The 60,948-nt window shown below is 42.7% G+C and overlaps 2 protein-coding genes across 2 annotated transcripts; one reads left to right on the top strand and one right to left on the bottom strand.

Moving 5' to 3' along the window:
* Nucleotides 1-565: 565 nt before the first annotated feature.
* On the bottom strand, nt 566-43,497 carry RNF10 (ring finger protein 10). Its single transcript, XM_083147421.1, has 17 exons — nt 42,974-43,497; nt 39,485-39,666; nt 39,072-39,268; nt 38,011-38,101; nt 16,250-16,434; nt 15,961-16,097; nt 8,033-8,193; nt 7,460-7,579; nt 6,765-6,984; nt 6,379-6,512; nt 6,165-6,282; nt 5,487-5,588; nt 4,815-4,985; nt 4,652-4,731; nt 1,433-1,490; nt 1,207-1,362; nt 566-1,113 (listed from the first exon to the last, which is right to left on the bottom strand). The coding sequence occupies exons 1-17, from the start codon at nt 43,080-43,082 to the stop codon at nt 1,040-1,042; spliced, it is 2,295 nt and encodes a 764-aa protein (XP_083003547.1). The 5' UTR covers nt 43,083-43,497; the 3' UTR covers nt 566-1,039.
* COQ5 (coenzyme Q5, methyltransferase) lies at nt 42,765-55,835 on the top strand. Its single transcript, XM_083147434.1, has 7 exons — nt 42,765-43,800; nt 45,882-46,031; nt 49,683-49,910; nt 51,087-51,193; nt 53,152-53,240; nt 55,289-55,400; nt 55,604-55,835. Exons 1-7 carry the CDS (start codon nt 43,635-43,637, stop codon nt 55,703-55,705), a joined length of 954 nt encoding a protein of 317 aa, XP_083003560.1. The 5' UTR covers nt 42,765-43,634; the 3' UTR covers nt 55,706-55,835.
* Nucleotides 55,836-60,948: the final 5,113 nt, after the last annotated feature.

The following is a 60,948-nucleotide window of genomic DNA, read 5'->3' as shown; positions in this document are numbered from 1 at the left end:
CACCAGGCGATTTTCACCCTCTTGGCTATCTGACTAGATTTCTTAAAAATTAAGCACAGATCGCTCAGTGTGTATAGCCCCAGCCAATGGGTGTTTCCATGTGTCACTCGCCCTCAGAGATACAGTGCATGCATGGTCTATCCTGCAGCTAGATCATGGGACTTTGCTTATAAACAATAGGCAAAGCCTCGCTCTGCGCAGATCATTGCGGTGTGCTCAGCGATTATGCTGAGCTCCTGCAAGAGAGGCTGGATCGCCCCGTGTGTACAAGGCTTAAATCTAAAGTAAAGTAGTGCATCTAAAGTGGTTAGCCAAAATTGAATCAAACCTGACATGTACTGTGTGTCCACACCTTCAAAGAAGATATGCTAAAAAGCTAAATTTATACCCTGTATAAGAAAATAAAGTGTGCCAGTGAAAGAAATGGACAGATAGATAAGAAGGGAAGAAAGAATGAATGGGGTGAGTGCTGAAGAGAGAAGGAAAAGGAGACCGAACACCCAAGGACATACCAGACATCTAGTTTATAAATGTGCTGCAGGATAAAATAAAATAAGTGCTCACATTTATTTGTAAGTAATTTATTGTTTAAACTACAGTTTCAGAAAGAAAAATATTCCTTTTACATGAAAGCGAAATCCAGAGCAATGGCGCCCAGCTTCAGAAAGCTCACTAAATGAATGTAAGAATAATACATAGGCCAATGGCTTTTTCACCTTGATGGCAGATCAAGAGCTCAGGTGCTTTCCCAATGGCAAGAAGCTCATTGTCCAGGATTAGCTACACTGCAGCTGAGCAATACACTGACTTGCACCTTAGCAAACACTACTCTAGTGTCATACACTGCTTCATGTACAACACTCTGCCCAATAATCAGGAGCCTGAAATTAGAAGTCACCGAGACCAGTTCCACCACTGGCAACAAAAAAAACCCGGGAAAGGGGGGCAATGAAAATCTTCAACCATAAATACTGCAGATAGTGATACATAGCAATGTGTGCAGAAGATGGGAGGCAGAGGTGCGATTACATTGCTCTGCTCATTTAGTGTGAACCATAGAGGTACTAAACAGAAGTTTCTGCTGCTTCTTCTTCCTCTTCCCACCCTTTTCACCTTGGGGGGAAAAAAATAAAATAAAGTTATGTACAGGAAGTGAAAGCTGCTGACAACACAAACTACAACACAAACTACAACACAACCTCTTACCTGTCTGAGGAGGTGTAGGAAGCGCAGTGTCCAGCTTCAGAAAGGCCGCCTCCATAGCTTCACTGAAGGAGTTCTGGAAGCTCGGTACTGGGACTCTCTCTGAGCAGTCACTCTCCCCATCACTGTCCGCAGGTGCTGTGCTCACAATAGGAATTTCTGTACAGAAATAAAATACACTTTAATAACAAGTCTGTCTGGGAGCAGAAATCAAAAAGACCATATTTACCTTTCTGTACTGCAGCCTTGGGCCAGGATTCTGCCTTTGCTTTGCCAACTCTTAGCATCTACAAGACAGAAGACAATTTGAGGAACCACTGCTTCTGAGACTTATATAGGTTCAAAAACTGTCTTAAACATAAATAAAATGATCAATGGCATTAAACTGCAGTTCCTTTTCTACATTGGAGGAGGGAGGAATTTGAATTCCTAGAAAACTGGGCAGACTTCTCATTCAGGCGCCATCTCTTTTCCCATGACGGATTGCACCTAAATGAGGAGGGGGCAGGAGTGCTAGGGGTAGAATGGTAGGAAGACTTGATTATAAACTAGGCAGGGTTGAGGAATGTATAGTAAGAAATCTTAACCCAATAAATGAGTGTAGAATAGAGGGCAAAGACAGCTACATTATGGAGGAAGCAAAAGGGAAGGAAGTAGAGAACAAGGTATATGAGAGGTGTATGGAAGACACACAGCCAAACACAAAAATTGTCCGTGATACTGCTTTATCATTTCAAGAACCTTCTGCAACTAACAGGTAACACAAGGGCAAAGGAATAAACAAATCTGAATGCTAGGAGTTTAACTGGTAAAATGGCTTGATCTCCTAGGTATTACCAAAACTTGGTGGGATGAATCACATGAGTGAGGGGCTCACATAGAAGGTTATAGTCTTTTAGGAAAAAAAAAGACTAGGTAGAAGGGGAAAGGGGTATGTGTATATGTTAAACCATACATAAGGGAAGACATATACAAGAGAACAATAGCGTCAGTAGAATCGGTATGGGTAGAAATTACAGGTATTATTAAAGGGGCTAAAAAACTTATAGTAGAAACAGGATATAAACTACCCAACATAAATATGGAGGAAGAGGACCTCTTGCTACAGGTGGGAAAAAATGGCCAGCTTAGGGGACATTATCATGGGTGACTTTAACTACCCAGAAATAAATTGGAAAAATAGGTCAAGTAGTAGCGCTAAGGGAAATGTTTTACTGGACGCCCTGAATGATCACTATTAGTATCAATTTATTGAAAGTCCAACCAGAAATAACAATATCCTGGATCTCCTGATAAGCAACAACGGGGACATTGCTACTAACATAACCATAAGGGAGACAATGGGGAACAGTGATCACAATATGATCAAGTTTGATTTAAATTTTAAGATAATTATATTGGAGCAACTAGGTTCTTAAATTTCAGAAAAGCAAACTTTGGTAAGCTTCAGGAGTCTTTAAAGGATATAAACTGGAAGGAATTATTAAGAGGTATGGATACTACTAAAAAGGCAGCAAACTTAAAAAAAAAAAAAAAATACTGTAGGAGGGTACTAAAAATGTATTCCTAGGGTAATAGTCAAATTTAAAATAGGTAAAAAAAAGGAGAGCATTAAAAATGTTGAAACAAGATGGGACACCTGAATCATTTGCCGAATATAAAGAATGTAATAAGAAATTTAAAAATACAATCAAGATGGCAAAAGTAGAGACTCAAAGTAAAATAGCCGCAGACAGCAAATCTAATCCCCCCAAAAATATACAGCAAAACAGGAAACGGTTAAGAAAAACATTGGCCCACTAAAAAATAAGCAGGATACCCAGGTAACAGAAGGAAAGAGAAAGCGGAATTATGCTATGAAATTTTTGATTTGGTAATTACAAGGGAAGAATCTTCAGAGGATCTCCCACAGATTAAATGCTCGGCTCTTGGTTGCTCCCAAACTGTATGCATGTTTGAGGAAATAGTCAAAATGATTCAAGAAATATGCTGCACTATATAAAGAAATGGTTAATAAATAAATAGTAACAACAGGCCCAGACTAAATACACCCTAGGATATTAAACAATTGAGTTCTGTCATAGCACTACCATTATATCTGATATTTGAGGAATCAAACTCGGGCACGGTACCAAGGGACTGGTGCATAGCTAAACTAGTACCAATATGGAAGACAAGTAGCAACACTGAAAATTATAGAACGGTCAGCCCTACAATCCACTGTGGGGAAAATATTAGAAGGAATAATAAGAGATAGTATCCAAAATTTCTTAGAACAGGAGAAGGTGATAAGTAAGGCTCAGCATGGGTTCGTCAAAAATAGATCATGTCAGACTAATTTAATTAGCTTTTATGAAGAAGTCAGTAGGGTCTGGACTTAGGGGAACCTGTGATAGAACACTTCTCGATTTCGCTAAAGCTTTTCAGACGGTGCCTCATAAAAGGTTATTAATAGTAGAGGATGTGGATACACTACAAAGTAATTTAAAAGCGAAAAGGTGGAAAATGCAGTTTAACATTGACAAATGTAAAGTAATTCATTATGGGAACAGAAATGAACACACCACTTATATGGAGTATGGCTAAATGGAGTTATAGGGAATTCTGCTGTAGAGAAGGGGTAATACTGCTCAAGTGCAGCAGCAAAAGAAAACAGGACACTGGCCAGCATTAAAAGGGGAATGGATTCAAGGGTGCCACTGCAATAGTGTCTCTTTATAAAGCATTGGCAAGACCAAACTTGGAATACAGTGTTCAGTTCTGGGCACCGCACCTTAAAAAGGACATAAGTTAATTAGAAAAGGTACAGAGAAGGGCGACTAAGCTAGTAAAAGTCTCGAATCACTAGAATACAAAGATAGGCTAATCAGGCGGAATATGTTTTCTCTTGAGAAATGGAGAGTAAGAGGTGATATGATTATTATGGTCAAATACAGGATCGGGAATAATATGGAACTGGGAGATGATTTGTTCACTAACAGGCCTACACTTAGGACACGTGGGAATGTACTGAGGCTCGAGGAAAAGAAATTCCGTACTGAATTAAGAATTCTTCACCATCAGAACAGTAAAATTCTGGTGGGGGTGGTTACAGCAATCACATAGATAGGAATTCTATAGATTGACTTGAGAAAGTCAATAGTTACAAGTCAAATAGGTTGAAATCAATGGACTAATGTCTTTTTTCAACCTTAAATATACTATGCTACATTAGGATTTCTAAATGAAATCCTAATGTAATGGTGATCAACTGCAAAGCAGTTTAGTATTTATAAAAAAAAAAAAAAGTGATGGATTAACAAACCTCCCACCCACAAAATAATTATCTCCATGTATTGCTATGCCCACCTCAAGCCAATCCAGTATTTGGCATTATATGGCAATGTATAAACCACATTTACCACACCACCTTCATGGACCAATGAAATAATCAACTATGAGAACTCACCTGAGCAAATGAGGGAAACCTGGTGTCATCCTCTACTGGAGTACCAATGGGGCTTTCTATACCATGACTAAGAAGTGATCCTATACATAAAGAGAGTAACATTAGACAGGAAGGTGCAGCACTACGCTCCAGTAGGTATCACATCAGTATAAACAATACTCACCAGCCTGAGACGCTGGGCTGCAGCTCAGAGGAGATGGTGATGAGCTTTGCACATCTGTAGCAGACATGTACGCAATGGAACCAGGAAATGTGGGCTCTGTGGTGGGCTCTGTGGTGGAACTGACTGCAGGGAACTGATGAAAGTTTTCCAGGGCAATATGCACTTCAGGGTCTGTAGATGGTGTATAAATGAAAGGAGAAGGGTGTAAATTGAAAAAAAAAAATAAACAGGTCATTAAGTTACAAACATGAAGGATGAACTATGGCCCTCCAGCTGTTGTGAAACTACACATCCCAGCATGCCTTGTCATAGTTTTAGCATTTCTTAAAACTTATTAAAACTGTGGTAAGGCATGCTGGGACTTGTAGTTTCACAACAGCTGCAGGGCCATTGTTTGGCCATGACTGACCTAAAGCAATGTGCTTGGAGCACCATGTTCTATCTAATTGGCCACCGTGTAACAATATTACAGTCCTCATGCATGTACGTAGGTTTCTATAGGTGGTTTTAATGGTGATTTTTACAACACTGTCTGGCAACAGGGTCCTTAGCAGGCTCAGACTTAACAGTTTTTTTGTATTCTAGCAAATTTATATATAAATAATTGGTCTGTGGATGCGACAGGATGAACACTTAAAGCAAGAGGTCAGCGTCACTGATGTCTCATCTTACATTTTCCCTGCTTTTTGTTCTCCTCTATCTCAATCCGTTTCTCCCTGCGAAGCTCATCGCGAGCCTTCTTCTGACGCAGCCTTTTTCTCTTCTCCACTTCATCTGTAGAATTTTAAAAATATTTTCAGGCAACCATGAAAAGCAGAATGACAATGGAAGGTCACCACATTTTTTTATTTACTACACACACTGAAAATATACAAAATGTAGACTCTTGAAAGCAAAATAAAAAATGTATTTCATGACTGGTCACTACCCTACTAGATATGTCATCAAGGCCTCAATGATGATCTCTCCGTGCATCCGAGTGAGAAGCTCACTGGCAATGTGCATGGACAACCATATAGAAGTCACTTTATTTTGAGTGAGATTTAAAAAACTCATTGTAAACAATGCTATAGACATGACAACATTTGCTGTTTGTGGGGCAGGGCAAATCAGAATATATACTGTATTGGTGTGGCAGCAGTCTTATGTGAATAGGTACAAATGGTGTTTGGATTTGGTGCAGTACAACCCTCAGGTTACTTATCAGACCCCATACAAAACCCAGTGACATCAGTGCAGCAGCACAGTTAACAGTGTGGCATCTGGGAGTTTTCACTACTGAAGATATGGGGGACACTTTAGCAAAGCTAAGCCATTGAAGAAGGTGAAGAATGTTTTATTAAAGCTTACCAGCAAAATAAGTCAGCGTTTCCACAGACACTGCAGGGGGACCAAGTGCCATCTCACAGATGCTGAATTCACAGGTAAGAGGCAGGTGGCACAGGTAACGGTGACGTCTGCGCACGTCCTGCAAAACCAAATATCATTACCAAATTACCAATCATGTTGGCTAAAACCAAGTGCTATATTTTTGTTTTATTTATATGTATAAACATTAACTCACTTCAGACACTGTGAAGCCATCAATTTCTACCACTGTAGCAGTAATGGTTTCTGGACAGCGCTCAAGACTGCCATATTCATGTACCAAGCAGCGCACATTCACAGGGTGCAGGTACACATGCTGCCCGTCCACAGCTGAAAGCAGAAAAGGAGTTACAGTCCATAATCCTATATAATAAATGGTTAACGCTGCTCCTCGCCTCTATGTGGGGAATTCAGGTGTTGTGCACACAGACGGCCACTAGATGGCATCCATGGAGCAATACTAATTTTGCTCTTGGCACGCACAGCCATCAGCACTGATATTACACCTACGTTGTTCTGTAATTTTGACATGCTGGTGACTAGCAGATAAAAAGATTTCAATACTAACAAAATTCTACACACCTTGGTAGAAGTAGTAGTAGTGAGGATTTGCCAGTGGCCCAGAGCTCGAAGGAACTGGTTCCTGATGACTGGGTATTACACAGGATGCAGCTTCTTCTGGTGCTGAATCACTGCCTTCAGCAGTCACAGGTTCCACAATTGTGGGATTTACGGCTGGACACAGATCGTCAGCCGGCAGATCAATGACCTCACCATCAAAAGCAGAGATGTACTGCAAAACCTATGTAGAATTGAAAAGTAATACTGTAGTTAGTGGAATGATGTACATGGAATAGAACGGATCTACCCTGATCGAGGTAGAAAGTGGGGATTTCATAGCTTTAATTCTCCTAAAGGACTAATGAGTCTGCTATTAAGATGCTCGCTAATATCAGTAGGACTAACTAACTAAATTACAATACAAAATAGCAGTTACAAAGTATGACCTTATCCCAAGCCCAGGAATACACTAGCATTTCATTTGTAGTATAATAGGAGTATAATATTGCATGTTTGAACATCAACACATCTTTACTTGTGTACAAAGGGTCTTTGGGGGTTATATTAAGTGGAACAGTCCACATATGAATAAATACAACAATGGATAGAAGTACAGCCAAACAGCAGTTTACATTTTCAGGATTAAAAAGGTTGTATTACAATACAAAATGTTAATCAATATGTTGCCTACAGATCAAAGAATTAATGGCAATCACCTTATGGTCCAAGTCTGGAGCCCTCTCTTCACACTTTGTGTCCAACTTTAAAGCATCGATAGAGGCTGCAAGCACTTCGACGTCTTGATGACAGGTCCCCTGGAGGCTGTCCTGGCGATCCTGTGAATGGAGAACATGTGAAATTCAGACAGTAAAAGTAAAAACGAGTTAATGTGCTGGTTTCATGTGGGCAAAGGGTGCTGGCCAGAACATTTTAACCCTTAGTAGTCAGATTTCTAGCATTCCCTGTTCAGGGCATCACTGCAAATAACTGTCAAAGTTTCCAGACCACCCAGCAAATGCTCAGGGTTAATTCACCAACTGTCACAATAATGAAGCATTGTAAATGGCGGGTGGAAGTTTTACCACATAACTCCGAAATTAAGAAATCAATGACACCGCGAATACAATTCTGCAACCGCATCTATGGCTAACTGCATTAATTTGGTATATTTGATGCCCCGCTCAGACAAAGGGATCATAAAAAAAGTCACTAAAGCGGTCCTCCTGCTATTGATCTAAAAATACTGCATATAACAAAGCTCACATTGCCAATAACATTGTTATGCCAACCTTTAACTCCTGGATAGCTGCTTCTATGAAACAGGCCTCAGGCGATTCCCCGTCCAAACTGTACTGCTCCAGCAGCGCAGCTTTCTCTTTAACAATCACTTGTTTCAGGATCTGGTCTTTGGAAGCCAGAAGAAGTTTGGAGAACAGAGTATGTTCCTCATCTACAAAAACAATCAAACTCATTCAAGTAACATTCCCTATAATGTATGCAAATGATTTGCACAATAGCCGCTACTTGGTGACAGTAAGATTTGCAGTCTCTGTGCCATGGTCATCTAGACCTATGGGTACTAAGCACTCTTAAGCCTGGATAACCCAACTAGCATTGCCTCCCATTACCTGAACACTGATTTCAGAATCATTTAGGAGATATTCAAAGCCCTACATGACCATGAAACATACATAGAACCTTATGGAAGCATTAAGGGAATCCAGAGACCTAATAACTGGAAGGTTGATTGAGGTTATTGCTGTGCTATAAATGACTAATTGCGATAGTTATGTCCCCAATCTAGTAGCAGCTCCCCACAAACACAAGCAGATAAACTTTTAACCGGTTTAGGATTATCATACAAAGTAATTAAATTTATATAGCGCACTTTCTCCAGCAGGACTAAAAGGGGATTTTGGTCCTACCTGTAAAATCCTTTTTTCTGAATCCATGGTGGACACTGGGACAGTGGGGTGTGGGTGGAGCTTCAGCTACAGGCACCAAGTAGAATAGAGTTCTTCAAGTGCAGCCCAGGCTCCTCCTCCTCCACGCCCCTACAGGCTTCAGTTTGTTCAACAGCTTACCCGCAAGGTACAGGAAAAGGAAGAGAAACAGGAAAGAAACCAGCAACCCGAAGGAAGAATAAGTTTCAGGAAGGTGTAAGCCGACCCCCATTACTGTAGATCAGTGTGCGAGGGCGGGCGCCCAGTGTCCACCATGGATTCAGAAAAAAGGATTTTACAGGTAGGACCAAAATCCCCTTTTTTCATTCATGCCAATGGTGGTCACTGGGACGTCCCAAAGCTGTCCCTTTTACGGGAGGGAACGCACCTGAGCTGCACTGATGACGCGCTGTCCAAAAGCAGAATCTGCCCTGGCGAACGTGTCAAAATGGTAAAATTTTAGAAAGGTGTGTGGAGAGGACCAAGTGGCCGCGCGACACAACTGTTCTGCAGAGGCTCCCTGATGAGCCGCCCAAGAGGCCGCTACCGAACGCGTGGAGTGGGCTCTGATAGAGGATGGAACTGGCTTATTGGAAGATACATAAGCCTGTTTTATAGTTAGCCGCAACCATCGAGCCAAAGTCTGCTTCGTTGCAGGCCAGCCTCTCTTGTTTGCATCATAGAGCACGAACAGGGCCTCTGTCTTTCGTAAGGATTGAGTCCTGTTAACGTAAACTTTTAAAGCTCTTGTAACATCCAAAGAGCGTAACTCTGGGGAGTCCTCCAACTGGGAAAAAGCAGGAACAACGATATCCTGGTTTATGTGAAAACTGGAAATAACTTTGGGTAGGAACTCCTTTTTTGTTCTTAAGACTGCCCTGTCCGGGTGGAACACCAGATACGGGGATGCACTAGACAAGGCTGACAGGTCCGAAACTCTTCTGGCTGAAGAAATAGCCAGTAGAAACACTGTTTTCCATGTTAGCCACCTGAGCTCTGAGGATTCTAGAGGCTCAAACGGTGGTCTTTGCAGTGCTGAGAGCACCACTGTGAGGTCCCAAGGTTGGATTGGGGGTACAAAGGGAGGCTGTATGTGAAGGACGCCCTGCAAAAAGGTCTGTATAGCCATCTTCTTTGCTAACTTCCGCTGAAACAAAATAGAGAGTGCGGAAACTTGGACCTTTAAGGAGGACAACCTTAGGCCCAAATCCAGGCCCGCCTGCAAGAAGGCCAGGATCCTGGAGAGTCGAAACTCCCTAGGCGGAAGGTTCTTCTTCGCACACCAGGTGAAAAAGGCATTCCAGATTCGATAGTAGATCCGGGAAGAAGCAGGTTTCCTTGCTGCTATCATGGTTTTTATGACCGGTAATGAAAATCCCTTCTCTCTTAAAACTTCCGTTTCAAGAGCCACGCCGTCAAAGCTAGTCTGCCTAGATTCGGATGAAGGCATGGTCCTTGTACTAGCAAGTCCGGACGAGCTGGCAGCCTCCAAGGTGGCTGCAGAGACATCTCCCGAAGGTCTGAGTACCAGGCTCTGCGGGGCCAGTCTGGGGCCAGGAGGATTGCTGTGGTCCCTTCTTGTTTGAGGCGCCTGAGGACTCTTGGTAGCAGTGCCACTGGAGGAAAAATGTAGACCAGGGAGAATGGCCATGGAGCCGACAGGGCATCCACCAGATATGCCTGTGGGTCCCTGGAGCGAGCCCCGTAACGGGGTAACTTTTTGTTGACGCTTGAGGCCATTATGTCTATTTGCGGGAGTCCCCATCTGTTGACTAGTTCCTGGAACACATCCTCGTGGAGCCCCCATTCGCCTGACTGTACCTCCTGGCGGCTCAGAAAATCGGCCTCCCAGTTCTGAACGCCTGGTATGTGTACCGCTGACAAAGCTAACAGGTGATGTTCTGCCCATTGCAGAATTGATGTTACCTCCCTCATGGCTGCTAGGCTCCTGGTCCCCCCCTGGTGGTTGACGTATGCCACCGCAGTGGCATTGTCTGATTGAATCTTCACCGGTTTGGAGTGAATCAGAGGGCCTGCTGACTTGAGGGCTAGCAGGATGGCTCTTAGCTCCAGTATGTTTATTGGGAGCAGCGCCTCCTCCCTCGACCAACGGCCTTGGAAGGAATGTTCTGCCAGAACAGCTCCCCACCCTCGGAGGCTGGCGTCCGTTGTTAACATCACCCATTGAGGGATGACAAACTGGCGCCCTTTTTGAAGGTTTAGAGGACTGAGCCACCATGTGAGCGACAGACGTGTCTGCCTGGACAGAACAAAGGTCTGCGATTTCAGGCTTGGTTGGGAACGGTTCCAGTGACGCAGCATTTCCCTCTGCAGGGGCCTGGAATGGAACTGCGCAAATTCCGCCATGTCGTAACAAGAGACCATCTTGCCTAGGACCTTCATGCACAGGTGCAGAGACCCTTTGTTGCTTCAGGAAGAGTTTCAGGAGGTCTCTGAGGAGTATCCACTTGTCCTCCGGCAGGTAAACCCTGAGAGTTTTTGTGTCTATCAAGGCTCCTAGATGCACCATCCGCTGTGATGGGGTTGTTGAGGATTTTTTCCAATTTATGAGCCAGCCGTGGGTCTGCAGGAGGGAAACCGTTAGCTCCAGATGCCTCTGGAGTGTCTGTGCGGATTGAGCCAGTATCAAGAGGTCGTCTAGATATGGTAGTAGACGAACGCCCTGGGCCCTTAGGGCCGCCGCCATGGTGGCCATAATCTTTGTAAAGATTCGTGGCGCGGTCGACAGCCCGAAGGGGAGGGCTATGAACTGGTAGTGGTTGCCTTTGACTGCAAACCTGAGGTAGCACTGGCTGTCCGATCGAATTGGCACATGGAGGTAGGCATCCTGGATGTCCAGGGATGCCATGAAGTCCCCCGGTTCCAGAGATTGCAGGATAGACCTGAGGGACTCCATCCTGAACTTGGGAATACAGAGATGTTTGTTCAGGCCCTTCAGGTTGAGGATGGGCCGGTATGACCCGTCCGGCTTTGTCACCAGGAACAGGCTTGAGTAGAAACCTGCTCCTCGCTGAGAAAGTGGGACAGGTACTATGACCCCTGCTGCCAGCAGGGTGTGAATGGAGCTGGTCAGAGCAGCCGCTCTGTCCTTCTCCCGGGGCATGCTAGTTGTGAAAAACCGAGAAGGCGGACGCCCCTGAAAGTAGAGGGAGTAACCCTGGGCCACTATGGTGTTTACCCACCTGTCGGTGGTAGTGGCCTGCCAAACCCCGGCAAATGACAACAGGCGACCGCCCACCTGATGTGGTTGGTGGGCCGCCTGATCCTCATGCTGAGGGCTTGTCGGCCTGTTTTGGGGCCTGACGGCGACCCGCCCAGGACTGTTTGGTCTTGGGAGCGGATGGACGCCTTGTGGGGGCCTGCGCCCTTGATGAAGGCTGACCCCTGGGCCTCCCCTGTGGACGGAAGGTCCGAAAGGACTGAGATCTAGGCCTAGCCGGTGCCGAAGGCAGAAAAGCTGTTTTGGACGTTGCAATGGTGGCTACAATCTTGTCCAGCTCGGAGCCGAACAGAACATCCCCTGAGAATGGAAGGGCCTCCAATGCCTTTTTGGAATCAGAATCTGCGTTCCAAGTACGCAGCCACAGTGCACGCCGGGCAGCAATTGAAGAAGCTGAAATTTTTGAGGAGAGGGCAGCTGCATCTATCGCTGCCTCTTCCAGGTATGTGGCCCCTTCCCTAATGAGATCCACCGTTGATAACAATTCAGAGCGACGTGTGCCTGAGGAAATCTGCTCCTGCAGGGAGTCAGCCCAAGTTGCAATTGCCTTTGCTACCCAGGCTGAGGCCATAGCTGGTCTTGCTGACACGCCAGCATTGGAGAACACTGATTTTAGGCAGTGTTCAATCTTCCTATCAGTAGGATCCTTAAGAGAGGCCACTGTAGGAATGGGAAGGGTAGTAGCCTTAACTAGGCGGGCTACGTGAGCATCAACCTGTGGAGGCTCCTCCCATTTCTTACGGTCCGCTGGAGCGAACGGGAAGAAGGAAATCAGGCGTTTGGACACTAAAAACTTTTTGTTAGGGTGTTGCCACGCTTCAGATAAGACCTCATTTAAGTCTGAATTTGAGGGAAAAAGAGCCAACTCCTTCTTTTTCTTTTTAAAAAGAAGTGTGTCAGGTGTTGTGACCTGGGTGTCCTGTATATTGAGAGACATCCTAACAGCCTTAACTAAGGAGTCTACTCTGGACTGGGTCATTCTTTCCTCCTTATCAGGTTCATCTATGTCAACATCATCTATGTCAACATCATCGTCCGTGTCGACCAGCACCTGGTCATCCAAGTCATCCTCAGCATCTGTTTGATTAGAAGCTAAAGGAGCTTGTGCTTTGCGTTTAGGTGGAGCCCTCAATGCAGATTGCAGAGAAGCAGACACCTGGACTAAATCCTGAACAGAGGAGGATAAACCCTGTACCCAGGCCGGCTCTGATGCAGCAACAGCAGGCTGAGCTGGCAATGGCTGCGCAGCAGACTCTCTGTTTGCAGCTAACTGAGTAGCTAACTCCTTCATGGCTGCTGAGAGAGTGGAAGCCCAACTGGGTTCTGTTGGGACTGAGGGGCCCCCCAGGGAGTCCTGTGCAGAACAGCGTTCACACAAACCTGCTTGCTCCTGTATGGAGGAATAATTCTCCTTACAGTTAGTGCATGTATAAGCATGCAGCTTAGGTGAATCCCTAGCTGGCTTTGCTTTGGGGTGTTTCTGTGACATTTTAACACAGACAGGCCCCGTGTGCACTGGTTACAATAATACAGTGGACAGTAACACCCTCTGAAACTATAAAGGTATACAGATGGATGACAGTAGAAAAGACACTATACTCTCTGACACTCAGCCAAATACTGAGGTACAGAGGGCTGCAGAAAAAACCTGTTCCTGTAGCGTGTAGAGGAGCAGGGATTCCGGTGCACTTCTCCCACAGTGTAGTCCCGCGTAATGGCGTCTTCAGTACGCTGCTGGGGCGTGGGGAAGCTAAGCTCAGGCGGGAAAACAGCGTTATGTCGCTCTGAGCGTGGAGGCGGGGAGCTGTGGATCAAGGCCCCGCCTCCCCTGGAACCATCAGTGCCCTGCGCCATTAACAAAAATGGCGCTCCACAGTACGGCTCCCTGGTGGTCTAGTGGCCGCGCAGAGAAGACTGGGTGCCACTGCCAGGGTCACCCGGGCTGCACCCCGCCCGGTGACTCGACCGCTAGCGGTGCGCACATAAAATGGTGCGCGCGTCACCTCACATGGAGGGCCCGCTTACCTGTGGTGGAGCGCGGCGTCCTCCGTGTCATGAGGAGAGCGGCGGGTCTGGCTATGAAAGTCAGCGCGCCGCTGCCAGCCACAGGGGAGCAGCGTAACGCTGTCTCCGTGTAAAAAAAAAAAAAAAAATTGAAGATTTCAGACAGAGCACGGAGCCCTGTCCCATGGTACCTGTGCCTTGAGGCACCAAGAAACAACTGAAGCCTGTAGGGGCGTGGAGGAGGAGGAGCCTGGGCTGCACTTGAAGAACTCTATTCTACTTGGTGCCTGTAGCTGAAGCTCCACCCACACCCCACTGTCCCAGTGACCACCATTGGCATGAATGAAAAAGGTATTTTTCAGACACCAATAACAATGCACATAATACAGAAGATTTAGGTAGTACAGCACTAGACAAGCCACACAGACACAAAAAGAAAAGCTAAAGCAGCCAGTAAGCATAATGCAGGATTGGTGCAGGTATTTTGAATAACTTCTATGAATTAAGTATTCTACTCTAACAAGGTACCAGGTGAAGCACCCATCTTGGGTGCACTGCATAAGATAACCCTGGATGTTATTGGTTACCCCCAGAAGAAATTACACAAAATGGGGCGATTGATAGAGTAGGGTCTCAACAAAACAGTCAGGTCCATGTATTTTTTATTCCATCCACAAGTGTGCCCGATAAGGCAGCCATGTTGGATGCATTAGGAAGATTAAACTGTGGGAGGCGAGCCATACAAAGGCCTAGTGCATATATGGAAAAACTGACACTTATGTAGTAGTAGGGATATCCTGTATGGAAAGATCCAAGTGAAACACATCCTACCAGCAAAGGAACCATCTGCATCAGTGGTGCGCTGTGTAGGTCCCAAGTTTGCCGTAAACTCCTACTGAGGATGGCCGCGATGCTATCACCACACAACACCCGGCTCACCTAATTCAGATGTGATCGTAGGACATATTTGTTCTTGAGATGGGCACTGCACGTGTAGCAAATGTAACATGTGCAGAGTTCGATTTGGGTGAGGTATGCTCAAACTGAAATCTAAATTGCAGTGCAAAAATAAAGCAACCAGTATTTACCCTGCACAGAAAAAAAATAACTCACCCAAATCTAACTCTCTATACAGATTACATCTGCCCCACCTGTAGTGCACATGGTTTTGCCCATTTTGAGAACAAATTTGCCCTGAGATCAGGACTGAATAATGCCCCATGAGGGGTAAGCCCGCTGGTAATCCAAATGTTCTCAGGGGTCTACTCCCGATATTCTCATGGCAGAAGAAAGAGGCCACACAATGATCCTTAGCTTTGTGGTGTAAAGTAGCTCTTGTAATACTGGTTTACCTTCTGTTTTCCTTTGGTATAACACGGCTATAACTACACACTTCATGTACTAGACCCCCCTGGCATCCTAAACTAAGCAGAATAAATAAGGCTTCAGAAACATCTATTCATTCTGACTACAACCCACCCAGCAAACCTTACCCTTCCAGCAAAGTGTTAATTAAATATAACAAATGTATGGTCAGAAACGATCACGATGGTTTTAAGTGCTTTTTAAAGTTGATTAAAATTACCTTATATCAGTACAAATAGCTGCAATAGTGTTCTGAATAGATTTACCGAAAACCTATCCATACAAAATACCTAAAATAAATCTAGTTGAGAGCAAAATAATCTAACAGTATTGCTGGGTACAGACTAAAACAATCCTGAACGCGAGACGACCATACGATCTGATGAAGCACACGATCTGCTCATGACCAGATTCAGATCCCAAAAAACTATGTTTTTCATATTTTACTATCCAAGCGGACACACTGTCATTATAATTATGTGCCCGAAGCATGGTGAGCAAAGCAATTCATGCGAGGGGACACGGTACACTTATCCATGTCCAGACACAAAAAGAAACTCACAACCTATTGCTTGTGTCGCTCTTTTGACCAGGCCAACCTAAGGCATGTCTACCTTTTTCGCGTGTCGACCTTATTACCCATACTCCTTATAAGCACTCTTACCTCCCAGGTGAATAGGCTCATCCAGCTTCATCCACTTGGCTTTAGGCATAGCCACCAGCACACCCTTCTCCCTCCTCATTAGCTGCATTGTGATTGTATCACCCACAGCATAAAGACATCTCTCTGTTGCAATAACACTGCAATTAAAAGAACAAACCATGAAGACTTAGACTTTAAAATGGCTACATCTGACATGCCAAAATAAAATATTGCTATCATTGTTATTCCATGAACACTTGGTAATATAGGTCCAGGTTTCCCTTACAGTAATGTCTTTATAGTAAATTACCTTTTAAGATCTTTCTTTATAATGGAGCTGTAACAAATGGGACACCTACTCCAGTCCTTTTCACTTAGTGACAAGTAGTGCAAGATACAAGGCCAGCAATATATATGCCCACAGCGAGTGATCTTCGCAGCAACAGGAGGGTACAGACAGATAGGGCATGATGGTACTTCATGACTGCATATGCGCTGTGGAAACAAACGCATGGAGTTAGAAAATACACTGTTACGCCATACAATTAAAACAGATACCACTAGTCCTTACTTTTTGTTCTTTTGCCTGCTTGCTGGGACGGGTGGCAAAATTTGTTTACTATGGTTGTTTGGCCTAAGACAGGTATTGGATAGACATGACCACCTCATTTACTAGCTCCACTAGAGTGCAATCCTCACTGAAATTTGTCTCTTGGAATGTGGAGGGGTTAAACTCTCCCATTAAGACACAAGATACTCACAAACTTAAAACACCTTAAACCAGATGATATAACACTGGGACATTGGTGACGCTAATGTATTGTGGGATTTCTGGATAGGCAAATTTAAAGCTGCCTCCTTTACTAAGGTAGGTGTCTTGATCCCTTATACGATAAGAGATGTCTATATATTGGCTGATATTTATGCCCCAAAGTCATCATGAACTATTCTATACTGCAGTATATACAATATTACAATCATGGGTGGAAGGGAAATTAATTATTGGGGTGATTTTATTTGTGTCCAATCTAGAGGTGTAGATAAATCCTCTGGATCTGGGAGGGGAGCTAAGGGAGATGATTCTACCCCTTTGGCTTTACTTACGGGTAGCCTATGACTATGACCACTGGAGGTGCCAACATCCGGTAATATACGTTCTAGTACCATCCCAGCTCCTCGAGGACAGATTATTGGCTATTGTCCATGCCGCTTTATCATAAGGTCCTTGATTCCGGGATCAACCTCACAGCAATTTCTGATCATGCCCTGATATGGTTTACTTGGTCATTGAAAGACCCAATACGAACTTCTTACAATTGGAGGTTTCCATCCTATCTTACTAACTCTACTGATTTTCACACTAATTTGCAAAGAGCAGTACAGACATATATAAAAGATAATACGGAACCCGTACAAGATATAAACCTATTCTGGGCAGCGGCTAAACCACTTGTTAGAGACCAGGTCATGGAACATGTGGCCAGGAAACGGAAGAAATAAGCTATTATAGTGGAACACCGTAAACTATTGACTGATACCTTATAATACCTTACTCGTACAGGATTCTGATGAGACGTGACAATTTTATTGGGCTGCCAAACAGACTTACGATGCTCTGTGTACGGAGAAGGCCCAATTTACACAGCATTCAGCGTAATAAAACAGGGTTGTAACAAATCAGGGAGACTTCTTGCTAATTTAGATCACACCCATTTGGCCCCATCCCAGATTTTGCATATTGATACACCTTCTGGCTCATTTGTAACGGATCCTCTTGAGATCTCGAAGACTTTCCAAAAGCATTATGAACATTTATATACCGCCCCGACAGACCTCCCCATCGAGGGCTTGGATTTTCTTCAAGAGGTGGCTTTACTGGTACTCACTACTAAAGAAAGGGACTCTTTAATAGCTACTGTTACTGAACTAGAACTGACCCCATTGTTAAATCTTAGGTGAAGGGTAAATCTCCAGACTCCGATGGCTTTGGTGCCGAATTCCACCAAATGCCACAGGAACTGGTAATGCCTCACCTTGGGGCAGATGTATTACGCTCGTTGAAGTGGTAAAGAGCCTGGTTTTTATCACCGGCCAATCAGCTCCTGACTGAAGTTACAGGCTTGGTTTGAAAAATCAAAAAAGTTTGATATCCAAGAGAGGATATCGAAAAAAGACTCCCGGGTGGGGCACAGCCTTCTAATGAAAATGGATTACTGTTAATACAAACTTTATTAGTTAAAACATGGCCCTAATAAAGGGTCAGGAAAGGACAAAAGACAAAGACAAACAGATAACACTCATGGACAATATACGTGAGAAAGTAGTGAAATATTTCAAAATATATCTGTCTGGGGATTCAATGGAGAAAACACTCCAATAAATTACGGTATGTACATATACACTTGTAGAATCCTAAAAGACAGTAAAAAGCCTCAAATACCAATTAATATTGGAAATAAATGTCAAAATTAGCTAGATTCAGTTAGTACTTGTATTTCCTGTAAGTGACGGAGTTGTCTGGACTGGGTAAGTCGGAGTAGCTGATCGATAGCAGTATGATCTAGGTATAGAGACACCTGGGTATGGGTATGCTAAGGGAGTCGCTGCTGCCTGTGCATGTGACGTTAATCAGTGAATGCGCAGTTGAGCGGACTCCGAGAGCGTCACAGGTGTCGGAATATAGATGAGGGAGTTTCTGCTGTTTCTAGGGGTGACCTGTCTGGCTCTGTTATACAGTGTACAGCGCAGAGTCGGATCCAGGGTCCCCCAGAAATGAGAGAACCCTGAATAGAAATAGAGTATAAGGTACTCCTTCACCCTGTCCCTGGTGTTTGCTGCTATCCTCTGTGTACAGAATTATCTGTAGTGAACAGAAGTTGAGCGATACCACCCGGGTGGTGAAGTGTAGAAGGAAGTCTAGTTTGCACGTGGATGGATGGTGGCACGATTGCTAGTGCAAGACACAATAAGATCAGAAACAGTTTTGTAGGGAGAAAGATGTCCAGCGATCTTAGGCTAATTCAACAAAGTGTGAGATGCCTGCAATAGTGGGTTAATGATCAATGTGTCTTAGTAGAGCTGTAATTTGTTACACTAAAGAAATTGTAACAAGAAGACACAAGTTAATACAATGCTATGTTCAGCGCAAGAAGCACATGTAAATACAATGTTGATTTCAGCGCTAAGATTTTAAGCATGCAGTGAGGTGATTACCACAGCCCAACAGTCAGAGATTCAGTAGAGGTTGCAGGTGACTGCAATTTTTCGTAGTAATTCAATCAATGCCATATAGAATTATGTAGGGTAATAGTAACTTAGGCAAATATGACTCAATTAGCGAAAATTAGCAGTCACGGTAGATACCAGCAGTAGATAAGGGCTGCTGATTAGAGCTGTGGGTAATGTTTCTTGCACTGTATAATACTAGTACAAGATTAGCGGAGGCTGTGGGAGACAGCAATTATAGGTTCGGTGGGAAGATTCTTCTAATGCCACAGGTAATTAGGTAAATGCGCTGCACAATAGTTATCAAGTTCAACAAAGTGTAAGATGTCTGCAAACTAATGTGTCATAATTGAGCAGTAGTTAGTTACACTAGAAAAATGTAACAAGAAACATAAGTTAATACAATGTTATATTCTGCGCAGGAAACACAAGTAAATGCAATGTTAAATTCAGCGCTAGGTTTTAACACATGCAGTAAGGTGATTATCACAGCCCTTCCTGATAGGGCGTCCTGCAATATTATATAGGTGGTAACAATTAAGCAGGCACAGATAATTAGGTAAGCACTAATTGCACAGTATAAAGGGGCTGAAGTGAATACACTAAATTCTGCACGCAGATAATATTGCGCTATAAGATGACACCCAGGTTTTATACACAATAACAATAAATAATGAGCGCAGATAATCAGTTAGTTGCCACTGGGGCTGATACACTCACGGCACTTGAACCCGTAGTAGTCGCGTTGTGGGTGATCCAAACAGTCTGACAGGTGCGTGCAGACAGGGAAAAGGCACTGTGATAGGGAGGGCGCGGGTACAGCCAGACGAGACGCGTGTCTCTATCTCTTACAGATGTCAGGATCCCAATGTAACGTGTAATCAAGGGAACCGGCGCTGTATGCTCTGAGAGCGCTGAAGTCCGGGTGCCCGACAGTCAGTGTGCCGACACTGGGTGTCAGCGGGGACTGGCAGATAGAGCGTGTGCTCTGAGAGCGCTGGAATCCAGGTGCCCAGAAAATCAGTGTGCCTGCACTGAGTGTCGGCGAGGACCAGCAAGTAAAGCTGTGCTGTGTCTGATTTTAAGGCAGATGCACGGTCAAGGCTGTTAGGTGCAGAAACCGGCAGTGTACTCAGAGATGAGCTGCCGGTCTGGCGTCAATCCTGCGGCGGGTGTAGTCTGTGTGCTGAGCCGTGGAAAATCGGCAGTGTGTTAGGAGGTGAGCTGTCAGCTCCAAAGGTGTCCGGAGTCGGTAATGTGCTCCGTGTTCTGGCGCAGTCTGTCAGTTACAGGAAGACTGTCTAGCAGGTAGATGAGGTAATAGGGGTCCCGCTTGTGCACAGCGGGAACCGCACGAGACGTACGTTTCACCGTTAAGGCTTTCTCAATCGGGTGTCTGGTGTGTTTGGCCGCTCATTATTTAAATGGTCTGTGGCCAATCCCCTGTTGGGACAGGTGAGAAATGGGAGGGGTTTAGGGAGAATAGGAAACTGTGGTATGGACATGCGCTGGGACAAATGATAGTAGTAAAATATAGATAAAAATGCCTTTATCCCTGGTGACCCTATTGCATATATTAATAATAAAGATTTTTTAGGATATAGTAATTATTATATTTGCTGCAGAGAAAAAGGGGAAAAAAATATAAATAAACATATAATGCAGAGAATATAATGCAGAGAGTATAATTACTTGCAATTAATAAAGGACAGAAAGTTGATAAATGGAATTTTTGTAATAAAATGTGATAGGGCTGGACGGATTCGATTAGTGGATGAATAGTCCAGAATAGTCAAAATAGGAGTGATGCTCCGTTGGTGTTAGTGGGAAAAGAGAATAATAAAGGAGTACCTTATACTCTATTTCTATTCAGGGTTCTCTCATTTCTGGGGGACCCTGGATCCGACTCTGCGCTGTACACTGTATAACAGAGCCAGACAGGTCACCCCTAGAAACAGCAGAAACTCCCTCATCTATATTCCGACACCTGTGACGCTCTCGGAGTCCGCTCAACTGCGCATTCACTGATTAACGTCACATGCACAGGCAGCAGCGACTCCCTTAGCATACCCATACCCAGGTGTCTCTATACCTAGATCATACTGCTATCGATCAGCTACTCCGACTTACCCAGTCCAGACAACTCCGTCACTTACAGGAAATACAAGTACTAACTGAATCTAGCTAATTTTGACATTTATTTCCAATATTAATTGGTATTTGAGGCTTTTTACTGTCTTTTAGGATTCTACAAGTGTATATGTACATACCGTAATTTATTGGAGTGTTTTCTCCATTGAATCCCCAGACAGATATATTTTGAAATATTTCACTACTTTCTCACGTATATTGTCCATGAGTGTTATCTGTTTGTCTTTGTCTTTTGTCCTTTCCTGACCCTTTATTAGGGCCATGTTTTAACTAATAAAGTTTGTATTAACAGTAATCCATTTTCATTAGAAGGCTGTGCCCCACCCGGGAGTCTTTTTTCGATATCCTCTCTTGGATATCAAACTTTTTTGACTACGATTACCCTACTCCCTGGGAGCACCTCCACAATTCCATTTTTATCTAATTATACTTTATCACATTGATTGGAGTATGCCTTCTTACCCTCCGTCATTATAGCCCAGTGCCCTCGGCCTCTCCCCTTTTCCCTTCCCTCTCATTTGCAAGTACGCATTACCGGTGCTCTTTTCCCGGTTTTTCCTAGGCTAATAGAGGTTGCACGGATAGCTCTATTATTGACACCAAACGTATTAAACGTTATAAACATCTCATCGTTGGAGATATTATCCAACATGGCATTCAGCCTTAAAGACGAGTTGTTTTCTCTCAGAAGACCAACAGACGACCTTAATAACATCTTTCCCACCTCCATTGAGGACTATACACAACAAACCTCATGGGAGGAGGACTTCCGGAAACTAAATCTAACCCTACAAAAACAAATACGCACCAACTGGGACTTAACCACCACAGAAAATTATATAAAACAAAAATTAGTCCCAAGAGGATTACGCCCAAAGATATTCCCTACTTTTGAATTCATAACACCTAACCTTAAAACAGACTGGGAAAATTGCCTGCTAAAATGCTCCTCGGACCTGATGGCTATCCTGTCAAAACACAACTTACTCATGTTAGAAGAACTAGATAAGGAAATTGCCAAACTGAGCAAATCCCTAGAACCATGGGAAAAAGACGAAAACTTCCAAAAAACGTTCGCAAAAAATAAAGAGGACCTCATCAATTACGAAAAAATGATTATCGAACGCAAACGCACAAAATTTCTGCGTGACAAACGGGATTATGCCTCAGGTCAAATCTTTAAATGGAGGCGCACTGATAGACCTAAAGAGAACAATTACAATTCCCAATACAGCTCATCAGAAGCAGAACTGTCCGATGCAGAAGACCCGCAAAATACACCCTTCAGGAATGCCATGTCTTTTTTAGAGATAGGCCCTGGAGCAACCAGAGGCAGATACAGAAAAACAACAAACGAACGAGGAGGAGCAAGAAGAAGAGGAAGGGACCCACGTCAATGGAGACAAGAAACACCATCCCGCCAGTCACCACGCTTCCAACGCACATAGAGTCTACAGAAGAAAATCTACGAATAATTAATCTCTCAGAACACCCTCTAAATGATGCCCACAAATCTCTCCTAGCCAAGGGACTATCCTTTTCCCCTATTAATTCGTTCAATCGTTTTCAATGGGAGAAGGATCTGAAAATGTTTGGCAGAAGACTTCTGTTACACAAAATGTACAACAATAAGGCTGATCCCAACCACACAAACACCATATCCATCTCAGAGTCCCAAGAACTAACATCATCCAGAGAGGAATTGGAAGCCATTGAGGCCTTAGAAGAACTAGCATCGGGAAATATTAACACACGCCCGCCAGAAATGAGACGACAAGACCTGTGTAAGAAGAGATCCAATTTCATGCCCCAAGAACACATCAGTCCGAATGTTAAAGTATTTATGGACATGGTGGGCCATGACATGGACAACTTGGAAAAATCCAAGAATACACATCACTCAGCAGTCAAGGATAACCTCACCAGGGAAGAAAGAGCTGCCCTGCAGGACATCAATGGCTGGGAGGACGTCGTCCTGAAACCCTCGGACAAGGGGGGTAACATTGTCATTTGGCCGATGGACATGTACCTTGGGGAGGCTAACAAACAATTACAGGATAAAACATGTTACAAAAAGTTATTTTGCAACCCTACTAAAGACTTCTTGGAAATCTACAACAAAATTCTACAGAAGCATAAACAATCGGGTACCATCACAGAAAAAGAAATTTCTTTTCTACAGATTCAACACCCCAAAGTACCCACTTTCTACCTTCTCCCCAAGGTACATAAACATCTCACCAAACCTCCAGGGAGACCGATAGTATCGGGCATTGGTGGTCTTCTGGAACCTGCCAGTAAATTTATTGACAAGTATCTTAGACACCATGTCTACAGCTTGCCATCGTATCTCCAGGATACTGCCGATGTGCTCAGGAAAATTGATGGAATCTACTTAGCCCCAGAACATTACATCGTAACCATGGATGTCGAATCCCTGTACACCAGTATTCGACACCATGATGGAGTACAGGCTGTACAAACTTTCCTGGAGACAGAAGGCCATAATGATTTCCACATTTTCCTGTTGGATCTCCTCAATTTTGTTCTTGGCAAGAACTATTTCACATTCTATGACTCCTTCTTCCTCCAGATCCGAGGAACAGCGATGGGCGCGGCATGCGCGCCCACCTATGCCAACCTGTTCCTCGGATCATGGGAGAAGGAATGCGTTTTCTGCGAGGCCAATGATATCTATACCGACTTTATCACAGGCTGGTATAGATACATTGACGACATCCTTATGTTGTGGCACGGGGGTCTGGAAGAACTGAAAGCATTCATTGGCATACTCAATACTAACACCTTGAACATTAAACTCACATATGAGTATAGCCAATCTGAAGCCACCTTCTTAGATCTCACCCTGTACAAGGAACATGATGGTGCACTGAAGACTAAACTCTTTAGGAAACAGACCTCCACCAACAGCCTTCTTCATTATCAAAGTTCCCATTTCCCTCCTACTATTAAAAATCTGCCAAAAGGGGAATTTCTGCGACTCCGCAGAAACTGCACCGATATCAAGACTTACGAGAGTAAAAGTCAGGATTTAACTAACAGACTACTTAGCAGGGGTTACAGCAAGCGGGGCATCAAGAGTGCTAAATATCACGCCCGCAACCTAGACAGACAAACTCTTATTTTCCCACAAAATAAGACCAAAGAAATCCAGCAGCCCATACGCTTTATCAGTAATTTCTGTAATGAATGGCAGGAGCTCCAGAAAATTCTTTCCAAACACTGGCCCATCCTCCTTAATGATGATACACTTAAGGAAGCATTGGGTGACCGTCCCACCTATAGTTGGCGGAGAGCACCCAATTTACATGATAAACTGATTCAGAGCCACCTCTCTAAACACAAGAAACCTGTACCACCCAGAGCAATTGGCACCTATCCCTGTGGCCACTGTAAAGCCTGTGCCTTCATGGAAAAAAGATCATTGGTAACGGACAGATTCGATAAACAAATCAAAATCGCACATTATTTCAACTGCGACACGAAAAATCTGGTCTATTGCCTAGAATGCCAATGTAACCTCAGGTACGTGGGCATGACCACACGCCCCTTTAAACAGAGGATCCTAGAGCATGTGGGAAACATACGAAATGCCAGCACAGATCTTAACAAGTTCAAGAAACTGACATCTGTGGCCCGCCACTTCCACAAATTTCATGGAGGATCACCGAAAGATCTTAAGGCCTTTGGACTGGAACCGCTGCATCTCGGGATCCGAGGAGGCGATGTCACCAGAGAGCTCCTCAAAAAAGAAAGCAACTGGACCTTTAAATTAAACACAGTGACCCCCAGGGGCCTTAATGAATTCATAAATTATGGAGTATTTTTGGGCGAATAAATCCATACTTCAACCCAATTGGTATCCCTTCATATATACTTACCCTTCTCTGCCCCTTATTGGAACAGGCTACCTATATATACTCATAAATCCACACAATGAATACACATGCTCACTAGCTCACGACATATTTCCCATTTAAATATCAGCATAGTTCCCTAGTACCCTCATGACCCCTAACATAATAATCTCTTGCTGTCAACACTTCCTAACTTATCTAGCCACTTATCCTTAACAGTGACTCCACACCCACTCACATACAGCTACCTATTGTATAATAATATTACTTTTAATATTCACTTCTCTTACCATTCCAGTATCCCTCTTATCGCCATACCCCACCATTGCATTATCAAATTACTCTCCTCCACAATTATGTTTTCAAATAAGTTAGTGTCTGCAGTATATTCTCCAATTTTCATTCCCTACAACCCAGAGACCTAGACATCTCTTCACATATCAATTCCCCCCCCCCTTTTTTTCTCCCCTTTTTTCTCACTTTCAGTCACCATCAACTCACCTTATCACCCAGTTGTTTTAATGCACATTATTCTTCACCATATTACACGTTTACCTATCCCCCACTTCCCTTATCTTCACTCTGAGGATCATACATTATTCAAAATACTACTCTGATCCCTTACAATTTTTTTCACTAACTACTCAACACCCAACATATTCCACCTTTCCTCACAGCACACATTGTGCATGCTTCTATTTATTTATTTATTATTCTCTTTTCCCACTAACACCAACGGAGCATCACTCCTATTTTGACTATTCTGGACTATTCATCCACTAATCGAATCCGTCCAGCCCTATCACATTTTATTACAAAAATTCCATTTATCAACTTTCTGTCCTTTATTAATTGCAAGTAATTATACTCTCTGCATTATATTCTCTGCATTATATGTTTATTTATATTTTTTTCCCCTTTTTCTCTGCAGCAAATATAATAATTACTATATCCTAAAAAATCTTTATTATTAATATATGCAATAGGGTCACCAGGGATAAAGGCATTTTTATCTATATTTTACTACTATCATTTGTCCCAGCGCATGTCCATACCACAGTTTCCTATTCTCCCTAAACCCCTCCCATTTCTCACCTGTCCCAACAGGGGATTGGCCACAGACCATTTAAATAATGAGCGGCCAAACACACCAGACACCCGATTGAGAAAGCCTTAACGGTGAAACGTACGTCTCGTGCGGTTCCCGCTGTGCACAAGCGGGACCCCTATTACCTCATCTACCTGCTAGACAGTCTTCCTGTAACTGACAGACTGCGCCAGAACACGGAGCACATTACCGACTCCGGACACCTTTGGAGCTGACAGCTCACCTCCTAACACACTGCCGATTTTCCACGGCTCAGCACACAGACTACACCCGCCGCAGGATTGACGCCAGACCGGCAGCTCATCTCTGAGTACACTGCCGGTTTCTGCACCTAACAGCCTTGACCGTGCATCTGCCTTAAAATCAGACACAGCACAGCTTTACTTGCTGGTCCTCGCCGACACTCAGTGCAGGCACACTGATTTTCTGGGCACCTGGATTCCAGCGCTCTCAGAGCACACGCTCTATCTGCCAGTCCCCGCTGACACCCAGTGTCGGCACACTGACTGTCGGGCACCCGGACTTCAGCGCTCTCAGAGCATACAGCGCCGGTTCCCTTGATTACACGTTACATTGGGATCCTGACATCTGTAAGAGATAGAGACACGCGTCTCGTCTGGCTGTACCCGCGCCCTCCCTATCACAGTGCCTTTTCCCTGTCTGCACGCACCTGTCAGACTGTTTGGATCACCCACAACGCGACTACTACGGGTTCAAGTGCCGTGAGTGTATCAGCCCCAGTGGCAACTAACTGATTATCTGCGCTCATTATTTATTGTTATTGTGTATAAAACCTGGGTGTCATCTTATAGCGCAATATTATCTGCGTGCAGAATTTAGTGTATTCACTTCAGCCCCTTTATACTGTGCAATTAGTGCTTACCTAATTATCTGTGCCTGCTTAATTGTTACCACCTATATAATATTGCAGGACGCCCTATCAGGAAGGGCTGTGATAATCACCTTACTGCATGTGTTAAAACCTAGCGCTGAATTTAACATTGCATTTACTTGTGTTTCCTGCGCAGAATATAACATTGTATTAACTTATGTTTCTTGTTACATTTTTCTAGTGTAACTAACTACTGCTCAATTATGACACATTAGTTTGCAGACATCTTACACTTTGTTGAACTTGATAACTATTGTGCAGCGCATTTACCTAATTACCTGTGGCATTAGAAGAATCTTCCCACCGAACCTATAATTGCTGTCTCCCACAGCCTCCGCTAATCTTGTACTAGTATTATACAGTGCAAGAAACATTACCCACAGCTCTAATCAGCAGCCCTTATCTACTGCTGGTATCTACCGTGACTGCTAATTTTCGCTAATTGAGTCATATTTGCCTAAGTTACTATTACCCTACATAATTCTATATGGCATTGATTGAATTACTACGAAAAATTGCAGTCACCTGCAACCTCTACTGAATCTCTGACTGTTGGGCTGTGGTAATCACCTCACTGCATGCTTAAAATCTTAGCGCTGAAATCAACATTGTATTTACATGTGCTTCTTGCGCTGAACATAGCATTGTATTAACTTGTGTCTTCTTGTTACAATTTCTTTAGTGTAACAAATTACAGCTCTACTAAGACACATTGATCATTAACCCACTATTGCAGGCATCTCACACTTTGTTGAATTAGCCTAAGATCGCTGGACATCTTTCTCCCTACAAAACTGTTTCTGATCTTATTGTGTCTTGCACTAGCAATCGTGCCACCATCCATCCACGTGCAAACTAGACTTCCTTCTACACTTCACCACCCGGGTGGTATCGCTCAACTTCTGTTCACTACAGATAATTCTGTACACAGAGGATAGCAGCAAACACCAGGGACAGGGTGAAGGAGTACCTTATACTCTATTTCTATTCAGGGTTCTCTCATTTCTGGGGGACCCTGGATCCGACTCTGCGCTGTACACTGTATAACAGAGCCAGACAGGTCACCCCTAGAAACAGCAGAAACTCCCTCATCTATATTCCGACACCTGTGACGCTCTCGGAGTCCGCTCAACTGCGCATTCACTGATTAACGTCACATGCACAGGCAGCAGCGACTCCCTTAGCATACCCATACCCAGGTGTCTCTATACCTAGATCATACTGCTATCGATCAGCTACTCCGACTTACCCAGTCCAGACAACTCCGTCACTTACAGGAAATACAAGTACTAACTGAATCTAGCTAATTTTGACATTTATTTCCAATATTAATTGGTATTTGAGGCTTTTTACTGTCTTTTAGGATTCTACAAGTGTATATGTACATACCGTAATTTATTGGAGTGTTTTCTCCATTGAATCCCCAGACAGATATATTTTGAAATATTTCACTACTTTCTCACGTATATTGTCCATGAGTGTTATCTGTTTGTCTTTGTCTTTTGTCCTTTCCTGACCCTTTATTAGGGCCATGTTTTAACTAATAAAGTTTGTATTAACAGTAATCCATTTTCATTAGAAGGCTGTGCCCCACCCGGGAGTCTTTTTTCGATATCCTCTCTTGGATATCAAACTTTTTTGACTACGATTACCCTACTCCCTGGGAGCACCTCCACAATTCCATTTTTATCTAATTATACTTTATCACATTGATTGGAGTATGCCTTCTTACCCTCCGTCATTATAGCCCAGTGCCCTCGGCCTCTCCCCTTTTCCCTTCCCTCTCATTTGCAAGTACGCATTACCGGTGCTCTTTTCCCGGTTTTTCCTAGGCTAATAGAGGTTGCACGGATAGCTCTATTATTGACACCAAACGTATTAAACGTTATAAACATCTCATCGTTGGAGATATTATCCAACATGGCATTCAGCCTTAAAGACGAGTTGTTTTCTCTCAGAAGACCAACAGACGACCTTAATAACATCTTTCCCACCTCCATTGAGGACTATACACAACAAACCTCATGGGAGGAGGACTTCCGGAAACTAAATCTAACCCTACAAAAACAAATACGCACCAACTGGGACTTAACCACCACAGAAAATTATATAAAACAAAAATTAGTCCCAAGAGGATTACGCCCAAAGATATTCCCTACTTTTGAATTCATAACACCTAACCTTAAAACAGACTGGGAAAATTGCCTGCTAAAATGCTCCTCGGACCTGATGGCTATCCTGTCAAAACACAACTTACTCATGTTAGAAGAACTAGATAAGGAAATTGCCAAACTGAGCAAATCCCTAGAACCATGGGAAAAAGACGAAAACTTCCAAAAAACGTTCGCAAAAAATAAAGAGGACCTCATCAATTACGAAAAAATGATTATCGAACGCAAACGCACAAAATTTCTGCGTGACAAACGGGATTATGCCTCAGGTCAAATCTTTAAATGGAGGCGCACTGATAGACCTAAAGAGAACAATTACAATTCCCAATACAGCTCATCAGAAGCAGAACTGTCCGATGCAGAAGACCCGCAAAATACACCCTTCAGGAATGCCATGTCTTTTTTAGAGATAGGCCCTGGAGCAACCAGAGGCAGATACAGAAAAACAACAAACGAACGAGGAGGAGCAAGAAGAAGAGGAAGGGACCCACGTCAATGGAGACAAGAAACACCATCCCGCCAGTCACCACGCTTCCAACGCACATAGAGTCTACAGAAGAAAATCTACGAATAATTAATCTCTCAGAACACCCTCTAAATGATGCCCACAAATCTCTCCTAGCCAAGGGACTATCCTTTTCCCCTATTAATTCGTTCAATCGTTTTCAATGGGAGAAGGATCTGAAAATGTTTGGCAGAAGACTTCTGTTACACAAAATGTACAACAATAAGGCTGATCCCAACCACACAAACACCATATCCATCTCAGAGTCCCAAGAACTAACATCATCCAGAGAGGAATTGGAAGCCATTGAGGCCTTAGAAGAACTAGCATCGGGAAATATTAACACACGCCCGCCAGAAATGAGACGACAAGACCTGTGTAAGAAGAGATCCAATTTCATGCCCCAAGAACACATCAGTCCGAATGTTAAAGTATTTATGGACATGGTGGGCCATGACATGGACAACTTGGAAAAATCCAAGAATACACATCACTCAGCAGTCAAGGATAACCTCACCAGGGAAGAAAGAGCTGCCCTGCAGGACATCAATGGCTGGGAGGACGTCGTCCTGAAACCCTCGGACAAGGGGGGTAACATTGTCATTTGGCCGATGGACATGTACCTTGGGGAGGCTAACAAACAATTACAGGATAAAACATGTTACAAAAAGTTATTTTGCAACCCTACTAAAGACTTCTTGGAAATCTACAACAAAATTCTACAGAAGCATAAACAATCGGGTACCATCACAGAAAAAGAAATTTCTTTTCTACAGATTCAACACCCCAAAGTACCCACTTTCTACCTTCTCCCCAAGGTACATAAACATCTCACCAAACCTCCAGGGAGACCGATAGTATCGGGCATTGGTGGTCTTCTGGAACCTGCCAGTAAATTTATTGACAAGTATCTTAGACACCATGTCTACAGCTTGCCATCGTATCTCCAGGATACTGCCGATGTGCTCAGGAAAATTGATGGAATCTACTTAGCCCCAGAACATTACATCGTAACCATGGATGTCGAATCCCTGTACACCAGTATTCGACACCATGATGGAGTACAGGCTGTACAAACTTTCCTGGAGACAGAAGGCCATAATGATTTCCACATTTTCCTGTTGGATCTCCTCAATTTTGTTCTTGGCAAGAACTATTTCACATTCTATGACTCCTTCTTCCTCCAGATCCGAGGAACAGCGATGGGCGCGGCATGCGCGCCCACCTATGCCAACCTGTTCCTCGGATCATGGGAGAAGGAATGCGTTTTCTGCGAGGCCAATGATATCTATACCGACTTTATCACAGGCTGGTATAGATACATTGACGACATCCTTATGTTGTGGCACGGGGGTCTGGAAGAACTGAAAGCATTCATTGGCATACTCAATACTAACACCTTGAACATTAAACTCACATATGAGTATAGCCAATCTGAAGCCACCTTCTTAGATCTCACCCTGTACAAGGAACATGATGGTGCACTGAAGACTAAACTCTTTAGGAAACAGACCTCCACCAACAGCCTTCTTCATTATCAAAGTTCCCATTTCCCTCCTACTATTAAAAATCTGCCAAAAGGGGAATTTCTGCGACTCCGCAGAAACTGCACCGATATCAAGACTTACGAGAGTAAAAGTCAGGATTTAACTAACAGACTACTTAGCAGGGGTTACAGCAAGCGGGGCATCAAGAGTGCTAAATATCACGCCCGCAACCTAGACAGACAAACTCTTATTTTCCCACAAAATAAGACCAAAGAAATCCAGCAGCCCATACGCTTTATCAGTAATTTCTGTAATGAATGGCAGGAGCTCCAGAAAATTCTTTCCAAACACTGGCCCATCCTCCTTAATGATGATACACTTAAGGAAGCATTGGGTGACCGTCCCACCTATAGTTGGCGGAGAGCACCCAATTTACATGATAAACTGATTCAGAGCCACCTCTCTAAACACAAGAAACCTGTACCACCCAGAGCAATTGGCACCTATCCCTGTGGCCACTGTAAAGCCTGTGCCTTCATGGAAAAAAGATCATTGGTAACGGACAGATTCGATAAACAAATCAAAATCGCACATTATTTCAACTGCGACACGAAAAATCTGGTCTATTGCCTAGAATGCCAATGTAACCTCAGGTACGTGGGCATGACCACACGCCCCTTTAAACAGAGGATCCTAGAGCATGTGGGAAACATACGAAATGCCAGCACAGATCTTAACAAGTTCAAGAAACTGACATCTGTGGCCCGCCACTTCCACAAATTTCATGGAGGATCACCGAAAGATCTTAAGGCCTTTGGACTGGAACCGCTGCATCTCGGGATCCGAGGAGGCGATGTCACCAGAGAGCTCCTCAAAAAAGAAAGCAACTGGACCTTTAAATTAAACACAGTGACCCCCAGGGGCCTTAATGAATTCATAAATTATGGAGTATTTTTGGGCGAATAAATCCATACTTCAACCCAATTGGTATCCCTTCATATATACTTACCCTTCTCTGCCCCTTATTGGAACAGGCTACCTATATATACTCATAAATCCACACAATGAATACACATGCTCACTAGCTCACGACATATTTCCCATTTAAATATCAGCATAGTTCCCTAGTACCCTCATGACCCCTAACATAATAATCTCTTGCTGTCAACACTTCCTAACTTATCTAGCCACTTATCCTTAACAGTGACTCCACACCCACTCACATACAGCTACCTATTGTATAATAATATTACTTTTAATATTCACTTCTCTTACCATTCCAGTATCCCTCTTATCGCCATACCCCACCATTGCATTATCAAATTACTCTCCTCCACAATTATGTTTTCAAATAAGTTAGTGTCTGCAGTATATTCTCCAATTTTCATTCCCTACAACCCAGAGACCTAGACATCTCTTCACATATCAATTCCCCCCCCCCTTTTTTTCTCCCCTTTTTTCTCACTTTCAGTCACCATCAACTCACCTTATCACCCAGTTGTTTTAATGCACATTATTCTTCACCATATTACACGTTTACCTATCCCCCACTTCCCTTATCTTCACTCTGAGGATCATACATTATTCAAAATACTACTCTGATCCCTTACAATTTTTTTCACTAACTACTCAACACCCAACATATTCCACCTTTCCTCACAGCACACATTGTGCATGCTTCTATTTATTTATTTATTATTCTCTTTTCCCACTAACACCAACGGAGCATCACTCCTATTTTGACTATTCTGGACTATTCATCCACTAATCGAATCCGTCCAGCCCTATCACATTTTATTACAAAAATTCCATTTATCAACTTTCTGTCCTTTATTAATTGCAAGTAATTATACTCTCTGCATTATATTCTCTGCATTATATGTTTATTTATATTTTTTTCCCCTTTTTCTCTGCAGCAAATATAATAATTACTATATCCTAAAAAATCTTTATTATTAATATATGCAATAGGGTCACCAGGGATAAAGGCATTTTTATCTATATTTTACTACTATCATTTGTCCCAGCGCATGTCCATACCACAGTTTCCTATTCTCCCTAAACCCCTCCCATTTCTCACCTGTCCCAACAGGGGATTGGCCACAGACCATTTAAATAATGAGCGGCCAAACACACCAGACACCCGATTGAGAAAGCCTTAACGGTGAAACGTACGTCTCGTGCGGTTCCCGCTGTGCACAAGCGGGACCCCTATTACCTCATCTACCTGCTAGACAGTCTTCCTGTAACTGACAGACTGCGCCAGAACACGGAGCACATTACCGACTCCGGACACCTTTGGAGCTGACAGCTCACCTCCTAACACACTGCCGATTTTCCACGGCTCAGCACACAGACTACACCCGCCGCAGGATTGACGCCAGACCGGCAGCTCATCTCTGAGTACACTGCCGGTTTCTGCACCTAACAGCCTTGACCGTGCATCTGCCTTAAAATCAGACACAGCACAGCTTTACTTGCTGGTCCTCGCCGACACTCAGTGCAGGCACACTGATTTTCTGGGCACCTGGATTCCAGCGCTCTCAGAGCACACGCTCTATCTGCCAGTCCCCGCTGACACCCAGTGTCGGCACACTGACTGTCGGGCACCCGGACTTCAGCGCTCTCAGAGCATACAGCGCCGGTTCCCTTGATTACACGTTACATTGGGATCCTGACATCTGTAAGAGATAGAGACACGCGTCTCGTCTGGCTGTACCCGCGCCCTCCCTATCACAGTGCCTTTTCCCTGTCTGCACGCACCTGTCAGACTGTTTGGATCACCCACAACGCGACTACTACGGGTTCAAGTGCCGTGAGTGTATCAGCCCCAGTGGCAACTAACTGATTATCTGCGCTCATTATTTATTGTTATTGTGTATAAAACCTGGGTGTCATCTTATAGCGCAATATTATCTGCGTGCAGAATTTAGTGTATTCACTTCAGCCCCTTTATACTGTGCAATTAGTGCTTACCTAATTATCTGTGCCTGCTTAATTGTTACCACCTATATAATATTGCAGGACGCCCTATCAGGAAGGGCTGTGATAATCACCTTACTGCATGTGTTAAAACCTAGCGCTGAATTTAACATTGCATTTACTTGTGTTTCCTGCGCAGAATATAACATTGTATTAACTTATGTTTCTTGTTACATTTTTCTAGTGTAACTAACTACTGCTCAATTATGACACATTAGTTTGCAGACATCTTACACTTTGTTGAACTTGATAACTATTGTGCAGCGCATTTACCTAATTACCTGTGGCATTAGAAGAATCTTCCCACCGAACCTATAATTGCTGTCTCCCACAGCCTCCGCTAATCTTGTACTAGTATTATACAGTGCAAGAAACATTACCCACAGCTCTAATCAGCAGCCCTTATCTACTGCTGGTATCTACCGTGACTGCTAATTTTCGCTAATTGAGTCATATTTGCCTAAGTTACTATTACCCTACATAATTCTATATGGCATTGATTGAATTACTACGAAAAATTGCAGTCACCTGCAACCTCTACTGAATCTCTGACTGTTGGGCTGTGGTAATCACCTCACTGCATGCTTAAAATCTTAGCGCTGAAATCAACATTGTATTTACATGTGCTTCTTGCGCTGAACATAGCATTGTATTAACTTGTGTCTTCTTGTTACAATTTCTTTAGTGTAACAAATTACAGCTCTACTAAGACACATTGATCATTAACCCACTATTGCAGGCATCTCACACTTTGTTGAATTAGCCTAAGATCGCTGGACATCTTTCTCCCTACAAAACTGTTTCTGATCTTATTGTGTCTTGCACTAGCAATCGTGCCACCATCCATCCACGTGCAAACTAGACTTCCTTCTACACTTCACCACCCGGGTGGTATCGCTCAACTTCTGTTCACTACAGATAATTCTGTACACAGAGGATAGCAGCAAACACCAGGGACAGGGTGAAGGAGTACCTTATACTCTATTTCTATTCAGGGTTCTCTCATTTCTGGGGGACCCTGGATCCGACTCTGCGCTGTACACTGTATAACAGAGCCAGACAGGTCACCCCTAGAAACAGCAGAAACTCCCTCATCTATATTCCGACACCTGTGACGCTCTCGGAGTCCGCTCAACTGCGCATTCACTGATTAACGTCACATGCACAGGCAGCAGCGACTCCCTTAGCATACCCATACCCAGGTGTCTCTATACCTAGATCATACTGCTATCGATCAGCTACTCCGACTTACCCAGTCCAGACAACTCCGTCACTTACAGGAAATACAAGTACTAACTGAATCTAGCTAATTTTGACATTTATTTCCAATATTAATTGGTATTTGAGGCTTTTTACTGTCTTTTAGGATTCTACAAGTGTATATGTACATACCGTAATTTATTGGAGTGTTTTCTCCATTGAATCCCCAGACAGATATATTTTGAAATATTTCACTACTTTCTCACGTATATTGTCCATGAGTGTTATCTGTTTGTCTTTGTCTTTTGTCCTTTCCTGACCCTTTATTAGGGCCATGTTTTAACTAATAAAGTTTGTATTAACAGTAATCCATTTTCATTAGAAGGCTGTGCCCCACCCGGGAGTCTTTTTTCGATATCCTCTCTTGGATATCAAACTTTTTTGACTACGATTACCCTACTCCCTGGGAGCACCTCCACAATTCCATTTTTATCTAATTATACTTTATCACATTGATTGGAGTATGCCTTCTTACCCTCCGTCATTATAGCCCAGTGCCCTCGGCCTCTCCCCTTTTCCCTTCCCTCTCATTTGGTTTGAAAAATGACAGCTGATTGGACGGTGATAAAAACCATACACTTTATCACTTCACTGAGCTTAATAAGTATACCCCCTTGTCTTTAATTACGGAGACTAGAATGGTTATCTTTCCTAAGCCTGGGAAGGATCCCACAAATGTTCAATCCTCTTCCTATATCCATACTAAGCTTTTTACCAAATTGTCAGCAACTTATTTTGCCTAGGATTGTACACCCAGCACAGAATGTGTTTGTGAAGGGACGCACCACAATCCACAATATCTGTATGTTGGATGCTGCTATACATAGGGCTCATCAACTTACAAATACTGACACTATTATTGGTAGTTGTGATGCCGATAAGGTTTTTGATAGTGTTTCCTGGTCACATATAGTTCGGGTCCTTCAGACCCAACAATTTGGTGAAGGATTTTTAAACTTTTTTCAAGTGTTGTATTCCAGGCCTACTGCGCGCAATTGTTGATTAATGGTTTAAACGCCCCATGTTTTCCACTGTTTAGGGGGACTCGCCAGGGATGCCCGTTATCCCCACTTATTTTTAAAGCGGCAATTATTTACACTGCAAAAAAGCCATGAAAGTAGGATATTTTCCAGTGAATGTATTTATAAGATTCCAAAGGGTAAAATTTTATGTAAACTGACTGCAGAAAGCTACAAATGATAATCCAGCCTACAGAAAAGGACAACCCAATATACCAGTAGGCTGCAGAAAAACCCATCCATCCCTTCCAGGCCAAAAGAGGGGGGTAAAAGGAGGAACTCAATTTAAAGTAGGAGGTAAATTTACTAAAAACCTCTAAAAATGAAAAGTGATGTTGCCCATAGAAACCACATTATGTCTATCACTTCCTAGGATGCAATAGAAATTATACAGAATCTGATTGGTTGTTATGGACAACATCACATTTTTAGAACATTTAGTAAAGTGAATGGAAAGGCAAAATGAACCTAACAGACATTCCTAACCACTGTTCTCAATATACATTAATAGTCAATGTTTTTGTGATATCCATGGTTGAGCACAGGTGACTAGATGAAGATAACCGAGATACTAATTTAATCATCTCTGCTGATACCTGGATACCACTAAAACCTGCAATTTTATACCCTGTTCACGAATGCCACTATAACCTGGGTATTTGCACGTCAATGTGCATCAATCCGGTATTTCTACATTTGAAAAAAAAAAAAAAAAAACAGGAGTAAGTCTGAAGTCCACAAAACTGCGTGCGACCAGGGTCATGGAGGGGAGACCAGGGTTTTCCCAGATGCTAGACCCAGCAAATTCTTCTGTGTAAAACCACACCTTTGCGTGTTGAGGACAGAGGTTGGGCGGACAAGTTGCACAGAATACAATTCATGTACACACATAACCATGGAATTGCAGAAAATCTATTTTCAAAATCCATTTGTATTTATACCGTAATTTTTTGAAGCAGCAGCCATTATTTCCATTACCCACACCCACCAATGAGACAAGGAGTGATGCTTGTTCAGGGTTTTAGTGCTGAGAGTTGTTCAAACACACATAGCTACCAGAGCCCTGGATGCGTAATAGAGACACATGTGCTTCACTCAATGAAGCAGTAGGAAACCATCTGCAAAATCTCATCTGGTGTATGTTGTCTGACTAATTTAGTAGCAAATGTATTTAGCTTGGTAAAATGTTGAAGTGGAAGATAATGTACCAATCAACTCCTGACTATTTTTTTTTTAACACAGCTGATTGGCTGGTACGTTATGGCCTTCCACTGTACCAGCTCCAATACAGTACATCTGTAGACTGCTAGAATAATTAAGAATATCTATAACACAACACTGATCTATACAGAAAAAGACTAAGATGTGTGTATCGTAGTGGAGGTTTACTGACCACTTGCTCGACTAGCTCCCAGCTGACTAGTGTGTCTGGATCAGCGAAATGTACACTGTAGTCATGATCATCTGACACCACAAACTGGCAGCTAAAATAAATAAATACAATTAGTCAACATCATTCTATATTTTTTAAAGTTGCAAAAAAAACATATATGCATAGAGGGGTTTTCCTATTCTGGTGCAGGGACCTTCGGTTAGCATTTAAGTGGGGAGTTGTCCCCTGGATCAACAGTCATTTCGGCACAGAGGAGCTTAACTGCACAACTTCTGCAGTTCACAGAAGACCATCTCTATTTTTTTTTATACCGACTTAATATGGATACAAACACCACAGCAGACAGTGACACCCCAGGCAGGGAATAGGAACTGCATGGGTTTTCAAAGATGGTGAGTACTAGAATGAACACTACATTTATCAAGTACACGCTAAAAAAAAAAAAAAAAAAAAAAAAAAAAAAAGGATTGGTAGAAGCTGGCTGATTGCTATGGGCATCCTCTACAAAGATGGTCATACTGCCTTCGTGGGGCAATTCAACTGTTTATGTGCACCCAATCTATCATCCACATTAACAGGAGATTCAAATGTTTTCTAAATAGCACGTTGCTCTGAAACAAACTGAGGTTTATCCGTATTACGCAGCTATACCTGTCTAAAGTAACAGATGCGACCCAAAAAGTGCTGTTTGAATACCAAAGCAGCGTCCTTTTCACAGATTTCAGCTCACCAACACTGGGGGCTGCAAGCTGAAATGTAGCCCCACTACCCACGGCTAATTGAATTAGTCTGGCAGACACCATCTAGGGCAGGGCTGGGCAAAACCGGCCCTCCAGATGTTTATGAACTACACATCCCAGCATGCCTTGCATCAGTTTCAGCATGGCCACATAGCAAAACTAATGCAAAGCATCCTGGGATGTGTAGTTCATTAACATCTGGAGGGCCGGTGTTGCCCAGCCCTGATCTAGGGGCAGCTGCAAGGAAAACAACTGAATTCCCCTCTACATTCTATGTAGTGATCTAAAACGTGACAGTGACTCAGCAGAAAAAAAACTTACTTGGCTTGCAAAAACAACTCCTTGTTGAATGGTTTGTGGCCCCACTTGTTTCTCCTTCCCCAGTTCCCATGTCCATCTCTATGAACCCCAGGTTGACCACGTGGCTCATACGTAAAGTTCAATAGGTGGTTTAAGCTTATTTTCTTGGGTCCGGAATACTGTGCTGGGCTGAACTCAGCCCGTTGAGTTTCTGCTACCTTAAAACAAGATCCATCAGGTCAAGCTAGTACTTTTATTTCAATTTTCATGGTCAATTTGGAAAATAAAAAAAGACAAGCACACAGTTTTGTGTAAAGCAGGTCTAACAGTTTTAGTAATGTGGTATACATGGTTTCAGCTTCTATTGTATGGTAAACATGTATTCTTAGTAACTTTAAAGCAAAAGTCATGCTCTAGCAAGAGTCATTCCTCACCTCTTCTCTTCGCCCATATGTGTACTGTTTGGGGACTCCTCTCTGAGGTGGAACCTTGTTAAAAGTTTTGCTTTTCTGTGGACCGGAGCGGCGCGTCGGACCGGCAAAGCCCTCATTTTTAGGATGAGGATTTTCACGTTTGCGGCTATAGCGTTGCTTTGAGCTACCGCCTCCTTTTCCATCTGAAATAAACATGCTGGTTAATGATTATCTGCTCCCTAGCTCCCCATACAGAATAAAAGGTTTATAGGAAAACATTATATACAGGTTTTAGAGGGACTGCACAGGTGTATAAAGGGTTTGGATTACATAAGAGAAATGTTCCACGAGCTATCAAAATACAGTGAAATCAAAAGTATTATTTGCATTACGTATTACAGAAGGGCGCTGCACAGATCCTGTTAGGCATAGCCAGGATCATGTATCACTGATACAAAAACAAATGCTTTGTTCCATTAGAAGGGTTCCTACCCACTAGCACCAATTATTTGCATATCATTTGAATTTTCACACCAGTGCAACACATATAAAAACCGGTCTGAAAATTAAACTCACAGGGGTCACATTTCAGCTCGCCACCATTCAGAGGTCAAAGAATTTTGGATATTACATGTTTCTATATTTTGGGGTATTAACATACCATACTTGACAAAAACACATTTTAAATGCAAAATGCATTTAGGTTCCAAATACACCACCTACATATAGTCAAAATGTAGTTTTATATAAAAGTTTTTTAAATTTGTCTATGAAAAGTAGTGTGTATACATTGAACCATCAGAAAGCAATTCCGCATCTATCTTAGTATTTTGGATATGGAAAACTCAACCTGTACAAATGTAAACAGATCCTAACTTCCTCATATAGAAGTAATTAGGATCATACTTAACCCTTTGATTGCTGTGAGCGATCCTCAAAATATCCACTAAAAAAATGGAAGCATCGCTCAACAGTGACTGTTCTTTTAGTATAAATACAAATACAGCCAAGTCTGTTAATTGAAGTTTAGTTAAATATCACACCCAAAAAAGAAGTCACTGAGTGGCGCTGGCATTGTTAACGGATATTTTAAGGATCTCTCACAGCAAAATTGATACTCAAAGGGTTAATAAAAAGTTTTGCTCAGCAATTTTCATTCCTATTTTGACAAATTCCGTTGGCACTCACATGGTTAAGGCCCCATACACTTTTGGAGGGAGAAGTCACATAAGATTGAAGCACCCGGGAGCTTGCTGGGTGGCAGGATCACATGCGATCCCTTTTACCACTGCCGGAGGCTGTGTGATCCGACGTTTCCATCATGCAGCAGGTCAGATCTTTCTCAGATCCGATGTCCACACATCAGATGTCAAACACATGCACTAGTGCCCTAGTATTTGGCCAGCATTACAGGCAGAGTGGTATTGTCCTGGGAGTCAGACTAGAATACACAAGTTTCACTAGTGCTTAGAGAACACCCGGAGCCTGCTAGTTGCACAAGCTATATCCTAAGCTGTGTACACACGGTGCAATATTTTGCTGTGTCCCATTTTCATCAGCGACCAGAGATGGTCACTGATGAACAGGAGACTCTGCCGGGGGAACTACATAGGGAAACAGCTGATCGCAAGGCCAGTGACCATTAGGAGGCTGAACACGGGAGCGTACACCCGACGATTTATTGCTGCAGTACAAACTAAACACTGGCTATATGGTCGCTCAGTGACCATATGGCCAGCGATATTGTACAGTGCCTACACAGCTTTAGATTGCTTGTGAGCCAGGCAGACTTGTCCAAGGAGCAATACACAAACCAAATTAGGTTATTTTAACTGTTCCACACTTTGATTAACACACCTTGCAGCCTTTTCCCACACTAAAAGGAGAAAACACCCACTCCTTAGCATGTGCCAAAGAGATAACAAGTGGGGGGAAAAAATGACGCGGGGTGATAAACGATGTTCAGAAACAATTTTTATTTTACAATTTAATAAAAACAACTGTATTATATACTGTTGTTTTTTAAATTGTAAAATAAAAAATTGTTATCTACTTGTCAAGGTTTATCATGTCTGAACATTATCACCCCAGCACCATTTTCTCCCCACTTGTTATTTCTTTGAGTTCAAGTTGGCATGAGATATATCACATGCAAAAGGACTGCATGCGATCCTGCCGCTTGGGACCTTCCCAGGTGGCTCATGGGGGGGATTGTAGGAGAAGTTGCCCTAATATATGGGGGTGTTAATAGTCCCGTGGATGGCTGGTGGAATTGTGTTTTATAACACACAGTGCTACAGTTAGATTTCCATCATTTCAAAATCCACTTAAAAATTGGATGGACTTATAATTAAAAATGTATTCTCTTGTAATTAAGAGATGCAGCAGGATCGCTGCTGTAGAATATGCAGCCATCAGTCACGTTGTATACCCAGTAACGCGGTAATAACCCTGAACAGAAGAATGTAACATAGTAGTATATGACAGCTGCATATTCTACAGCAGCTATAAAAGGAAAGAGGAATCTTAAACAGCATAACACTTTGCAGCATCAACTTATACACAAAGGTAACATGAGTAAACATTTTAAGCATATTTCCTGTTAATATTTTCTTTTGTTTTCACTAACTTGGGATATCCTTTTTAATGATCAAAGTTACAAAATAAACCAATTTAAGTATTTCCTGGGTACTAACCAAAACTAGATACTAGTATAGTTACTGTGTACACCTCTACACAAAACACGGTACTTATGTATTATCTGGGCTCCCATGTTAAATGCACCCCATTTTTTCATACCCCTACTATCCAACTACGCATGGAGTTGATTTTATATAGTGTGGCGAGCGCAGCGAGCCACCGTGCCCGAAGCGTGGCGAGCCCCGCGGTCTCATAAGAAAAACGGGAGCCCAGATATTACATAAGTACCCAAAACACTTTATTTTTTGGCACTAAATCGGTCTGGTGGCACACCTATTATATTGCTAGGGTAATACTCGCCCCTGTCCGTGTGCAAATGCATGTCACAAAAACTTTCGTTGTGTTTTTATGCGCAATAAAAAGACTTCAATTATGTTACTGAGTTAGCAGTAAACAAACATTACATGAAGAGCAGCAGCCATGTAAGAGATTACATGGGGTGGTGACACTATCTGTCACAACACAGCTGGGTGGGTGCCACTTCCACATGAGCTCTCAGAATGTAATGGTAACAAACAAAACAGCGCACAGTCCAAGGTGCAGACCCGTTGCTGCCACCTTTCTGACAAAAACAAAGTAAAGGTTCCTCATCATATCACAGACCCCAATGCCTGAGAACTAGTGTCACCAGCTAGCACAGTGCTGAGCTGTCAGTGACCAGTGCCTGCATAATATGAGCAATATACTCGGCTGCCCAGGCGATCTGATCGTTTCTGCCCAGTCACCGACCGGATCGCTGTGGCTACTGGGAGCTACGACACTTGAATAACTCGCCGGACTGTAGGGGCGGCAGGCACATACGAGCATTACCATTCTTGGGCTTAGAGTCCCCGGCAGGCCCCGTGGATCCAGAACGATTCTGGGCTTTGCTGGTGTTGTTGGGTCCTGGGTCCATATCTGCGGAGGAGCTCAGCGGCATAGACCGCGGGGAGAGCGGGGCTGGCACGGTGCAGGGGGCGGCTGGGAGCCAGGAGCATGGCGTTCGGCAGCGGCGCGTAACGGATACAGGGATTCATGGCGACATCTTGATCTATAACCAGGAAAGAAGGAAAAAAAATACACGTAGAGGCCGGAGAGGAGGAGAAGAGAGGCCGGGATCCGGGAGCGGTGGGCCCCAATGGAGCGATGTGCGACTCCGGGAGCGGAGGGCCCCAAGGGGATGTGCGGGGATCCGGCAACGGCTGGCCCCACGGTGGTGGGACGGACCCAGACGGGGTGAGTCCCAAGAGGACTCACTTGGGCGGTTGGATTGGTGATAATCTGCACCCAGAGAGGGGCAGACAACGGGCCCACGTCTGTAAATGGCGACTGACCGCCTGACGGTGCCAAACACCCGGATGACGAGCTTATATATGGGGGTGTGGCCCATTTGCGGGGCTTTTGGGAGTTGTAGTTTCCGTACACAGTTTACGGCCATCGATGGCATACGGGCTGAGGTCATCAATTCACCACTAGGGCTGGAGCTGGCAAGATGGCGGCGCCCATGAGAGCTGTCAGCCGTTGCTATTTACCTGCTGCCCTGTGCTCAAGGAAGAATGTCAGGCCTGGCTGCCAGCAGCGCCATTACACACAGAGCTCAGGCAAGGAGACTCATTTCGGCTTCCAGACTGTGACTGAAGAGGAGAAGGGAGAGAGAGGTAAGGACTAAAGAGGCAATGATGTGTTTATGGGCCAGATGTACTAAGCTTGAAAAATGATAAACTACCGTAGAAAGTGATGAACTACCATCCAATCAGTTCATAACTGTCATTACACAGGCTAGGTTGTAAAATTCCAGTTAGGATCTGATTGGTGGTTTATCACTTTCCATTGTATCACTTTTCAAGGCTTAGTACATCTCGCCCCTTTTATGTGATGAGCTGATTGGATAATCGTGTATTCATTTTAACAAATTTATTTTCTACAGCATTATTCTAAAATAACTAACTAAAAACTTTTCTTTACTTTGTTCTGGTTAATGTCATGACTCTATGGCAACCACAGTCACATTGCAAGTGTCTACACATCATTTAGGCTCTGGAAAAAATTTCTGTTTTTTTATATTTGTTCCGTGTATTGTAAGGTCTTCTCTTTCCTCCTGTCCTCTGCCTTAATATGATATGTGAATAGGTCTGTACGTCAACACTCATAGTTTGTGCTATGGCTGCCCATCTGTGGCTTAACAGTTGATGATCACCATTGATGGTAACAGTTGGTTACCACTGATGGTGTGAAACCCTCTATAGTTTTGCCCACCAGTGGCTTTTCGTGCTCTATTGCTCGCCAGGCAGCACTTGGATGAGGCTGCAAATCTTGATGACGTTGGTAAGTATTCTGTAGCAGCTTGCTGAGTCAAGGTGAAAAGTTGACAGCATAGATTGTTATTTACAGCAAAACAGCCCATTACAGTCTGCAATTCTTTGCTTGCATTGATCGGTTTAAAAATAGAATCTGGAATAATTGTGAATTATAAAGTCTCTGTACTATAGATTGTAAGCTTGCAGCAGGGCCCTCCTACCTCCATGTCTGTCTGTTGTTACCCAGTTTGTTTTATCACTGTTTACTATTGTAAAGCGCAACGGAATCTGCTGCGCTATATAAGAAACTGCAAATAAATAAATAAATAAATAAATACTATGTAATAGCCATCCAAATGGCGATCGATTGCACACCCTACCCCATGCCAATATATTCAATTTGTAAGTTGTGTCTATATATTCTGGCATAAAAGTTTTTATGTTTGTTTCCTATTATCTTAAGAATGAGAGTTCTCTAATGTCTCTGTTGAATAACCATTAATGATTGACTTAAAGGCAAAGATTCCAGTGGCGTATCTATCATGGGTGTATGATGTGAAGTGCATATGGTTCCAGGTAGGGAAGGAAATCATTGCCGTTGCCATCAATGGCAATAGTGCAATTGGCCATCGATAGTGTTAAACTATGCAATGGATGACCACAAATATTTTTACATATCAATGGTTATCCATTTTGTTTGACTGATTGGCCTGTGGGCCAATCAAAACACAGAGGCAGGATTTGTGGGTGTCGGGGGCGGGGCTATGCTTTGTGTCTCGACACTTCTTTTAAAAAAAAGCGAAACATCAGTTTTGCTGTGCCATCAATGGAGGGAAACCATCTGGTTCTCCCCCATCGAAGGCAAAAGTATTTGACATCGGCCATAAACCATTGATGATTTAAACTCATCGATGGTCGATCTCCATCCCTAGCTCCAGGTGGTCCCTGCACTGTGCATACTCCATCCAGGACCAGGCACTGTGCCGCCCATGTAGTGAATCGGCTCCCATTGCTTCTCCCATGGTACCATCTTCTTAGTGACTTATTAAGAAAGATGGCTTTGCTCATAGCAGTGTTTTCCAAATGGTGCAGGTTTTTGGGAAATGCTTGTGCACAGATGGTGTAATCAAACTGACTGTGGTACTAATTAGTCACCTCAGCATGGATATCACTCAAACCTGAACAGTTGAACCTGAACAGTCTTGAAGACAGTGTTTGGTAACCACTGAGAAATGGAAATGTGCCAGAGAGTTATCACACGTGCCATCTTTCTACAGTATATTTATCACCATTTAGATTGTGCACTGGGATAAGCATTTGGGTGGCACATTGAAACAGGTACGCTTCTTGGGGGGAAGGAGGGAATCTACTGCAAATGGGCACCCCCAGTTCATAATATGCCCCCAAAAAGCTCATATTCTAACTGTTGATTATTTTTTTAGTTTATCGCGTATTTGAGAGTGTTGCTCAGAAATATGATGTAATGAATGATTCCATGAGCCTAGGAGTCCATCGGCTGTGGAAGGACTGGTTGGTTCGCCTCATGAACCCAACACCAGGTACTCAGCTACTAGATGTAGCAGGAGGAACAGGTACAGTAACGTTGTTTTTTTCCATTTCAGTGCTTAATATTACAGTGGGGGAACACTTCTAAATACACTAAACAACTGCTCATTGGGCACAGTTATCCTGTTTTCTGTTCTGTTTTTCATTTATATGATGTAAATATTTATGGTGCATTTTGGACTGCAGATGCGATGGGTGGTCCCACGTCACATCACATCGTGCAGTCCAAAAAGTATTTGCTGCAGGTACTTTTTGAACTAGATCGCATCGCATCTAGTTCAAAATGCACTCTGCTTTAGCCTATCGCTTGCGTCTTGAACTAGATATGATGCAATCTACTGTAGTTCAAAATGCACAGAGCTAATTGCTCCGTGTATGGGCTCCTTAAGTCTGGAAGCAGAGCATACAAATTACTACATACCCGTACGGGTGTGGCCAGAATCCAGATCCCTAAATAAGAGCTTCCCTTTTGGATTTCAAGACACAGTGAATTGATAGTTCAGTATTGTCATATATCTATTCTCCTCTCCCACACTATTAATTTACCGTGTCTTGAAATCCATAATGGAAGTGTTTATTTAGGTATCACTACCTGATTTTTTTTTTCCTATATAGTATTTCCTTGAGTCATTAGGGATAGAGTTTTTATTTGTACCTTCTAGCTGCCTCCCTGGAGCACTCCAATATAGAAATCCTTATTTTTGCATCTATTTATGAAGTCGTTATCCACTAAGAAATATCATGTCAATGGTGTCGATCCTATTAGTTGCAATGAATTCACAGTTGCAAATAATTGCGGCAGTGGTTCCACTTTACTGCAGCCGGATATCACAGAAATTCGGCCTGAAACCAGCATGCGAATGGGGTGAGATCGGGTGCCATTGCCTGCGTTTAAACACCATGGCAACACCCCCTTACACCCTTTGCATGTAATAGGATTGACCCCAATGTGTGTATTACTAGAAATAAAATTACACACAAATTCAGGGACAAAATGCCTATCTGGCATCCCTAACCAGCATTATGCCAGGTTGGTGACATCACCGGAGGTGGGTCCGGAGCCATCATGTGGAGATCCCCTCCCAGCACCGGCTATTTCATTGCTGTGAACATGTGCTGCTTCACAACGAACCAGGTTACCCGTTTGCACTGCACCGTGAGCTGGATTAAATCTGTGTTAATCCCAGCTCGCTACCTGTTTTAAAATGTTGGGTCGATTGACCTGGGCAATTTCATCTTGGTGCATTTTCACTGCACAACGGGTTGTTGTCCATGTACAACATAGCAGTGTAAAAGTGGTATAAGTGTGGGTAGTAGATTATCAATATCCTTGAGTTCCTTCCAAGACTCTGCATATAGTGCTATGCATATAGTAAAGTAAGTGGAAGCAAAGTTAAATTGTTTGATTAATAAAATAAATAACTTTCAACAAAATAGTTACATTTTTGAGTAGGACCAGAAAGCATAAATATAGGAGGCATTAGTCATATGGCATTTCAACACTGGCCTGTAGAGTCCAAATGCATATGCTTCTAACAACTAGGGTGAACAGAAGTTCTGGTATGGAATTCTTGTAGTCTAGTGGAGCTGAGGAATTTCTGAATTCTCTCTACTGTATATGGAAGATTACCAGTTAAAAATTTAAAATTTCTGGAAGATCAGCCAATCACCTCCTCTGCAAGGACGTCCACATCTTACTATACTATATGATCTGGTATCAAATACAAGTTCAATAGTGGATCTAGTAATAGGTGCATGCTTCCTTGAAGCTTATGCTGGGTACACATTAGACAACCCCACAAATGATGCAATGACATCAACAATTTCACTTGAACTCCCTCACCAACCATATAGTGCATACACATTAAACAATTTTACAAAGGCCACACCCAGGAGCATGCTGTCATTGACTATATAGTCAGAATTTTACGCATGTACATATGACAGAGGAGGTCTCGAATGACCCACCGGAGCGTGCATCGGTAACAATATAGTGAGTTCACAATAGACAATATGCATGGATATATTGTTTAAAATATTGTTATAGTGCATATCATTAGCAAACATCATATACTGTAATGTGTACCAAGCTTAAGTAAGGGCACAGGGACAAACTTATAGCAACACAAAAAAGTGTTTAGATGATAAATTACATTTTTCTTGCAATTGTTGAGGATTCCTGAACCTCTATAGAAAACAAAAAACCTACATTAATTGGAGGAAAAGCACAGCACCTGAGCAGTTTCTTCTATTACTACGGAACTCTATTGGCCATGATATTAAGTATCATCTATATAGATGTCTAGTGTACGTGAGTCTCTGAAACACTGCCATCTGCTGGCAGAGTGTGAATCTACATCTCTTTCTCACACATGCACAAACACAGAAGGTAGCAGACTAGCTTTTGAAGCTTTTGCTTCGAGCGGCTGACTAGTCAACTAACAGTTGCGGTTCTCATCTTTATTATGATTTTATTTTTACCAGAGTTTGCTGCATTGACCAAAATGTGGTTTTAAATTGTGTTTAATACATGCGTTTATTAATGTATGTGTAGATTGTTTCATTTTATATGAATAAATTGAAATTTCTTAAAACTTTTTAAAGCACTCTCTATAATAATACCTATTGATTAGTAGTTAAAAGCGAACAATTTGGGAGCACCTGTTTTTCTCGTGGAAAGTGTAATTTCAGAAAAGAATATACATACTATTATTAACCCTTGCGCCCGATTCATTCTATTATCTTTTTTTTCTGTGTATGCTTGTGGAAATGAAAAAGGTTAGCCTCTGGGATCTAAAATGTTCCAGATGGCATTAATGCCTTTACATCTCCATTGCTTAAACCATGTATTTCGTGGAGATGGTAAGAATTCTGGGTTACCCCAAATAGGAAAGCAATCCAATACAGTAAAGTGTCTAGAGCTTTTCTTAGAAATAGCCCACCAAGCCATATCAATGCCACAAAAAAATGTGTTCACCAATATCTGAGCAAATATTAGCCCGTGATAAATGAAGCAAGGCTGCAGCGACATACCTTTTAAAGAATGTGTAGACGTTGCCCATACCAACCACACAGCTTCTACCTATCACTGTATAGAATGTACTTTATAAATGGTAGTTAAGCTATGGGTAACTTTTCAATTCTTTAGAAGGTTTGATACACTTCCTCCTTTGTCTGGCATACTTGCTTGAATCTAAAGGGGCATACACACGTAGCAATTTTGCTAAGCTATTTAGGGTAGGCGATATCCTGGTGTCCAGATCTCCCATGGAGAGCACATACACATGCAGAGATTTGTGCTAATCGATTTTGTTAAGCAATTTGACTAGATTTTGACTGCATGCACTGACTTGGTTATCAAGAGATAATGAATCACTCGGGGCAAAGAGAGATCTGTGCTTAATTTCTAAGCAATCTAATCAGATTGCTTAGAAAATAGCACAAAATCGCTCTGTGTGTATGCCCTTTAAGCTTCCATAAAATGAAAATATTTTGCTAAGACAGCTATAAGAAATTAAATCCATGTACATTGGTTGTTTTTTCTAAATGAATAAAATATAGTAAAATAAAATGTAATTATTGTGTGTATATATACACACACATTTAAGCCAGAGGTGAATCATTAATTATCATTTACAATAATTGTTTACATTTTATAAATACATTTTGTTTTACAGGAGATGTTGCTTTTCGTTTTCTTAATTACATCCGTGCACAAAGGGAAAAATTAGTTCGTAGTGAGCTGAAATGGCAGCAGAATCTGTCTTGGTCAGACATCTCAAGGTCTTACAGCCAGGAGCAGGAGCAAGGATTATTGATGGGTTCTCAGGCTGTTGTCTGTGATATAAACAAGGAGATGCTGAAGGTTGGGAAGCAGAGGTCATTACAGCTAGATTATTCTGAAGGTGAGCTATAATTAAATGGAAAGTGTAGATTTTATGTCACGATATCTGACGCCATAGCCATTTGCAAGCTTCCATGCTTGTCCTCTCAGAGATGCTCAAATATAGGGAACTGTGACTGCATTACTTCACCCCAATATGTACAGTATTGCACCGTCGCAGGGAAGTGTCTACAATATGGTACAACTGATACGGTAATGCTGCAGGAGGTGTCTGTAGGAAACATGCCTCCTGCTACCTTCCAAGCATTGGGTCACCATTGGTCGCGATAGTCACAGTCCTTGTCGGAACACCTCTGCCTGGTAGAGGAAGTCTGCATCCAAAGAAGCAGAGGCTGGGCTTGGCACACCCTCAGAATGGGAATAACCAGCAATTGTCACGGTAAGTTTGTTACCCCTGATCCACCCACCAAACTGTGCAGCATTTCAATCATGTTACAGCTATAGGGGTCTGCAGGACTCGTTCTGTACATGTGAAGAACGGATCCTGCACATGTGTAGTACTCCCACCGTTGGATGTGTGCGTAAACTATAGGGTTTACATACAAATCCGAATTAGGCCCAGAGGGAACATGGCGGATTCCTTAAAGTGAGCAGTGCTTTGGTAATACAGGAAACTGGTCTTTAATCCTGAGGAATAGTGGACACTCAAGATATGAGGCTTCCATGATTATATTTGTGTAAGGAGCTGGAGGAATATTAATCCTCATAACACTTTAATGAAGAGATTCCAAAAGATATTTGGCAAACACTTTCTCATTTTGCTTACTATGCAATCCTATTCAGTTCATTAACCCTAGACTATCAACAAGCACAAATAGAGACCCCAGAATGCTGGCACTGGGAAACTGGCAAGTGTGCAGTTAAAGGCAAAGCAGCATTCTACTGTAATCCTCCTTAACCATCATGTTTACATTTTGAATTGCCAGCGGCTATTTTCCATCAACTGCGCATAAGCTGCTAATGCTGAATCTGTTTCCTTGAACCCATTGACTGTGTTTGTGGGAAGATTTAACCATAATAATCCAGTGCTCTATTTATTATGCTTGCCCTGCATAAGAAATGTACATTTAGATGTTCTTTTAATATATAATGAAAAGTTATTTTGTCATTACTAAAACAATGAACAAAATTGCTGTGTAGGCAAGTCCTTTTAATTTGGTGTTTTTATCATACTAAGGGCTATCTTGGGTAGCCGGCGATGCAGAAGAGTTGCCCTTTGCAGATGAAAAATTCGATATTTATACCATTGCATTTGGGATCCGAAATGTAACCCATATAGACAAGGTATTTACAAAATATAATGGTGCACTATGAGTTTGTAAATTCTGTATCTGTTGCTTCAACGGCTCAGAAACACAGTTTAAGCCATAACACTGATTATATTGTTAGTGGCACCTGTGAAATGGGTGGGATATATTAGGCAGCAAGTGTACAGTCAGTTCATGAAGTTGATTGTTGAAACACTTGCTTTCCTATGGATGTTAATTTGATATGCACTGCCTACCTAAACATTGTAGTACAGCCCTTCATGGCAATGGCTGTACTTCCAGTGGCCTCATTCAGCACAATAACGCACGCAAGAATGGTTATTGAAAAATATGGCAAAGAGCTCAAGGTGTTGACTTTGCTTCCAAATTCCATCCATCCCCAATCGAGCATCTGTGGGATGTACTGGATAAACAATTCTGAGCCACGAGGCCCCGCCTCACAGCTTACAGGACTTAAAGGATTGGCTACTAATGCCAGGTTACACAGGACACCTTCAGAGATCTTGTGGAGTCCATACTTCGATGGATCAGAGCTTTTTTGTTGGCTTGAGAAGGAGCTACACAATATTAGACAGGTAGTTTACCGTATATACTCGAGTATAAGTCGACCCGAATATAAGCCGAGGCACCTAATATTACAACAAAAAACTGGGAAATTTATTGACTCAAGTGGGACCCTCACTCGAGAATAAGCCGAGGGGGGCTTTTTCAGCATAAAAAATGTTCTGAAAAAGTAGGCTTATACTTGAGTATATATGGTAAATGTCATGGCTGAAGGGTGTATAACTCGTACATATACTTGTGTGCTCACTCAGTTGTTGCCTCCAGTTATTTGCCATTTGTGATCATGTCCTGATGGCCTCCACAAGTGATTGTCCTCTGAGCTAATTTCTTCACATGATAATCTGTCACCTTCACTTGTCCATACATCCCTTGTGTATATTGTATGTGGGCAAGAACCTTCTATGGGCTTCTGTGTTTTGAACTGCATATTCTCCATCTTAGACTGGAGATTTCATGTTTTTTGGCAATACCACAGAGAATAAAACATATTTTGACAAATTTCAAAGAAGCAAGTGTTAATGTTCATCAGCCTAGTATAAGTGAGTGAGGTCACGCAAGCCGTCTGCTGCAACTCCATCCAAGATCCCACAAAATCTCTGATTGTGAAATAGCTGCCATCACTGGCCCCTCCCCAGCCCCAAACAGCTGCATACTGGCAATCATTTGACATCTGCAGCCATACTGCATCTGATGTTGCAGGGCATGTATGGTGGATGTGCAGAGTGCCAGCAATTAGTAACTGAATCAGGCCCTATGAGGAAAACTATATATTGTGCAAAACTGAATACTTCAACAGAAACTTGGTCCCACCAAGTGCATCAGCTTGGATAAGGGAATGTTTAAGGTGCTAGAACAGCCAATGGTATCCAGTTATTAGCGATGTGTGACTGACCCTTCACCAATAATTAGGGTATGGTAACATTGTGGATTTTCCCGTGATGTTGGTGGCTGCATAGGTCTGGAGAGATGGTCAGAACATTGGCACCACTCTGCTTTTACCATGTATAAACAAATACTCTCACACTAAACATTGTAAGGAGCAATGGGCCAAATGATCATGAAAGTCTGAAAGATTCCAAAGCCAATTACTTCTCCATGTTTTTCCAACATGTCTTTTTAGTTTCTTGCTGCCTCAGGTAATGTATAAGATATTCACATGCTGCCCAGAAAAATGACAATACTCAGTATAGCACTTACTGGGACACGTTCTAGGATATGTTATACAAATATTAATTAAACATGGTTAATGGTCTATTGCTGTGTATAGACTATATATTAATGTTTAAAAGACCTGCATAAGAAGCATTGATAAAAACAATATAGTCTTTGTTCACACATTTTACAGTAATCTTTTTATTGTGTGTATGTGGGAGTGGTACCATTACATGTTTTGCCACTTTTTCTCTAAAGGCTCTTGAAGAAGCATATCGGGTGTTAAAGCCAGGAGGAAGATTCTTATGTCTGGAATTCAGTCAAGTCAACAACCCACTTGTATCCAGGTACTATATTAGTTATTTATGGTACACATTAGCTATATCATGGCTAGGACTCAGCAGCGCAGACCATGAAGTTCAACAGGGATCGCACTTTCTGGCTATCACATATGGAAAGACTAAGCTCATTGCTAGGAATGGCCATCTTGGTTAATCATCGCTGGATAACCTCCTGGATGAAGTAAAACCATCTATAGGGGACCATTAATGGTTTCACCCACCGATGGTCACCTCTGCTTTACTGTTCAATTAGCTGTGATCCAATAAGAGCCCGGGGTCGGGGCTTCACAGGGGTCAGGGGTGGAGATACAGGTAGTTCTGTATCATCGATTTTGGGAAACTATCTGGTTCTCCCCCATCTAAGGTAAAATTATTCACCATTAGTCATAGACCATAGATTTTCAAATTGTCAATGGTCAATAGCCATCCCTTTTCATACCTGTCTTACCTCTGGCCTCTCCCTGAGAGTAATTGTATTTCCAGTGGAGTGCTAAACATTTAGTTTTGATGATAAAAATGTTTAGAATGATACTTACAGTATAAATTACAATGTTCTTCTTTGTTTTATTCAAATGGTATAGTCAAAATTCTAAAGTATACTGAATTATGACAGAAGAAGCTCTCCCTAGATTGCATGGCATTGTTCAGTAATAATTCTATATTCTAGAAGTTAGATTGTTTTCTACAAAGAAACATCATGCCATCACTTTACACGGGACATTGGGGGTGTGATAAACAATTGAATCCCCCCCCCCCATAGAGTTCATATAAACTCCAACAATTAAGCAGGCATGGCCAAACTGTGGCCCTCCAGCTGTTGTGAAACTACAGATCCCAGCATGCCTTGCTATAGTTTTAGCATTCCCTAATTGTAAGACTGTGGCAAGGCATGTTGACATGTGTAGTTTCACAACAGCTGAAGGGCTATAGGGGGTTATTCTGGTCCGTTCGCAAGGACCGTACGTTCGCAAGGGGACCGATGTTTAGCACATGCGCAGCCGCATTTCTGTGCATGTGCACATGCTGGGTGCATGCAGCCACGGCGAACAGACTGTTCACTGGGTACACGCACTCAAGGTTGCGGCTGGGGGGTGTGGGTTGCCAACTGATAGTCACACCCATGGGAACGCTGGGCATTCCATTGTCCGGTGACGTGTGCGGGCAGCTGACATCATCATTCTGAATGCCCATGCACATCGAAGGTTACCTCAGAGTAACCTTTGATGTGCGTGTGCCTTCCACATCATTCGATGGTTGGCGACCATCCATTCATAGCCCGTGCGTACAAACATAGCGAGGGGGGGTCGTGCATATCGCCATTCGCAGGGCGGATTCTGGTGGAATCGCAAGGCTGTCAATTCGCAGTCTTGCGAATCAACCATAATAAGGTCCATAGTTTGGCCATGCCTGACTTAACCCTTTCAGGCCTAACGTCTAGTCAGGCTCAACAGCCCTAGCGCTAATAGCAGATGCATTGGTGAGCCATTGTAAAATAACATTCACATCATTGATTTTTAACATTTAAACCACACTGTTTGAATTACAATTTGGACTGCAATGGGTTAAATGCTATATCACATCCAGCAGCAGAGTCAGGAAAATAAAGGGGTGCACACACGGTGAAATTTGTCCAGTTGATTTTGACTAGATAGTCAATCTCCCAGTGTTTTACCTGCTTAGAGAACGATGCGTGGGCCCTGCTAAATCAGAATCGCCTAACATAGATAGACTGCGCAGGCAAGGCAATTTTGACTAGACCATAGACTATCATTAGTTAGGCAAAATGGCTTTGTCAAAATTGCTTAGTCAACATTGGCCATTAGCTAATAGCTCACCGTGTGTACACGGCTTAAAGTAAATACATCCATTTTGGAGGTAAAATAGTAAAACTATTTGCGGTGGCATTCTGTAACCTGGTATAGGGATACATTTTGTGTTGCATAAATTTGTAAAAGCCAGTCTTTTATGGTTAGTCCGTGAGTAAGCAAATTTGAAATGGGTCTATCACCCCCCTCCCCCATTGTAAGCAACTTTTTCTCTTATTTTTTTGGCAGGCTTTATGACCTGTATAGTTTCCAGGTTATACCAGTGCTTGGGGAGGTAATTGCTGGAGACTGGAAATCGTACCAATACCTAGTGGAGAGCATCAGACGCTTCCCTCCTCAGGTAACATTTATTAAGTCAATGGGGCCCCTTATTGTGAAAAGGGGTTACGTATACCCTTGTATTTATAACAACTGCTATAAAATTGCCAATATATTTATAGATATTCTTCGATCATTATAAATGAGATGCTTAATACAGAAGAGTAAATATAACCACAATCAACCTGAAAGCTTTATATGAAACTTTGCTTCCCTTGATTCTAGGAGGAGTTTAAAGCCATGATCGAAGATGCTGGATTTTTCAAGGTCAACTATCACAACCTGACCTCCGGTGTTGTTGCAGTCCATTCAGGCTTCAAATTGTGATACAAACTGCAGTAAAGCACTTTTATAATTATGGACAACTGCTGACCTGATCTATAATAACATGCAGGCTGTTATTTGGTGAATATGTGCTGTAATTTATATTTTTATTAAATAATTATTCCTTTCAAAATATCAGTTCTGTATTAATGGACAGAGGACATGACCAGAATATGTACACTAGATAAATATGAGAACTGTTCTTTGGGGACTGCAGTAGTGGTAAACACTGTAGTTGGCAACATGGAATAATCTGACATGGTAGCAGTAGTGCCTGAGGAAAAAGTAATGTATTTACTCTATTTTCAATGAGAATCATTTATCCTGACTTGTGTTAGTCTGCTGCTGCTGCAGGATATGATGTAGTCTTTATTAGGTAGTAGTTTATATGAACTATCCAGGATGGATTCAGTTGTTAATCACACCCAATCTCCTGTGTAAAGTAATGGCAGATTGCAAGGCCATATTCAGTTGTTGCTTTTTATCGCGATGATCGCTCTAATTATGACCAAAGTAAAGGGTGCGATGCGAAAAGTCCACTTGAGCACTCAGCACTTTTTGCTTACTTCAGTGTGCCTCCACCAGGGGGTGCGATCTGCAGTACAGGTGCCAATTGAATAGCTCCAGTGTGCACCAAGGGATACGGTCGGTTGGTCGACCTAATGATGGTCGACAGTCATTGGGTCGACATACTGCAAGGTCGACAGGGATCTAGGTCGACATGGCTCAAGGTTGACAGGTGTCTAGGTCAATATGAGACAAGATCGAGGTCGACACATGCGTTAGTTCGACAGTGAAAACATGGTGTTTTTCACAGTTTTTTGAGCCGACATGTGCTGACAGGCGGTATTTCACTAGGGCATGGTAGGAGAATAAAATAGTGTGGCCGAGCCCAAAGCATGGCGAGTGCAGCAAGCCATGTGAGGGGACGCGGTGTACTTAAAACAGTGTTGACATTCAGGTCGAAAAACAGTGAAAAACCTCATGTCGACCTTTTGACTGTCAACCTAGACCCCTGTCAACCTTGCAGTATGTCGACCCAAAGGTGTCAACCTAATGACTGTCGACCGTCATTAGGTTGACCCAATGATCCCAACCCGTGCACCATCTGTTGGCTGCCAGCTCCTTGACATTTGAGTTTTTCCATATACAGTGGGGATTGAAAGTTTGGGCACCCCAGGCAAAAGTTCATTTTAATGTGCAAAAAGAAGCCAAGGAAAGATGGAAAATCTCCAAAAGGCATCAAATTACAGATTAGACATTCTTATAACATGTCAAAAAAAGTTTGATTTTATTTCCATCATTTATACTTTCAAAATAACAGAAAACAAAAAAATGGCGTCTGCAAAAGTTTGGGCACCCTGCAGAGTTTATAGCACGCACCGCCCCCTTCGGCAAGTATCCGAATATATACATTTTATTAATGAGAAGTCATTGAATACATATAAAGTAAGCATTACAATTTTCTTATAAGCTTATATTCAATAGAAACATTTTAAGAACACTCTGATCAATATAACATCAAGATTTTTCGGGAGCATTTTGGAAATTAAAAGCTTATTCTTTAAATACATATTGTCTTCATTCATTTCAGATAGACAACTCATTGAGTTTTTAAATGAATATAAACTAAGAACAAAATAATTGAAAAGGAATGGAAAGGAAAGGGAACCAACCCGGCTGTTAATTGTGAGGAGAAAAATATAAATATATAACTTTTTGGCCGGAATGAGCAAAGGTACGTTTGGAGAAGGAAGGGCACAGAATTTAATGAAAAGAACCACTGTCCAACTGTTAAGAATGGGGGTGGATCAATCATGCTTTGGGGTTGTATTGTAGCCAGTGGCTCAGGGAATATTTCACAAGTAGAAGGAAAAATGGATTCAATAAGATTCCAGCAAATTTTGGGACGCTAACTTGATGCCATCTGTGAAAAAGCTGAAGTGAAAGAGAGGCTGGCTTCTACAAATGGATAATGATCCTGAACACACCTCAAAATCCACGGTGGATTACATCGAGACGTAAACTGAAGGTTTTGCCATGGCCTTCACAATCTCCTGACCTCAACATAATAAAAAATCTATGGATAGACCTTAAAAGAGCAGTGCGTCACAGACAGCCCAGGAATCTCAAAGAACTGGAAGACTTTTGTAAGGAAGAATGGGCGAAGATACTGAAACAAGAATTGAAAGACTCTTGGCTGGCTACAAAAAGCGTTTACAAGCGGTGATACTTGCCAAATTATTCATGCATATAGTTCTTGCGACTAGAACTTGTATTGCTAGCCATTGGAGATCTGCATAACTGCCAACTTTAGCTGAGATAATTAGTAAAATATGGCATGTTCATTCAATGGAGTATATAACTAGCATTTTAAAAGGTTCTTCTGCAAAATGTATTAGAGTCTGGAACCCATGGACTTCATATTTCAATATCCCTCAAGCTTTTCATTAATTATTATTTTTAACCTCATCGGTCCACAGAACTTGATTCCAAAATGCATCAGGCTTGTCTATATGTTCATTTGCAAACTTTAAACACTGATTTTTGTGGTGAGGACGTAGAAGAGGTTTTCTTCTGATGACTCTTCCATGAAGACCATATTTGTATCTCTTTATAGTGGAATCATGTACCACAACTATAGTGTCTGCCAGATCTTCCTGGAGGGATTGTGCATTCAAACGTGTATTTTTACTTGCTTTTCTCCTGCGAGCTGTTCTGTGTGATATTTTTCTTTGTCTTCCAGATCTTGCTTTAACTTCTTAATTACATTCCGAACAGAGGATATGGGCATCTGATAGCGCTTTGCTATCTTCTTATAGCCTCCTGCATCAACTATTCTCAGTTTCGGTGTTCTACTCAACTGCTTAGAGCAGTCATGTCCAAACTGTGGCCCTCCAGCTGTTATGAAACTACACATCCCAACATGCCTTGCCATAGTTTAGCATTCCCTAATAGCTAAACTGTGGCAAGGCATGATGGGACTTGTAGTTTCACAACAGCTGGAGGGCCATAGTTTGGACATGCCTTAGAGGAACCCATGGTGCTGATTGTTGGGGCAAGATCAGATGAGTCTGGGCTTTTAAACCATTGAGATTGACATCACCTGGTGATTCCAGACGATGATTGAGAACAACCAGGTCTCAGTTATCCAAAGAGGGCGGTGCATGCTATAAACTCTGCAGGGTGTCAAAACTTTTGCAGACGCCATTTTTTGTTTTCTGTTATTTTGAAAGTGTAAAAAGATAAAAATTTAAATCAAACTTTTTTTGGAGATTTTTTCCATCTTTCCTTGTCTTCTTTTTGCACATTAAAATAAAATTTTGCCTGGGGTGCCCAAACTCTCGCTCCCCACTGTATGTCTGAAAATAATAGTTCCAGTTAATGTAGAGATCTACAGCAGAGCCATAACTGTGTGTGTTAGCAGTACCTTGCCTACAGCACATATGCACTGTGGGCACACCACTGGCACACACCTAGTCATCACAGCAAGGAGGCGTTCAGCATGAGAGGCTATCTCCCCGCTCTGCATCCTGCTGGGACATCCTCCGCTGCTGCTGGCCCATGTATCTGGCTCCTTTTTAGTAGTTTAGTTCTTAAATAATTATAATAACAACAAATAAAGGAAAATTAGGGGGACGTGGCCCTATGCCCCCAGTGTGCCTTCTGCTAACAGCCTGTCACTCAATGAGCTGTTATACTGACTAGGAGGCAGAGAGATACTGTGCTGATAGAGATGCTGTGATGGGATTGGGGTTGTTGAGAGGGGATTCGCTTAACATCCTGACCGACGGAATGCCAGCTGTCAGAATAGCAACGGCAGCATTCCACCTTGTGGCCAGAAGACCAGCATTGGAATCCCAATATCGATGAGGTGCTAGCCCCAGAATCCCAACTGCCAGTATCCAGAACATAAGTATGCGTGGCAGGGTGGGGGTAGCTAGGTTTAGGCACTAGCAAGGGACTTAGGCTGCAGGGGAAAGTTAGGTTTAGGCTGTGGGGAGAGAGGGTTAGGATTATACTGGGTTTATATACTGAGGAAGGGAGGATTTGGGGGCGGGGGGGGGATAGGGATAACATCTACCGGGATACCAATACTAGCATAGCTATCCTGTCCACCGGTCACCTGTATGTATTCCGCTAAGAGAGGGATGATGTCCTAGGAAAGAGATGAAGCCATACATTTTTGAAGCGCAACTTTGGTGCACACTGTCCCTGTTTTACGTATGTGAGGCATCAATTCCCTACCTGGTACACGTCACTAAAAGGTCTAGTTATGGCACTGCTCTACAGTATATAGCATAAAGTTAATGTTTTAATTAACATGTTATGTCATCCCTCTTTTATGGCAGGATATGCAGAATAAGGGGTTTATTTATGTATTATAGGGGAGAAATAATTGAGGCCCGGACATGGTGAGGTTGTGGAGTAGCTCTCAGGCTGGAGTGTGGTATAGCTTACAGACAATGTCTAGTCATACAGTCAATAGATTGACACCAAAAGTTACACATGCATTAGTGAGACATTGCCAAAAGTTACACATTTATTTATTTATTTATTAACAGTTTCTTATATAGCATACACATATTCTGCAGCGCTTTACAGAGAATATTTGATCTATCACATCGGCCCATGCCCCAGTGGAGCTTACAATCTATATTCCCTATATACACCCCATCCAAATTTAACTCTCTCTATACATGTTACATCTGCCCCACCTGTAGTGCACATGGTTTTGCCCATTTTGAGAACAAATTTGTACTGCGATCAGATCTAAATAAGGGCCATTGTCTGTCAGCTGTCTGAAAGCCATCAGGCTGAGTAGAGAACGTGTCTTGTGGGGACCAAGCATGATCATTGAGGTAAAGAGAATGTGCAAGCTGTACACCCTCTCTGTGTATGGTGATGTTATTTGAAAGTCCGTATTAAGTGAAGAGTGTTCAAAGTGCTAATTTTCAGTGTTTTGGAGGGTGCCTAGTGATGGAATTAAAAATAGAACCCGTTAACACTGAACAGCAGCCTGGGTCTGACCCGAGATCAACCCTTCTTTAACCCCGGTCGGAATGCCAGGTTGCTGGACCCGGGTAACTGAAAAAGGCCCTTTCACATTGTACAGACTTCACATTGTCACCCTGGTTATTTTTGTGATGTGAAAGGGGTATTTATATCTGCCATCCATCAACCTACTTTATACCCCTTTCACACCGCATCCTCGACCCCGGTTATTGCCGGGTTGATGACTTATC

Source organism: Crinia signifera, chromosome 1 (genome assembly GCF_055691185.1).
Source record: "Crinia signifera chromosome 1, ASM5569118v1, whole genome shotgun sequence".
Lineage (NCBI taxonomy): Eukaryota > Metazoa > Chordata > Amphibia > Anura > Myobatrachidae > Crinia > Crinia signifera.
This window is presented reverse-complemented; position numbering and strand designations above follow the sequence as displayed.

What these genes read in the sequence shown, in the direction of transcription:
- COQ5 (XM_083147434.1), top strand. Translation starts at nt 43,635, where the DNA reads ATGGCGGCGCCCATGAGAGCTGTCAGCCGTTGCTATTTACCTGCTGCC. An exon ending in AGAGGAGAAGGGAGAGAGAG is followed by an intron (nt 43,801 to 45,881) that starts GTAAGGACTAAA and finishes TTATTTTTTTAG; the next exon opens with TTTATCGCGTATTTGAGAGT. An exon ending in ATGTAACCCATATAGACAAG is followed by an intron (nt 51,194 to 53,151) that starts GTATTTACAAAA and finishes TTTTCTCTAAAG; the next exon opens with GCTCTTGAAGAAGCATATCG.
- RNF10 (XM_083147421.1), bottom strand. Translation starts at nt 43,082, where the DNA reads ATGCCGCTGAGCTCCTCCGCAGATATGGACCCAGGACCCAACAACACC. An exon ending in CTCCAGACTTGGACCATAAG is followed by an intron (nt 6,985 to 7,459) that starts GTGATTGCCATT and finishes AATTCTACATAG; the next exon opens with GTTTTGCAGTACATCTCTGC. An exon ending in CAAGGCTGCAGTACAGAAAG is followed by an intron (nt 1,363 to 1,432) that starts GTAAATATGGTC and finishes ATTTCTGTACAG; the next exon opens with AAATTCCTATTGTGAGCACA.